Here is a 72,089-nt window from a genome sequence, read left to right as displayed (position 1 = left end):
GCTTTAAAATCAGTTCAGTAGAATGGTTTTTGTGTAGCCGAAAAATGTAATTATGTTTGATTGAAATAAGCTTGAAAACGAAAACCTAGTTGGCAAATTATGTAACTCACAAATATATTTCTTGAGTGTTCCTATTTTTTGAGGATCATTGAGGAATTATCTTTCCCTCCTTTATAAACATCATCTGCCTCCAAAAAACACATTTCAACCACTGAGCAGCCATGCTCTACGATAGGGCACTTTTTATCAATCAAATTGATTAACCAAAACGTTGATTACCTTTGATTTACACCCTATTTAGCGTCAACATGTCTGGCTTGTGGTAAAATTTCTGGTATGATTAGGTGATTCTTTTGATAAAGATAACACTGTTTGTATTAACTTCATTATTCCAATTGGTTCAATGAAAACTTATTCTAAAAAGTTTTTTACATCATTCATTGTAGACTATTTACTCCAGATCAGGATGGATATTTCAAACTTTCACAGTAAACGAGTGCAACAAATCTTTTTTCGACAATTACGACCTATTCAATCGCCTCGAATTCCACATTCTAGCAACATAATAAATCTTCTGATTTGTGTACCTATAACAAATCGACTTGAAGCAACACTGACTGGCGCTTTAAATATTTAGTGTTTGACTGAATTACTACACATTAAAATCGCTTCTATAATCTGCTCCCATAAAGTCTTATCAATTGCAACATTTACGACGTGCAATTGTAAGGATCGTTTACTGCCAAAGTGTCGTTCTCGCCATTTACGAATTACGCATTTAAGACATTTCCCGTCCAAACATAATGTGTGATACAGTGGCGGTAAAAAATGTCCGTACCTATAGCCTTAAATTTTCATTTTAAAGATTTTTAATGTTTTAATAATTTCATGAACCTATCATTATGAATTTATAATGACCTGTTTAGGCTCTGGGTAGGTAAATTTAAACTTATTTGTACAATCACGAACCAGACTGTGCATCGTCCATCATATTGGGGCAAACCCTTCCCCCAGACAGCGGATTGATAACAGCTCGGCGAGTGAGTAGTGTCAGTCGATTGGTCGCCGTGGCCGGTTGAGAAATGGCGTGCCGTCGGGTTCTTAACTTGTTCGTTGTGCTAGCTGCGGTTGTTGTGATTCTTCAGAATAATCCAGTCGCCGAAGCCGCCGCTCGAAATGGAGCAGCAATCATAACAAAACGGGACGGCCTGTTTCCGCTGACGTTGATCCATTGGAACGATTTTCACGCGAGGTTCGAGGAAACAAACGTCCTGTCCACCCGATGCAACCGAGACGAGGGGGAACGTTGCATTGGGGGCTATGCCCGTGTCGTTGCTGCGGTTAGAAGTTTAACGGTTCAGTACAAGGAAAAGAATCCAATTTTCCTGAATGCTGGGGATAATTTCCAGGGAAGTACCTGGTACACTTTGCTGAGATGGAATGTGACGAGCTACTTCTTGAACTTGCTTCCGGCAGATGCGATTGCCTTGGGAAATCACGAATTTGATCACGGTATAGCTGGGTTGGTTCCATTTTTGGAAAGTATCAAAAGCCCGGTTTTGGCGGTGAACATCGACGACAGTGAGGAGCCGAGTATGAAAGGAAAGTATCTGAAATCAAAGGTTTTGGAGCGAGATGAAAGAAAAATTGGAGTCATAGGAGTTATCCATCACCTGACGAATACGCTTAGCATGACAGAGCGATTAAAATTTTTGGATGAAGTCGAAACGATCAACGCTGAGGCGGCTCGGTTGAAGGCCGAGGGTGTAAATATAATTGTTGTTCTTTCGCACTGTGGTATTACGATTGATAAGAAAATCGCCGCTCAGTGTCCGGATGTAGATATTGTTGTCGGGGGACATTCGCATACATTCCTGTACACGGGATCAACCGAAGGCTTACCGGATGTTGCAGAAGATACCTATCCAGTGGTAGTCGAGCAATCCAGCGGAAGAAGGGTCATAGTAGTCCAAGCTTCCTGTTTTACTAAATACGTTGGACGGTTGACGGCCTACTTTGATGACGAAGGAAAATTAATGGAATGGGAAGGTAATCCGGTTTACTTGGATGATTCAATCGAACAGGATAGCACAATCATGCGGGAGTTGATTCCATGGCGCGAGGAAGTTGATCAGCAAGCCAAACGTTCCGTCGGTTCATCGAGGGTGATTCTTTCAAAGCCCGAATGTCGCCTAGGAGAATGTAACTTAGGAAGTCTTATCGCGGACGCATTCGTCGATTTCTTCACCAACAGAGCCGAAAGCGTAGACGCGTGGACTTTTGCAGCAATTGGAATCACAAACGATGGCGGTATGAGAACATCCATCAATCGAGGACCTCTGACATTTGACGATCTGGTAACCTGTGTGCCGTACGAGAACACAGTTGACACTTTCGACCTCAAGGGGCAGTACCTCCTGGAAGCACTCGAATACAGTGCTAGTCGGTACAACACAGCGGACTTCCTACAATTTTCGGGCCTCCGAGTTACCTTCAACATCACTCAGCCACCAGGTAGGCGGGTAGCTTCCGTAGATGTGCGCTGTCGTGAGTGCCGAGTGCCGACGTATGAGCCGCTGGATTCAAACAAAACGTATCGATTAGCGGTAGCCGCCTGGATCGGTAACGGGGGCAATGGTTACACGATGTTTGCCGAACATCGGACAAACTTTTCAGTAGGTCCGCTGGATATTGTCGTTCTGGAGCAGTATGTAACCCGGATGAGCCCAATCCTGCAGGGTACGGACGGTCGAATGCGGATTGTCAAGTAGTTCAACTCATATGTAGGAAACAGTCTGACTTTTAACGAACAAAAACTCTAGCATTATATTTAGGGAAGATTGATGATCAATTTTTTAATATTTCTTTTATGGAAAATAAATGTTATATTCCTTCCAAACGAAAATAAATCTAAGTAAATCTTCGAAATATCCGTATATGTATATCAAACTGCAAAGCAAAGAGTTCATTTAAATAATTTTTTGTAAAAGTTACAAAAAAGAAAAAATAAAGAATTCGAGGAAGAATGACCTTAATGGGTTAAATTCTTAAAAAAAAAATCATGAAAAACAAACATTTTCTTTATGTTTCTATAATGTTATTTGTCTCTTTTGTTGTCATTTTCTCCTATTTTTTAATCATTTTTAACATTCTTTCACGTTTTTTAAAACCATTTTTCTCATTTTATTTGTGTTTTTTGTTTTTTGTAGTTTCTTTCTTAGTTTTGCATTCCAATTAAATATTTAAGTTTTTTTCATTCCTGTTAGCTTTGACTATTTTCTTGCTTCAAAATATAAGTCGTTAAACCTATTGTTCTTCAAGTAGTTTTGGTCGTTTCTATAACATTTGCATAACTTTTGTAATGGATAGTTGGTTGCAAAAGGATTTTTAAATCCATATTTTTCCTCTTCAGTTTTGTCATTTTGTTGTTTTTTTTTCGTTTTTGTTAACTTTCGTTATTTTGTGCCGTTTTTCGTCACGTTGGTCATTTTCGTCATTATTGCCACATTGGTCAATACAGACCCCATTCGTTTTTGACAACATTCAATTTTGGCAACACGGTTTTAAGAAACGATTTTACCTTTGAGTGCTACATATAACAGGACCAATATAATTTAAACAAACACTATAAATATGTTTTCACGTTCTTAAATGGTGATGAAATACAGTAATTAACATAGTATGAACATAAATTAAAGAAAAATAAAAGCTACACGAAAAAGACAAACAGATGAAAATGTCATTATACTAAAAAACAAAAAGACTAAAAATGACAAAAAATAACCGGAAAATAATAAAGAAAGAAAAAAATAGTAAATATATGACAAAAAAACAGAAATAGAAAAATGCAGAATGCATCAAAAACAAGAACAATTTAATTAAAAATAGTCGGTATTCGATTTAGGGCGTGCTGCCAAAATCGAATGGGGTATGTATTGTTATTTTTTTTTTTCCTTTTTGTTGTCGTTGGTTTGGTTGTCGTAAATTTTTATTAAAGTATTGATTTGGTTTACTCCCTTTTTAAATTTTTATCATTTTTTTTATATTTTTAATTTTTTCAAATTTTTCTTATTATTTTTTTTTTAATTTTTATATTTGAAAATTTTTTAGTTTTTTTTAAATGAAGAAAACAATATTTTTTATTTCAATTAACAAAATCCTGTTTTTTCTATTCTTTCCGTTTATTTTCTGTTTTATTCAACCTTTTTAAATTTTTCCTAATTTTCAAGTTTTTTTTCTATGATGTACATTTTTTTATATTTTTTCTATTGTCTTTTAATTTTTTCTTTCTTTTCTTATTTTATTTCTTAAATTTCATTTGTTCTTTGTTTCAATTTTTTTTCTATTTTTTTTTTTAATTTCAAGTGTTCTTTTAAACTTTTTCCATTTTTTCTTATTTCATTTCTTTTTCTTTTTTCCTTATTTTACCTTTTTATTTTTTTATTTCATCTTGAACTTTTATTCTATTGAGTTTTTTCGATTGGTTTTTTCTTTCAACTATTTTTTTTCCTATTTTTCTATTTTTAAATATTCAATTTTTTTTTCTTTATACCATTTTTATCTTTTTTCCCTTTTTTTTTCGTTTTTTTATTTTTTGATGACATTTCAATGTACGTGTAATATGTAGAACAAAATATGTAGAAAAATTTCAAAAATCAAATTATTTTTTGAGATTGAAAAAAGGTAGTTTCACTGTATTTTTTAAAGGTTTTGGAATGTTTACAATTTTTTTTAAATGATTTAATTACAAACATCTTGAGTGTAATAAAAATATTTAGAAAATTTTTTAAAATCATATAATAAACAATATTCTTTTTTTGCCCTTTTAAATATATGTTTTTTTTTTTTATTTTCCAATTTTTATCTCTGTTGTGGTATGAGCCTACTTGGTTGAATGATTCAACTGAATCAAAGCAATCGAAAGATTCCTTTTAATTCAACCACGGTAAATGATAAGTTCATATACCAGTATTTCGATAGCAACTTACTACCTTCTTCAGTGATCAATCGAAAACGTTCACTGAAGAAGGTAGTAAGTTGCTATCGAAATACTGGTATATGAACTTATCATTTACCGTGGTTGAATTAAAAGGAATCTTTCGATTGCTTTGATTCAATTTTTATCTATTTCCTTCGTTTGTGTATTACTGTTTTTCTTATTCAAGTTTATGGCATATCGGCATATTATAATTCTAATAAGAGGGTAATTAAGAAACGAAAATTGTTAGGTGGAAACGCCAGAGTGCTAAACTTTTTTTGCTAGAGTCTTCCATTTTTTTCAAAACTTTTTTTAAACTGTATTATTTTTTTTTGTATTTTATAAATTTTATCTATGTTTTATGGTTTTTATATCTTTTTTTTCTTATTTGTTTTCAATGTTTTCTTAATTTTTTTCTCTTTTTTCTGTTTCTGTTTAATTTTTTTTAATTTTTCTTTTTTTGTCTAAAATCTCATGTACTTTTTGGATTTTTTTTGTATTTATATATTTTTATATTCTGTTTTTCGTTTTTTCTTCTTTTTTTCTTTCTTTTTCAAATTTTCTTTGTTTCAATTTTTTTTCTATTTTTTTTTTAATTTCAAGTGTTCTTTTAAACTTTTTCCATTTTTTCTTATTTCATTTCTTTTTCTTTTTTCCTTATTTTACCTTTTTATTTTTTTTATTTCATCTTGAACTTTTATTCTATTGAGTTTTTTCGATTGGTTTTTTCTTTCAACTATTTTTTTTCCTATTTTTCTATTTTTAAATATTCAAATTTTTTTTCTTTATACCATTTTTATCTTTTTTCCCTTTTTTTTCGTTTTTTTATTTTTTGATGACATTTCAATGTACGTGTAATATGTAGAACAAAATATGTAGAAAAATTTCAAAAATCAAATTATTTTTTGAGATTGAAAAAAGGTAGTTTCACTGTATTTTTTAAAGGTTTTGGAATGTTTACAATTTTTTTTAAATGATTTAATTACAAACATCTTGAGCGTAATAAAAATATTTAGAAAATTTTTTAAAATCATATAATAAACAATATTCTTTTTTTGCCCTTTTAAATATATGTTTTTTTTTTTATTTTCCAATTTTTATCTCTGTTGTGGTATGAGCCTACTTGGTTGAATGATTCAACTGAATCAAAGCAATCGAAAGATTCCTTTTAATTCAACCACGGTAAATGATAAGTTCATATACCAGTATTTCGATAGCAACTTACTACCTTCTTCAGTGATCAATCGAAAACGTTCACTGAAGAAGGTAGTAAGTTGCTATCGAAATACTGGTATATGAACTTATCATTTACCGTGGTTGAATTAAAAGGAATCTTTCGATTGCTTTGATTCAATTTTTATCTATTTCCTTCGTTTGTGTATTACTGTTTTTCTTATTCAAGTTTATGGCATATCGGCATATTATAATTCTAATAAGAGGGTAATTAAGAAACGAAAATTGTTAGGTGGAAACGCCAGAGTGCTAAACTTTTTTTGCTAGAGTCTTCCATTTTTTTCAAAACTTTTTTTAAACTGTATTATTTTTTTTTGTATTTTATAAATTTTATCTATGTTTTATGGTTTTTATATCTTTTTTTTCTTATTTGTTTTCAATGTTTTCTTAATTTTTTTCTCTTTTTTCTGTTTCTGTTTAATTTTTTTTAATTTTTCTTTTTTTGTCTAAAATCTCATGTACTTTTTGGATTTTTTTTGTATTTATATATTTTTATATTCTGTTTTTCGTTTTTTCTTCTTTTTTTCTTTCTTTTTCAAATTTTCTTTGTTTCAATTTTTTTTCTATTTTTTTTTAATTTCAAGTGTTCTTTTAAACTTTTTCCATTTTTTCTTATTTCATTTCTTTTTCTTTTTTCCTTATTTTACCTTTTTATTTTTTTATTTCATCTTGAACTTTTATTCTATTGAGTTTTTTCGATTGGTTTTTTCTTTCAACTATTTTTTTTCCTATTTTTCTATTTTTAAATATTCAAATTTTTTTTCTTTATACCATTTTTATCTTTTTTCCCTTTTTTTTCGTTTTTTTATTTTTTGATGACATTTCAATGTACGTGTAATATGTAGAACAAAATATGTAGAAAAATTTCAAAAATCAAATTATTTTTTGAGATTGAAAAAAGGTAGTTTCACTGTATTTTTTAAAGGTTTTGGAATGTTTACAATTTTTTTTAAATGATTTAATTACAAACATCTTGAGTGTAATAAAAATATTTAGAAAATTTTTTAAAATCATATAATAAACAATATTCTTTTTTTGCCCTTTTAAATATATGTTTTTTTTTTTATTTTCCAATTTTTATCTCTGTTGTGGTATGAGCCTACTTGGTTGAATGATTCAACTGAATCAAAGCAATCGAAAGCAATTTTCGATCAATCGAAAACGTTCACTGAAGAAGGTAGTAAGTTGCTATCGAAATACTGGTATATGAACTTATCATTTACCGTGGTTGAATTAAAAGGAATCTTTCGATTGCTTTGATTCAATTTTTATCTATTTCCTTCGTTTGTGTATTACTGTTTTTCTTATTCAAGTTTATGGCATATCGGCATATTATAATTCTAATAAGAGGGTAATTAAGAAACGAAAATTGTTAGGTGGAAACGCCAGAGTGCTAAACTGTTTTTGCTAGAGTCTTCCATTTTTTTCAAAACTTTTTTTAAACTGTATTATTTTTTTTTGTATTTTATAAATTTTATCTATGTTTTATGGTTTTTATATCTTTTTTTTCTTATTTGTTTTCAATGTTTTCTTAATTTTTTTCTCTTTTTTCTGTTTCTGTTTAATTTTTTTTAATTTTTCTTTTTTTGTCTAAAATCTCATGTACTTTTTGGATTTTTTTTTGTATTTATATATTTTTATATTCTGTTTTTCGTTTTTTCTTCTTTTTTTCTTTCTTTTTCATTCTAGACATTTTTGTTATTTTTGTCACTTTTTTCATTTTTGTAAGTTTTGACCATTTTTTTTTATTTTTGACAATTTTTATTATTATGTTTGTAATTTTCTTCAAATTGACTTATTTTGTGAATTTTGTTATTTTTTTTAATTTGTCGATTTATTTCAATGTTTTAAATTTTGTTAAATTTGAAAATTTTTTCATTTTGGCATTTTTGTCAATTTGTCCGTTATGTCAATTTTGTCACCTTCTAAATTTTTTCAATTTTTTTTTTTTTTTGACAATTGTCAATTTCTTCAATTTTATTGATTGTGTCATTTTGGAGAATTTCGATAGTTTATTCAACTTTGACCATTTTCTCAATTTTGTATTTTTTGTCAAATTTGTCATTTTTGTTATTTTTGTAAAATCTCACATTTTTTTGAAATATCATTTAATTTTATATACTGAGGATAAATTGAACATTTAGCAATTGAGGGAACTATGCTTGGGCCTAAACATCATCAAACATTGCTCAATTCGAGATGCCAGAAGAATCCTTGACGTTTTGTTATTAGGAAAAATGTAAACAAAAAGGTGAAATTTTTTGATGAATTCCAATTTTATTTTACTATGGATTTCTCCTTCAGAGATCTCTAAAAAATGCAAGAAGAAACATTTTTTAGGTCTTCTTCTAAAATTTCAAAAATTAAAAAAACAAATATTGATAACTGAAAACACGCACTTGTTCTGTTATTCAATGCAACTAAGGTTATAACTTACTGAAAAAAGACATTATTTTGGATACTTTGTAATATATATCTCCTTTCTTAGTTGAAATATGTATTTGACATGTTCCACAAAATTGTGTGTTTCAACAATTTGAACAATTTTCTCAACAATACCAAGTTTGTAAATCGTATACTAAAAAAGATAATAAATAAAAACTCAAAATTGCTTGTATTATTTTTAAAATGCTCGTAACTGCGATCCTGATGGTGTCAAAGTTTCTTACAATAATAAGATCTACAACTTTTGTGAAGACATCAAGTCTCTAAATTAATTTTAAGAAATATTTTTTTAATTTTCCTTCCAGGTGGAAAAATCACTTTTTTCTTTCAAGAATTTGATAGATCATCGAAAAATATGAAAATGTTGCCAAGACATCAAATGTCTACCTAGATTTAAGGAATTTGGTCCAATGCATGGTTTGTGAGGTATAAAATGTCGAATTTAGGTGTTTCCCGGCTGAGATTCGGTCTTAAGACCATTGGCTTAGGATGTGGAATACTACTCATAATTCATCATTGGAAAGCGAGATCCTTTCCACAACTGCTTTAATAATTTTTACAAATTGATAAAAATCTAAACTTCAATCAATTTGTAGAGCCGTATAAATTTAGATATCGAAACCGAAACACTTTCAATTTCCTCCCAATAGGCAATAAACAATTTCATTGAAAATCTTCACAAACAACCCCGAGCATTTTACTAATGATTCCGCCTAACGCTTTGAGGAGCTTCCGTAGAAAATTACGGGGTGAACAAATTCATCAATTTTCCAGAGTCGTCCCTTTGAAACGGGACGGAGGCTTAAAGTTCAATCAACCTTCCGCTCAACCTGTCTTAGTCTCAGATGGAGGAGGCTGGTGCTATTTTATTCCGGCAATTCAAAATCGTTTATCCGCCGCAGCGTTCCGGGAGTTGTTGTTTTTATTCTGCCTCTGCTTCATAGGGGGAACCGATTTGTGGTTGTTTTTGGTTGGCCCAAGGACGAATCTTGAACCAAATGCCCCTGGAGCCTTCTGAAGCAACCGATCTGCTCTAGTCTCGTTAGCAGATTCGGTCGGGTGTTAGTCTGTTATAAATTAATTAATTTCGGTACTCTTCGGATGAAATCGGTCGCTTGGTCGGTTTGCTGGCTCGATGGTAGGTTGTTCGGAAGATTGGTTCACGGTTTTCGGTTATGGTAATTTACTTCCCCATTTTTTCCTCTTTCGCGATTCTTTGTTTTTGCTCCTGAAAACACGCGGCTTCGTTGGTCTGCCTAGGGCGTAACTTTTTTTTCAAGTTGAACTCTCAGAAACGACTTCTAATTTTTAGTAGATGAATGATTTTTACTTTTTGATGCTCCCGTTTTTGGTGGTTTTGATTATACGGGGGATTGATACTGTTTATTACAACAGGTCTAAGACGATTTTTGATACTGTACAGTATGAATTATCTAAAACTTTATAAAAGGAAATGCTCATTTATTCTAAGAAATATACGTTGAAACTGTTGATTTATTCTTATACAATTTTGCAAATTTCTTCCAAATATTCTTAATATGATGCTTCAAGATGTTTGTAATTAAATCAGATAAAAAGATTGTTAGAATTTCTATGCATGAAAATATTTTCAATATCTTACACAAATACAAAAATATTTTAATAAATATACAATGAGCCAGTTATTTTAAAAATTATCAAAATGAAAAATTGTAAAACTAAAAAGTTGCATGAAAAATATGACAGAAGTTATAAAAACTACAAAAATGACAAAATAAACAGAATTGATAAAAATAATGAAAATTAAAGAAAAGACAGATTTGACAAAAATAGAAAAAGGAAAAATTTAAAACCTTACATTATAAATACAAATGAATCAAAAATAAAAAATATGAAAAAATCACATAAAATTATTAAATTTTAATAAGTGAAAAAATAATAAAAAATGCAAACATGAAAAAAAAATTATAAAAACAACAAAAAAAAATTAAAAAAAACAAAAAATATATTTTGAAAAAATAGTTGAAAAAAACCAATTAAAGTGAAAGTATACAAAAAAATTGGAGTAAAAAACAAAAATTGGAAAAAATGAAAAATGAAAGAAAAGAGAAAAAAAGGAAAGAAATGAAAAAAAAAGAAAAACAGAAAAAAGAGAACAGAAAAAAACAAAAAAAAGAGAACAAAAAAATAAAAAAAGAAAGAAATACAAGAAAGAAAAAGAGGGAAAAAAGAAAAAAAGAGAAGTTAGAGCAAAAAAGAATAAATAAACAATGACAAAAAAAAGAAAAAAATAAATATAATGACAAGAATGTCATAAGTGATAAAATGATCAAACGAACCAAAATGACAAAAACGACAATGACGTCGAAATTCACATTTATCATTTTTGGCAACAATGAAAATAACGACAAAATTCAATCTTGTTATTCAAGTCAATAATGTTTGTTTTGTTTATTTTTATAGAGACTGTGTGGATTATACTGAACACTACTAATGCCCTGTGCATATATGAGCGTCCTTCCCTCTAACTCGCTAGTCGTGGTTATGCATCACTATTACAACAGACCTTACTTGTGGCCACCCGGTCAGCAGTCAGCTTAACATCAGCTTGGCATTATGTGGTTTCCACAATGTTTCCACAGAGACTTGAAATTTAGAATTCATTCGCCTCTTTAGATGTCAATTATGTTTATTTTGTAGGTTTTATCAATTTTTTTTTGTTTTGTCAAATTAGCTTATTTTATCTATGCGGTCAATAATGTAACTTTTGTAAATTTTTTTTAAAAATTTTGTCAGTTTGGTTACTTTTAACAATGTTTTTTCCCTTTAATCATTTTTTTCTTTTTTATGCCATCCTTGTCAAAATTTTTTAATTTTTATATTTTTTTAAATTTAAATTTCTATTTTCCAATTTCGTCAGTTTTGTCATTGATGTTAATTCTGTCAATTTGTCCAATTTTATCAATTATGTTGATTTTGAAATTGTTAAATCTTGTTTGTCAATTGTATAGGTAATGTTTTCAGTTTTGCTAGTTTTGTAAAAAAAAAAATTTTGTTTTAAAATTTTACAAATCTGTCAAATTTTAACAAAAAATCATGCAATTTACAAAAGTGATAAAATTGAAAAAAATATATAAAATTAACAAAATTGACAACAATGACTAAAATGGCCAAAATCACAAAATTGAAACTTAAAAAAAATGAAAAAATGCCAAAACTACGAAAATGAAATTATTGACAACATTTTCAAAATTATCAAAATTTAAAAAAATTATTTTCCCCAAGTTACCGCATATATTCTACCCAAGCGATTGTAATTTCACCCAATACATAATGTTTTCAATATACAGACGCCGTTCGTTTTTGGCAACATTTGGTTTTTTCAACATTCAATTTTGGCAACATTCGATTTTGGCACATGTACCAAAGTAAAACTTTTAGTTTTCGCTATAACTTATACCTTATAGGAACATTATAAATTAGAAAACACCGAAAATACGTTTTAAATTTCTGAAATGGTCAGCAAAATAAAAACAAAAAAATTTTTTTTAAATTATTAGTACTTGAATAAATTTTAGTAGTTTTAATTTAGTACTTGAAGAAATGCAAAAAGATGAAAAATTAAAAAATATAAAAAAGATTATAAACAAAAGACTAAAATGACAAAAAACAACTGAAAAATAATGAAGAATACTAGATATGGTCGGAAATTGACTAAAAATAACGTTTATTATAATAAAAATAGTTAGGGTGAGTGCTCCTACTTTGGTCCTAGAGCCTACTTTAGTCCTAAAATGCCAAAAATTGTAAATAATTCATTTTGCTTGCAAAGGATAAAGATGCTGCTATGTGCACAATGAACTCTTATTCTTCCTGAATCCTTCCATACCTCTTTTTGCCATAAAAAGTCGTTCTGATAAAATTTTCAACGTTTTTAAAATGTGCCTCCTATTCAGTGGTAAATTAGACAGCTCAATTGATGAGGCGCGTATTGAGAAAAAAGAGGAAACAAGGAAAAATCACGTTTTTTTAGTTTCCAAGCCAAATTTAAAAAAAAAAATACTTTTACTATGGAGAACATGAACCAAACTACCTATTTGAAAATCAATAGAAAACCCGGAAAATTTGTAAAGGGTCCAAATATAGGAGACTTTAACTTTGATGCTCCATTTTTAGACCTAACATCACAAAAACTTTGTTTGAATACCAAACAAATCAACAAAGGTGCAAATTTTTAATTGGGGCATAATTCAGAACCAATATTGAACATTTCTTACATTTTTTGTTAGCTTTACGCAAATAAAGTATAAGTTAGTAAACATCTAAAAGTTTCAGCTATTTTTCTGCTGATAGAGCTGACGGGGAGTAAAAGTGTTTAAAATATTCATGACAGAAATGTAGGTTTTTTCAGTCGTTAAAAAGCTGTAATACTTTTCATGGTAATATTTAATTAAAGATTACACTTTTAATGTTTTTGTTTACTTATTTTCGAAAAATCATACATTTTATAAGAAGTTAAGATATAGGTCCAATTAAAGGTACCAGTACAGTACCAAAATAGGAGCAGTAGGTCAAAGATGGAAATTTTCATCATCAATATCTATGCAAATCTTTTAATAAAGGCGAAACCTATGTTGAAAATTCTCATTGAAACTTGTAGATAAGATAATGAACTATAAATACATATCTTGAAAGATAGAAAGCTCCCGTTTGTTTCTGAGGAAAGTATGATTATTTAAAAAGTACCGCTTAAAGGGTCCAAAGTAGGACAACGAAAATTTTTTTAAACACATAGTTGGACATCCACTGTCAAGTGTATTAAATCGGGGTTTCATTTATTTCATTTTATTTTTTTTTAGATTGAAGAAAACCTCCTCTCCATTTATAATTCTTATTATATTTTTTTTTTTCAATTCAAAGATTACAATTTTAAAGTTTTTAATTCTTATCTTTTCCACTGATATGTGTTGAAAGCACTATATTTTTTGATTGTTACTGGTGGCTAATGGGTGGCGGTGGCGGGGGTGGTGTCTTTTGGGTGGCGGGCAGCAATGTGGTGGCTTGGCGGGATGGCGGCGAAAATGATAAGAAAAAAATGTCGTTTGGGCTTTAGTATGGCGTAAAATTTGTTTTTGGTAGTGTTTCAACTTTGGATGAGGAGCACGGTTGGGCATCCTCAGTGAGAATATTCTCTTTTGAGGGGATTCTGGGCACACTTCCAAACTATTGGACTGGCGTTTCATTCATCATTCGACTACGAACATAAGCTTTTACAAGTTTTTTTATATTTGATTAAGTTTTGTTCTGATTTTATATGGGCTGACAGGGCATTGTAAATAACGAGCAATTCCGAAGTTGGTAAAACTTCGCTTAGCTTTTTCTGTGTTTACTCGTCGAATCTGAAGATTTCCTGGACCTCTTGTTGGGTATCGGTGAGAATTTACCGGGAACTCCAAGTTTTTGTGTGCTCGAGGGTTATCTAAATTTTTTTTCATTTGGACTAATATCTGAACTTCTCTTAGACCTTGGACGAGGAAAATTTATGCTGAAGCATTGTGATACAGCTGATCAGTTGAGTGCAGTCGCGGTTTCCGGTATCCTATCTTCGAGCATCTATTTTGCAGAATATGTATTTCTTTCATTTTCGTTTTAGATGCACTTCCCCAAATGGAAACCATGTACTGCAGCTTTGACTGTACGAAGGCATGGTACATGGTAATCATTTGTTCTGTAGGCAGCAGATTTCGGATCCTCCAAACTAAACCCCAAGCAGCACTTAATTCTTTCTTTAGTTTATCTATATGTGCGATCCATTTTAACTTGTCATCAATGATCAATCAACTTGTCATATTGGTGATTGGCTTGTTCAATCACCGTTGAGTTGACAACAAGATCGGGAATTATCGTGGTATAGTTGGTCTTAGATAGGTTTAATGAAAGTAGATTTTCTGTGAAATAGTTCCCCAATGCTTTTAGATCAGTTTTCATACTGTTGATTATATGTTCTGGATTTTCACTAGCATACAACATGGAGATATCATCCGCGAAAAGGCGAGATTTCCCACAAAGTCCGAGATTGGGCAGGTCATTGAGGTAAATCAGAAATAACAGTGGTCCCAAGTTGCTACCTTGTGGAACACCGACTGATAGTGGACAAAGTTTGCTGGTGACCCCATTGGCTATTACATATTGGGTGCGATCAGCAAGGTAGCTTTCAATTAACTTGTTTGCTTCTTGCTAAAAGATTGTTCTTGACTTTTATTAGTTTCAACAAATCAAAAAACATCCACGGGCAAGTTGATTTGACATTAACAGTAACCTTCACTGTTTTTGAGTATTTAAGCCTCAGATGTTTATACAATTCGACAAGTTTTTCTAGTTTTTCACTCGCAGAAATAGCCGTAACACGGATTGACTCGCTTTCATAAACAGAATTTAACTGATCGTAATCAATGGCCCTTAGTGAACCCGTGCTGAACAAAAATTTGATAGTGCTTCTAAATAAATTCTACCGGCTCATTTTAACCATCTTTCATTTCTTCTAACTTTCTATCCAACTATAAAATATCAAAATCTTAAGATGCCGCTACTGAAAAGGACGTCACTTTCTACCGATAAGGCCGACAAATTAAGTAACAAAGATACATTACGGGATTAATATCTTCATAAAAAATTAAAATAAGATAAAACTATCAAAAATACTATAAAAACCAAGAAAACACAAAATATATGCCCTTAAATAAAAAAAAACTAAAAAAACAGAAAATACCGAAAAAAAGCAAAAAAAAAACCTGAATTCCAACAATCCTGTAAAAAAAACTCCTAAAATCGTCAAAATGTCAAAAACTGATAATGAATATTAAAAAAAGCACAGAAAATATTCTAAAACGGTTCAATACGATGAAATGCTGGACGGCTCATTTAGCCTTCGTTCGACCAGCAATACGAAGACCGATAATTTATCGCCCTATCACATCAAATTTCAGATGATGACGATGATGCTTATCTGTTGCGAGGTGTTTCAATCATAATCAATTACATCAAGCTTTAGTTCGACATCATCTATAGGTATCGTTCTATTCATAGTTTCTGGCCCCTCACATTCAATATCTGCATAATAATCAACCGAAGTGGGTGGGCTCTAGCACGTAAATATGAATAACGATGATTTCATATCACTGTTTTTCCCTTCCCTTTTTGCCAGAATGATTGATACCAATAGCAGGTAGTGTCCTGGGACCTACCGGCATCAATCATTATTATCAGCACAGGGCACTAGAGTCTAACTGAACCATCATTGGCATGTGAAAAGTGAACTTTCCACTTTTCCCCCTTCATTTTGCTTTTTCCTGCTAATCAAACGTGCCGATAAAATTGGTCACCATTCACATGGGTACTACATAACTGCAACAAGAGAGCCACTCTGGAAAAGTATGCAAATAACGCTGGTTGCAATGTTGTGATCCCATCTCTTTTCCACCTCTCCCAAACCCATAACGACGGAACAAGCCGAAAAACCGGCTATTAAACCCATTCGTGTGAGTTATTTCTACGATGCCTGAGGTACCGACCCCTCTTTTGGGGCCGCATGAGTGGGTGGTACTTTGTTCATTAAAGCCACTTGATGGTAAACTGGCAGCAACTCAGCACCAGCACAGAGCTCTTCACGCGATGCTGTGATAATCGTGATGCAAACAGTGCAAAAAGGTCATCCACGCAATGCAAGCGGATGAAAGTTCACACTTTCTCCCTTCTACCTGGTTCAAGCTTCGAGCGTCCACCGTAAAGCAAATTTGTTTGAGCTACGGCTTTAGAATTCGAAATATTTATTGAATGAGACCGTAAAAAAGTCCGATAAACCTAATTTATGATACATGTTTCTGAACGTTGGCCGTCATTGAAATCCACCCTTTATCATATTCCACGCTGCCGTGACACGAAAGGGTTTACCTATCATCCGGTCATCCGTTATGATTTGGGACGATATCTGTTGTTCGTTCCGGGTATCGGGGTCATGTTTTTCCAACAAACGTTATTTTTATTTCAATTTTTTGGTTTCGAAAGGCTCCTGTAAAACATTTTCGGATCCAGACAGGATGTTCCCATTTTCGGACCTTTTTTTTGTTGACGGTTGCGAACTCGTGATGGGATCATGGTTCAACAAGCGCTACGTTGCGGCGACATATCCGTGAAGCGTTAAGCAATCGGATTAGCAGCCATGGCTCGGTGGAATTAGCTGTGACCTGGGTGTTTTTTTTTGCAGAACCTTGTTCTGAACTTGAACTTAGACGTGTGATGAATATATTTGTTCTATCAATTTTTTTCTGTTATTTTTGTGTCTTTTTTATTAGTTAACCAGTTTGAGCAATTCAGTGTATTTTTAAAGTTTTTTTTCTTTTAGTTATTTTTCAAAATTGTATCATTTTAATATATTTTTGGAATTTTTGCGATGTTTGTAATATCTGCCATTTTGGTAATTTTAGTCATTATTGGAATGAGAATAAAGAAATCAAAAAAGTACAATTCTAGCTGTTGAACTAATGAGAGTTAATTTATTATCAGAAAAAAAATCAAACAATCTTCAATCAAACTTCAATTCCTTTCTTTATAATCTGGTGAAATTTTCTAGAGAATTAATTAAGCCAAATGATGCAACGAAACGAAAACTGTCCTGCTCCACACACATTGCAAGAAATGTTGGAAAAGAATCCATTTCTCCTTCCTAGATTTCCAGCCGCAGGGCAGCTTCATGTCACTCATGTGTGTGATAATATGTAAAAGGAAGGAAAAAAAAACCGAGTTTACCAGAAACCGATGCTGCCACAGGACACAGAATAAGCTGCACATGTAAAAGTATCACTCATGCTCGCTCGTGGTTTCGGATTTTATATGGCTCCAGAGGCGGTCGGGAGGTGTTCTTTGAAGTTTATTCGGTGGAAGTCGGAGACCGGATTGGATCAAAGGGTTGTGAATGAACCGTTTACAAATTCAAAGAATAGTAAATTGAATTTACCTTCTAAGAAATAGGTTTTCTTAAATGTTACGTGTATTCCAAAAAGTTATTGGAAATTAACTCATTTAGTACGAAATTCATTTAGCCTTCAATTGCAGGATTGTTATAGCACTGACCATACTGGCTGGACACTCGATTTCGTTTGTTGGATAATTTTTCCAACAGTACGCAATGTCGATTCCAGAGTGCGCATCGATCGATTGGAAGAAATGCTATCCCAGTTAGAACTTTCAACTTTCAAAAAAATATAGGCAATTTCTTCGACAAAATTGGGCTAAACAGGTCCATTTTTCCTACAGGGCAATTTCTTGTTACATTTTGGAGGTTCGCCACCTACCGTCGGTATTGCGAACCTGCAAAATTTGACAAAAAAAATTAGCCACAAAATGATCGAGCTTTGGTTCTAAGTGTCATGTCAGTGTGAACAGTGGGTTATAGTGTGTGAACAGCTCTGACAAGAAGCGATAATAATTTCACTTGTCCAAATTAATGTATAATTTCATTTAATTTTTTTTATGATAATTAACTACGCATGCAGACTGAGAAGGTGGCCGCACGCGTCTGTTCCCCAGGTCAGGGGCGGCTCAAACAGCGTCTGCCTTGCAGCGAGCGGCTGAATTTATGAAATGCGGCTCCCGCCAGCTAAGTCCAAGATGGCAGCCCCATCGCGGGATAGGGACTTTAGGCTAACAACCTACTGCTCCCGATTTTAAAATTGTTACGGAATCCGAAAGAAATGACCGACCTGGAACTTTGGCGACGACTTTTAGCATGAAAAAACGGACACGAATAAGATCTTGGAACGTTTTAACCCTTGCCCAACAAGGCAAGCTGGCTCAACTTGCTAGAGAAGCTAGCCGCCTTAAGCTTGAAATTCTGGGACTGAGCGAAGTCCGTTGGCCTAATACTGGAGAGCACAAGACACAATCCGGGCAAGTCCTGCTTTACTCTGGCATACGAGGAGAACATTCTACTCGGGAACGAAGAGTTGGTTTTCTGTTAAGCCCTCATTAGATGGGAACGGATTAACGAAAGAATAATCGTAGCCAGATTTAGAACACGGGTTAGAAATCTTCCACGTTGCCGATTTGCAGGAGAAAGAGCAGTTTTACAGTCAACTGAACAGCGTGGTAGAGAAAATTCCGAAGGGTGACATTCAAATCCATTTGGGCGACTTCAACGCAAAGATTGGCTCCGATAATCAGGACTTTGAGCGCATCATGGGGCGCCATGGCCTAGGACAGATGAGACAGAATTTTGTGGCAACAACAACATGGTGATCGGTGGATCGCTCTTCCCCCATCGACCAGCACATAAGGTCACTTGGGTATCCCGAGATGGCCGAACAGAAAATCAAATTGACCTCATCTGCATCAGCCGAAAATGGAGAGGTAGCCTTCTTGATGTCCGCAGCAAACGAAGCGCAGACATTGCATCTGACCATCACCTCGTCCTTGGCGAGCTACGACTGAGAGTCGCGCGTGTCCAACGGCGGGAGGAGAAAGTCGAGTGTCGATACGACGTCCGCCGGTTGGAAAATCCAGAGGTGAAAAGGGCATACGTTGAACAGCTAGAATCCCGAGCCTCGGATTTGCCGACAGACGGAACAGTCGAAGAACAGTGATGTGGAATCAAGAATGCCTTTATCACGACGAGCCAGGGTACTCATGGTAAAGTTTGTGGAAGAAGAAGTGAATAGATGTCGGATGAAACTTGGAGGATGATGGTCGATAATCGGAGAAAGGCGAAAGTCGGAATTGAGCAGGCATGTACCGGGTCAGCCAAAGCAGCCACCCGCTTACGATATGCGGAGCTGGAAAAGGCAATTAAACGAGCTTGTAGACGAGACAAGAGAGCCTGGACAAACTCCCTAGCCGAAGAGGGAGAAAGAGCCGCCGCCAATGGAGATATCCGATTACTTTATGACATTTCTCGCCGCCTCAGTGGTGCAAGAACTAATGCAAGAATGCCGCTGAAAGACCGAGCAGGTCAGTTATTGACCGATCGAACACATCAGCTCAACGATGGACTGAGCACTTCGAACAACTTTTCCTAGTCACGAATAGCGATGGCCAACAGAACCCGCAGCTCGAAGCGCCGACAGTAAGCCGCATAAGGACCGTATCGTAATTTATGAAGTCAATTTTAAGCCTCTCTGTGAAAAAGACTATGAAGTGTTTTGACAGCTGTTCAGTGATCGCGTGTTATAAACATAGTAAACAAACAGAATAGGTCGAAAAAAGTTGAGTTTTGTATCCCGGCGCAGCAATGAAGGGACTTTCGGAAGAAAAACGGAAAACGATTGTGACCAAATACTGTTCGGAGCCCGGCTTGACGATAAGAAAATTGGCGAAACAGGAAGAAGTCAGCATCTGTGCAGTTCAAAATGCTATTGCCCGATTTGGTATGCACAACACTTTCAGGGATCTACCCAACCTGTATACACATCTCAGGTGGCGATGGAAATCCCGTGCTAAGTGTTAGTAAAAGTTTTTTTTTGTAAACATTGAAACCATGACAATTTGTGACGTCAGTTGCATTTCCAAACAAACAACCAACCGCGAAAACTATAGAGAAAAAAATCATTGCCAACTGCTGTTTACGATTCTTGCCTAGGATACATAAATATCCTGGCAAGTGACGTAGGCTTTGTTTACCTTTTTACTTCTTGAATAACGAGTTCTGTATTAGTGTGCGTGTTTCTTCATCACCTTCTTTCCACCACATTGGGATCTACCTGGTCGTGGCCGAAAAGTTGGTGCATCCAAGCCGGCTTTGGACAAAAAAAATATGCCAGCAGTTTGAAAGAAAACGGAATTTGTCATTTCGGGATTGCGCAAGAAAGTGTGGGACATCAATCGGAATGGTGCAACGTGCCAAGGCACATAACTCCTTGAACACTTACAAGAAGCAGAAATGTCCGAAACGCAGCAAAATTCAGGCGAAATCCGTGAAAACTCGAGCTCGAAAGTTGTACGATGAGGTTTTGAGCAAGAAGAATTTGTGCATTATTATGGATGATGAAACAAATGTGAAAATGGACTATAAAACTCTTCCAGGTGCACAATTCTACACTGTGCCTCAAGGAACGGATGTCCCAAACTCGGAGAAGTCAATTTTTTGTGAAAAATTTGGCAAGAAGGTGCTGGTTTGGCAAAGAATTTGTCAATGTGGTATGAAGTCATCACCTTTTTTCACTTTCGGGAACATGAATGCCGAAATATATCGGACTGAATGTCTTCAAAAGCGTATTTTGCCACTCATTCAGAAGCATAAAGGTCAGACACTATTTTGTCCAGATCTTGCATCATGCCACTACGCGCGTTCAGTCTTGGAGTGGTATCGAGAGATGGAAGTCAATTTCGTGGCAAAAGCGATGAATCTTCCAAATTGCCCAGAGATCCGGCTTATCGAAAGGTATTGGGCCCTGATGAAAGGGAAACTGCGGAAGAAGGACCATGAAGCTGTTGACATCAATCAGTTCAAGAAGGACTGGATAAATGTAAGCAATACCATCGATACAACCGCTGTGCAAAACTTAATGCGAGGAGCCAACGGAAAAGTGCGTGAACTGAGCAGATCCAAGGATAATTAGATGATCCTTGCTGTTATCCAATTCTTTGAAGTCTAATAAACATGTACAAACAACCAGAATTGAAATATAAAAGAACAATAAATAAATAGAAGACTTGTAAGTTGTATTCATAATTTACGATACGGTCCTTAAATGGCGTTAATTCGGAAGCGCCCTCGCTGACTGAAATAGAAGCGGCAATCAAAAACATGCAATCCAACAAAGCACCTGGGATCGATTGCATTCCTGCCCTGCCTTGTCAGCACAAATGTTGCACCGTCTTTTCGCTGACATCTGGGATACTGCAACATTCCCGGCCGACTGGATGCAGGGTATCCTCGTAAAGGTCCCAAAGAAAGGAGACCTGACAGAGTGTGGTAACTGGCGAGGCATAACGTTGATCTGTACAACCCTCAAAGTACTCTGCAAAGTGATCCTGAACAGGATCCAGAAGAAAATCGACGCTACACTCCGACGGCAACAAGCTGGATTCCGATCCGGATGATCATGTGTGGACCACATCATAACGCTACGAATCATACTGGAACAAATCAACGAATTCCAGGACTCTCTTCTGCTGGTGTTCGTTGATTTCGAAAAAGCATTCGACCGACTTAAATAACCATGAAAACATCTATTATTATTATTATTAATTTAATTTAGGACATTTTACCAACTTTTGGCATTCGTGTCCGATAAAATGAAAACATCTGGGCGGCTCTAAGGTGAAGAGGAGTACCAGAGAAACTAGTCCATCTCATCGAAGCACAATACGAGGCATTTTCGTGCAAGGTCAATCCCGGTAACTGCTGGAGTGAGACAGGGGTGTATCTTATCACCGCTACTTTTTCTTATCGTAATGGATGAGATTCTGACTGGATCGATTGACTGTGCACCGAACCGAGGATTGCCGTGGAATCCTTTAACAATGGAGCAACTGAACGACTTTGACTTGGCTGACGATATTGTTTTGCTCGCCCAAACACAACCGGACATGCAGAGCAAACTCGGCGACCTCACCGAAAGTTCCAAGGCAGCAGGTCTTAAAGTCAATGTCGGAAAGACCAAGTCGATGGAATCAACACAGGAAATCCCTCCATGGTTTCATGGTAGCTGAGCAACAAGTTGAAAAAGTGGAGTGCTTCCAGTATCTCGGTAGCCAGATTACGCCTGATGGTGGTACCAGGAAAGACATCGAAACTCGGATCAGAAAGGTCCGATTTGCGTTTGCGAGTCTCCGAAACATCTGGCGATCACGCCATCCCTAAGACGTCAAATCCGTATTGTTGTACGAGTGCGCATGGTGCACAGTGCACATATGCAATGACGATGCGAAAACTGCAAGTTTTTATGAATCGCTGCAAGTTTTTATGCATCATCCGCGCTTGGTGTCCTGGAAACTGGATCTCAAACGTGGAACTACCTTGCCGGTGTCATCAAAAGGCGCTAAATATCGAGATCCGGGAACGAGTTGAGATGGATTGGGAACACGCTGCGAAAAGATGAAAACGAGATTTGCAAAGAGGCGTTTGACTGGAATCCAGATGGGCATCGAAGAAGAAGTAGGCCCAGAAGCTCGTAAAAGCTGCACAGTTGACGAGAACCTTGGCTGGCAGCAAGTGAAGACTCTGGCTCCGGATTGCCAGCAGTTGAGATCTTTGATCTACGCCCTGTGCGTCGATCAATCGGCGCCGGACTCTTAGAGAAGGACAACGGATTCGCGTTCAAACAAAGCAGCTAATCATCGTGTTCTCAGACGAGAAATATTTCGATTGATTCGTTATCCAATTCACGCAAGAATCGGTATGAAAAGAATGGGTGAAATATATCCATGATGGCTAAAGATTTTCAAGAGAATGCGAAATCCAAGCATCTCACTAGAGTCATGGTATTTGGAGCGGTTATCTCGAATGGATTGCGGACTCCTCCTGTTTTCATAAAAGCTGAAGTAAAAGTTCATACCTACTGAAGTCACATGGACATTTTGAAGAATCAGGAGCTTCCGTGGATTTGGCAAAACTTTGGTGAACTCGAGCATGTTGTTTTCCAACAATATGGAGCTCATGCCGTACCTCTGAAAGAACATTAACCTGACTGGAGGAGAATATGAAGTTTTTGCCGTAGGATCTTTGGTCTACGAGCAGTTCAGATTTGAACCCTCTTGACTCTTCAATATGGGCGTATGCTCAAGCGAAGGCCTGTGAATTCTCTCATCTAAGTGTCGATTCTCTGGAGCCCTCCAACTCTAGGACATGGACTTCACGCCTGGATAGAGTATAATTAAGAGCAAAAGTGGACACATCGACACTTTGTTTTTAATATGTCTATCAAAATGCTTGAATGAATTATAAGGTTTTCAAATCAAGTAGATATTAAGAAAAGCGATTTTTAAACTTGATCAAATTCTCGCATTTTTTTTTCATGGGTAATACTGTAAAAAGAGCGAGAAAATTGTTCGAAAATCTTTTTAGATTCAAGAACAGCTCGTTGGGAAAAGAAAGCAGTTGAAAGGTGACTCGCCTGACTGTATATTGTACTGTAATCAGCTTCCTTTAAAAGTTTTTAAAAGAAAACCAAGGGTTAATGATCGGAACCAGCCGAAAACTGATCTTGAGCAGAACTTTTTATTTTTCCTAAGATCTAGTAAGGCCATGATTGTTTACGAATCTTATCGAAATGTTTAAAATACAATTTTTCAAGATCTTTTCACGATTTCAAAGTAGTCGAAGATTCCTTTGAATTCAGCTACAGTATTTGAAAGACCCAAATACTAGTATTTCAAATACTAGTACTTCACTACTTGACCTACTGAGGATGCTAGCAAGTAGCTAGTGAAATACTAGTATTTGGGTTTTTCAAATACTGTAGCTGAGTTCAAAGGAATCTTTGACTACTATGAAATCATAGTTTCATTCAGCTAAGAGGTTCTTCAAACCTTTGATTATAAGATCTTTTCATACAAGCTTTGCCATTTTTGCTAAAATTTATGAAATGAAATAATGTTATTCGAAGCTTTAAAAACATATACCTTTTCTGCTGCAATTTTCCCCAATCTATGCTGACTTTAAACGTCAATTTATGTAACCCTTGATCGTTATGAACTGAAGCTTAATGACTAAAATGGTAGAAGAACTCATGAAAAAGCATTAGTCTAGTTTTTTTTAAGTTTCTCATTAAAATATCAGTTAATCACGTGGTTTTTTAAAGTAAAATATAATCTTGAGTAGAACTATCTTTGATCTTGAGTTGAAATACTAGCTCTAAAATAAACCGCTGCTTACAATTACATCATGATGACCATAAGCAACACATCAAGGCACGGTTCCAACAGTCATTTTGCCGCACCCGGTCCATTGAACTAATCCTTTTCGTCTGTCAACATGCTGAAAAGTAAACATAAATAAATATATTTAACTTAACAAATAATTTGAGCGTTCACAAAAAATAAACTTACCATGTAGAATAACAAAATTACCTTCAACTTTGAGAAAAACTAATGGCTCCACAACTGGTTAGTGCTTGGTACGACGGTGAGAAAATGACTGATGTATGGAATGAATGTGTTCATAATTTTTTCACAACGTCGCTTCTTCTATTTTTCATAAGAACTTCGTATGAAAATTGAAAGAATTTCATAAGACTCTTATGAAAAAATAAGTTTGGAAACAAAAAAGCGGTTCATAAGATGTATCTTATGAAATTTATAATAAGATTTCCTCTGAGTGTAGCAAAGCACATCGGATCTGCAATTTTATAATACGTACATAACGATTCAATTGGTGCATGGCCTAGTATTGAAATCCTATCCGATTCCCTTGTTGTTGATGCTTACATTTGAGCTCGAACTCATGGAAATCGGTTTAGGAAATAATTTTTTTAGCTAAATACCTAATAATTACATGTTTTCTAATAATAAATTTTATCGTGATTCATAAGAAACTGGAATTTATTATAAATTTTATTCTATAAATGGGTTGTTCAGAGCAAGGTTGCCGAAATCACAGATAATCTGTGATTTCACAGAATTTTGAGCATATTTTTATCACAGAATCTGTATCAAAGAACACAGCATTTTAAAATGTTCACAGATTTCCCAATTTTTTAAATTTTGAATGGATTGCCAAAATAATAATTATTTTAGCCAATATTCAACATTTAAATTTCTTACTTTGGATTAGAAAAGTATAATAAGATTTTGTAATGTAAACTGATTTTTCTCAACTAAAATTTAAATAAGAATTTTCAATTTTCAATGAAATTAAAGGAAATGGCATCACAGAAGTCCATCACAGAGTTTTTGGATAAAAAAAAACAAAAAAAAATCAGATGTTGTTTTCACAAAAAAACCTCGATTTAGATCTGTTATTTAAGACATACTTTTCTAATACTGACTTTGTTGTTTCCTTCAAAAGTTGTTCGGGGCAATATGACTCTACTCGTAATTTTTTGAATGTTGAATGATTCACATTACACAATACACTAAAAAATTAAATTTTTAAGATTAAAAAACTAAAATTTGAGAGAATCTATTGTTTTAAATAAGATACATCGAATCAAAGTGAAAATTGGATATCTTTTTGAAGTAAAAAATAAATGCAAACAACTTTGGAAGACTAAGATTCTGTTATTTACGTAAAAATATTAATTTTTTATACTTGAAAATCTTTAAGATGGAATTTAATTGAAGTTTTCACAGTTACACAAAGAATAGGAATGAGAGCTATTAAAGATGTTGGCAGTACATAATAGTGCCGCTCAAGATCATATTTTAGTTCCGCTCAAGACCAGAATTCTTTCTTTAGTAAAACAGCTCTGGAGTTATTAGGATTTACTCTAAAGAATTCTACAAATCATTATTAGAAAGCAGAAATCTAGATCTATCCGCTGAACTAAAAAAAAACGATCGGATGTAACCCCTATCCATACCGCTTGATCAACTGTACCGAGTTGCATTGAATTGAGCCATTTAGTTCCGCTCATGATCATTTACCTAATGGAAATATAGAAAAAGAAGAATTTCAAATATTTGATTCTCAATTCTTCCCATAAATTCAAGTTTATGTTACTTATTTTTCATTAAACTAGAAAGAGATCGTTGATGTTTCTTCGAAACAAGTTACATATAAAAGTTAAAAAAATGAATTAAAAGACAATATGATTCCTATTTGTGAAACTATAACTTTTCTCATTTGGCAGCATCAACCCAACACACCACTTGCCCGGAAGCTATTTGAATTATTTGACCACCACCACACTACATACTAGTGGATATGGGATGACCACTTTTTGCTTTGAATCAAACTCATTCAACCCAATGCTATAGGAGAAAATCCGACTTCCGTTCTGCCTGCTGCACACACATGTTTCGTGCAACGACTGACTGGCCATCCAGTCCGTGATGCACCCAACAACTGGAACTGGAACTCCTCCCCCTAGTTAAGTAAGGACACACACACGAAGTGTACACACAAAATAGTCGTTTAACCATTTGCGGACCGTTTGACATGAAGTCGCATCACGGATTCATCATCAGCAAGCAACCTCATCGTCGCCGAACCATGGGGGCAATGGATCCGGAACATGAGAGGCGGAAAGGAAGGACACCGAATGGTCAGAAAATAAAAGCGACAGCATTTCCTGAATGACACCACAGTTGTGGAGTTTCGTTACGGGGCCTGACCTCAACCGGATCATCGTCGTTGGATCGTCGTTCAAAAACGAGGAGCAAAAACGAGAGCAACATAAAAAAAATCAGTCAGCAGGAAAATAAGAAGGTAGGATGAGAGATGGATTCCCGTCGGAGCTTTTAGATTAGCGCCAAACGGAACCGGAAACTGTGTGGAAATTGAAGCGAATGGCTGGTGGAAAAAAAACCGAAATACTATTTCCACAACGACGACGAACGGGGGGATTTGTGGCTGGGTTGGTGTCCGGTTTTCCCCACTCACTTTTGGGGTTTGGGAAAGCTGATCTGGTTACGCGGTGCAGTGTAAAACCAAGATAATTTTCGCACCGACGGTAATGAGTTTTTTTTGTGTGTTGAGTTTGCCCCCGAAGCGGATGAGACGACTGCAACTCTTTCAATTTATCTAATTAGTGTCAGGAGAATTTGTGAACCGTCGTTTGCTTTGCTTTGAGCTTTTGGGGAATGGCTGTGAACTAACAACTTCTGTTTAATAGCACGTTAATCACAACTGAATGACATTGCTGTATAAATAAAACAAAAATCTGCATTAATACTTACACAATTTTAAAACCAGGGACAAGCAATCATCAAATTGAATAGTATGATGGCACTTTTAAAAAGCACTGGAGTTGATCAATAATAAAACCCATGACGATATACAATTCGATTCTTAACAACAAATTAAAAAAAGGAAAAAAAAAAAGGTATGACTACCGACGGTCAATGTAATTGATTTTGAAGAGATGATGTTGAAAGTTGGGAAAAAAGATCGTTGAAAACGATGCTTGTTTATATTTCTCGTGGCTCCAGAGAGTGAAAGTGAGAGTGAGAGTGAAAAAAACCAAACTCAGAATAAAATTGATAATTGCCCAGGACTGAACGACTGAACTGTGGAAAAAATGTAGTTATCTGATCTTCATTCAGATTTAGGCATAAGGTTGATTTCATAATCAAGATTTTATCAATTCAGAATTCTGGACACTAACCAAATTTCCAAATATAAATTAAGAACCTCAATACATACTTTCTGATAAAATCAGTTGTGAACCCCAGCTCTCATGAGCAATGTCGGTGCCTATGTTTTAAAAAAAAACTGAGTACAAGTTAAATTTATTTGCACGAATGTAGTGTAAGAATAAAGAAATATACATATATCATCTAAAGTTCTCTAGTGTCTCTAGTGGTTTTTGAATGAAAAATGTTGTTCTCCCGTACAAATTACCATATAATATGAAAACTTGTTGCGCCAAATTATAACGGAAAGGATAGCTTTCAAAACTAACAGAGATTTTTGGGCTGTGAAACCAAGAACAAATGTTCTGAGAATTGTAGAAATTAATAAATTTGAAAATTTTCATACAAAACTTCTAGCAGACTTGTATACAAACTAAATTAGTCAATTAATATTTTTCTTCGGTAACAGAGCGTGTTGCTAAGGGACTATATATTTCTGGTTATATTAGATATTTTAGTGTGAAACCGTTCAGAATCGAAGTGTCTCATAATTTAACCCTCATCCGTCCCAGAAATTTTTACTCATTAGATTTCCTGGAGTGTCAATTTGACACTCCTGACAAAACAGTAGTTTTTCGATTTTATCACGGTAAAAACAAATTTCACCGTGAATATGGTGAAACCATGAATTTGGCGAAACCTAAAATGAAAGTGAAAAAAAAGTATTTTTATTGTCTTTAATCAATAATTTATAATGTTTTCAGCAGTGGAAACGTTTTGTATAAATAGATTTTGATCATAAATAAGATGTAATTATCAAAGATTACTAAACACAAAGGATCGATTTCAGTTAAATTTTTTTTCTCTATAGCAATTTTAAAATTTTTTCTCGAAATAAAACCATGTAGAATATCAATTTGATAGTCTGCATACAATGAAATTGAATTATTTAATTTTTATGGAAATTTAACAGTCGTTACCTCTTATGTCGATTTTGAAAAAGAGTTCAAAGAAAAATGCATAAAAAATTTTCTTCTGCAAATTTTAAATTGCAATATTTTAATCTCGACACCTTTGATTAACTAAAAAGTTTACCTTTTCGGAAAATACTTGGAAATTTGCTTAACTTAGACTTTAAAAGTGTGTTTCTCGAAATTTGCTTTATGGGCACATAATCCATTGTTTTTCATATGGATAAAAACAGAAATCTTAGTCATTTTTACATATTTTAAGACAAAGCACAGAGAACAGACGTACATGCTCGAAACAAAAATCATCAGCAAAGTGTGTAAAATTTCAAATGCTATTACCAAAAAATACGTTAAAAATAGGCTTGAAACAGTGCCATCTATTGCACCATTCAAAAGTTACAAATCAACTTTAAAGTGCCCGGTTTTCGAAAAGGAGTAATCGTTAAATAATCAATCCTATGTCTCAGTAAAATAATCGGCTTCAATTTATTGCTGGATAAATGCAATCAGAGTTCCATTTAACTGGGCGAAATTTCACTTTTTTTGTTTTTTCACTACTACGACAGTCGAAATAACTAACAGCTTTTTTATAAGTTCTCGCACTGAAGTTAAAAAAACGCATAGCCTGTGTCAAAGAGCATTTTGACTATCAGTCTCACCCAGCTGTACTGATTCCAGGCATCTCAAAGCGGGTTTCTTTCAAATATCACTTAAGCATCCCACTGTTAAAAACTTTGTATTTCTATCAACTTGAATCAATCTTGAAAAGCTTATAACTTTCAAGATATTTTTTTATCATGCAATATGATGGACGTGTTTCAAAACTTCAACAGCGATTTTCTTGAAGCATGCCAAGTAGCTCATACGACCTATTGAAAACTGACTAGAGCTTAGACATTTTTTCTCAGCTTTGTTTACACAGTTCTCTTTTATGTGTTTTGAGACATCTGGTGGACCAGCCAAAAAACAATAATTTGATCAAAAAGGGCGTTGGAATTTTTACATAAGTTTCGTGGGCTAGCTTGTACGTCTGTTCTCTGTGGGCAAAGCTAGCAGAATTTCATTTTGATCTTCCAATATTTTCCAATCAGACAATACTAAAGGCTGTCCAATCAGGATTTAGAGACACTTATCTCTTTTCAAAAAAGGTTAAATTCCCCCCACATCTGAGAAAAAAAAATCGAAAAACATGCTATAGATCAGTTACGGAATGCCACAAAAAAAATTACTGAGTTTCCAAGAGAGCTGAAGATAGAAGCTATACTTTGCGCATAAGGACATTTTTTTTTAAATTTTAGGAGATCATATCCACAAATGTAAAATAGTGGTGTAAAAACGTTCTTTTCAATCAATGAACCGTTAACATTGTTTTAATAGTACCAGATAAATTTTGAAAAGAGGATTGGAAAGATGACGTAATTTGGCATATTTTCGCATCTTTAGATTGTCAAAATACGAATCACAGAATTTTTGACGAATTTTCAAAAGTTGGTGTTTTTTGAACATATTGTCAATTTGCAATTTCTTAGATTTTCTAAAACTTAAATTAACCTTTGCTCGGGGTTTTGAGTATATTAGCGCAAGATTTTTGCAATAAATTTATATTTACCAGGAAGGTAATTTCATACCGATTCGAGTGGTATAATTACATACGATGTTTGGAAGTGAAAAGGCTAAAACAAATTGTAAAAAAATTGTTAAAGAAAATTGTAGACTTTTTGCTCTTACTTGGTACAGTACTTAGAAAAATAGTTTACCGAATTTCAACTTGATCGTAGCCGTACATCGCGAAAACAATCTGCGAAGCTCAAGTGTGTGTGTGTTGGATATGTATTAATAAACCTACCTTGATTTGTTAGAGCAAAACTTTTAGAGGTTAAATTTGATAAGAATAGTCTAAACCGTATTCTAAACTTGAAAATAGTTAAAAGTTGATAGAGAGCATTATGTTTTTTTGACTTTGAAAATTATGGTCGAAAACATCATAACCCAAAGTAGAACTTATATAAGACAGTTATGCGGGTGGCTCCAGAGAGTGACAAAAATGCAGGGTAACGATTACACGGAGAAAAATATATAGATTTATCAATTATATTACGCGTCTACAGGAACATACAGTACCGTTCATAATTGTATAGAATTGGAAGTACGCGCATTGTCACTTCGACTTTGAACTTCCATAACTTTTTACTCTGATGATATTTTTTGATCAAATTTTCTGCAAAAGGTAGATCAACTATCACACTATCATATCACAAAATTTGAGCTTTCTGGAGTATGTGTGGCCTGAGATACAGTAATTCTACGAATATCGGACTTTTTGGACTTTTCTCATTCAAACTGTAATATCTCAGAAACTACGCTAAATTTTTTGTTCAAATTTTGCAGAGTGATTGTTGAAATGTACAGTTAACATGTCTGAAGTTTTTGAAAAGTTTTATCGATGGGATCAAAAGTTACGCGAGGTACAATATTTCAGGCATGAACCAAGAAATGCGATTTCTATAGAATTTTGGACGAATGTTTCCATAGGAAAGTCCTATTTTATGTTTAACAACCAGTAAACCTTTTTCAACCAAAAAATGAAAACAATATCGCAAGATTCTGATTTCAAAACACAAATAGATCATTTATTCAATTTTTTCTTTTCTTTATTGCTTTCACCAGACATTTTTCGACTGATTTGTGTAGGAAATGATTTCGTTCTCATGAATCGTCCAAAATTCTATAGCAATCGCATTTCTAGGTTCATGCCTGAAATATGTATCTCCCGTAACTTTTGATCCCATCGATCGAACTTTTCAAAAACTTCAGACATGTTACTTTATATTTCAACAATCACTCTGCAAAATTTAAATAAAAATGTTACGTAGTTTTTGAGATATTGCTGTTTGAATGAGAAAAGTCCACAAAGTCCGATTTTCGTAGAATTACTGTATCTCAGGCCACACAAACTCCAGAAAGCTCAAACTTTGAGGTATAATAGTGTGATAGTTGACCTAACTTAAACAGGAAGTTAGATAAAAAAATATCATCAGAGTTAAAAGTTATGGAAGTTCAAAGTCGAAGTGACAGTGCGCGTGCTTCCAATTTCTATACAATTATGAACGGTACTGTAAATATGGTTGTTTGGTTCTGACCCGAAAATACGATCAAGCCAACCATCAGATGATACTTTGCCATGAAAGGATAAATGCTTAGAATCCAACAGGAATTTTCATTTAATCATAAGTATGGCTGTTTCTACTGTAAATGCTGCTCCCCGTGAACGTGGGATATCATAGATTCAAAATATTAATAAAATTAATTTGAACAGATAAAATGCATTGTTTATATTTTTCGTTTTTAATGAAACATATTTTATTTCAACTATCTATACGATCAATGCACACTGGTACAGAACATCAATCTAGCGGAACTAAATTAATAGCGCCCAGGGATGAGAAGATAGACTTTTGGTGTCTTCGACAACATTGCATAGTTTTACAAGGCGCATACTTTGAAATAAAATACAGAGTCGAGGGGTCCACCAATAGCAAGATAAAAATGCTAACTTTTTTGTTAAGCATTTTAGAGCTTTGGTTTCTTCTACAAAGTTGTTTATCTTAACAAAATACATAACTTTGCTGAACAAGTCAAAGTTCTACAATTTTATTCTAAGGAGTTACAATGAAATTAAGAAAAATACCTTGAAAAAACAGTTTTTTAAATCTGAAACGTTGTAGGTAAGACAAAACAATTTTCAGTCTTCGAAACAAAGTTGTAAAATGTTAAGTTCTACAATCGCTTAGTACATTATGATGTGTTTTGAAATTGCTGAAGCGCTGCAGAAAGCATTTAGTGTAATATATTAACGATTTTCAAAGCAAAGTAGTTCGAATTGCGCAAATTTTCGCACCATCAGCCAATGTGGATTTTATTTTTGGTATTAAGAGGTATCATTTCCATATAAAACTTGCGTGGAACTCTGTGGAACTCGAAGCAATTTCAAGATTGAAAATCTAGTATTTTGTTCACAAATATCACTTTTTCAGACACTTGTTTTTACAACATTTGCTTCGGTCAGGAATAAATAGTGTATATCAACGTGTTGTCAGCTCCGGTTTCAAAATGGTCATAAATCCTTTACTCATATTGAGTTTGTAATCCAACGAAAACTTATTATCTCAAAAGTGTTTTTATCGTTAAATAGAGCCAAAATTGGCCTGCCACCAGCTACTGAAAGCTGAAAGCTAGTTTACTTTTGGAATTAAATCACTTTCACGTGTTGGTACAGATATCATTTATATAATGATGTACTAGAACAGATTCTATTGATAAATTTGAAACGGAAAACCGGTTGAATCATCTAATTATTTCTATTTCTCAAATTCTGCAAGTAAATTGCATCAAAGAAACCAAGAAACTAATAAAGTGTCTAAAAAAAGTGATATTTGTGAACAAAATACTAGATTTTCAATCTTAAAATTGCTTCGAGTTCCACCAAGTTCCACGCTAGTTTTATATGGAAATGATTCCTCTTAATACCAAAAATAAAATTCACATTGGCTGATGGTGCGAAAATTTGCGCAATTCGAACCACTTTGCTTTGAAAATCGTTAATATATTACACTAAATGCTTTCTGCAGCGCTTCAGCAATTTCAAAACACATCATAATGTACTAAGCGATTGTAGAACTTAACATTTTACAACTTTGTTTCGAAGACTGAAAATTGTTTTGTCTTACCTACAACGTTTCAGATTTAAAAAACTGTTTTTTCAAGGTATTTTTCTAAATTTTATTGTAACTCCTTAGAATAAAATTGTAGAACTTTGACTTGTTCAGCAAAGTTATGTATTTTGTTAAGATAAACAACTTTGTAGAAGAAACCAAAGCTCTAAAATGCTTAACAAAAAAGTTAGCATTTTTATCTTGCTATTGGTGGACCCCTCGACTCTGTATTTTATTTCAAAGTATGCGCCTTGTAAAATTATGCAATGTTGTCGAAGACACCAAAAGTCTATCTTTTCATCCCTGGGCGCTATTAATTTAGTTCCGCTAGATTGATGTTCTGTACCAGTGTGCAATGGCATGATTTTTATTTAAACCACAGCACTGTTTGTTTTATTTTGCATCTACTGGGGAAGCCGCCGCCATGGCCCTGAAGCAAATTGCTGCTAAGTTTTTCCGGTGGAAGTTGAACCAGTTGAACGGCCGGCGCCCTGAAAGAAAATAAAAGCTCTTATGAAATCATGATTATGATAAAAATTTCAACACCTTAAGAATAATTACCTTTTTTGTCGACCGGTTTCGGGCTCGATGTTGCCCATCTACAGGACGATGTCCGACTGATTACTTGAAGACGGTTAACGTAACCAATTTCCTACACTGCTGATGTATTCGTCGAAAGGGTGTCGCATCATGCGAACTTTTGGTTGATCAGGTTGAAAAGTGGAGATATAATCGGCGGGTCATCTTCGTTCATCAACGGTTTCTCGGCCGTGCTGATGAACATAGATTCCCAAGCGTTAAGGTGTCCAGGTTTGCGTACGCATTTTTTTAATTTGACCTTTTCCCAGTCAATGGAATGGTCAAATTCTGTTGTGTGGGCGGCCACGCTCGATTCATTGATCCTTTTGTTTTCAACGGCATTCTTTGAGCCGCACTTTAAATTTACGGCGGGTTTGGCCGATGTAAATCGATGGACAACTCTTACATGGAATTTCGTAAATTCCAGATCTTTCCTCTTCTGGAATCCTATCTTTGAGTGAAACTAGCCGATCCTTCAAAGTATTCCCACTTTTGTACGCAGTTTTGAATCCGTGTTGTAGAAGAATCTTACTTATTCCATTAGTTAGTTTCGGATGAAATGGTAGACTAACTCTGTAAGATTCTCCTTTTTCCGGTCTGAAGGTAGTTGTATCACTTCTATGCTTTTTTCGGGCGTGTTTGCGAAGGATTTTTCGAACAAATTCGTAGTCATATCCGTTCACAATCCCGGCTTCGTAAATTTTCTGCTTTTCCTCTTCAAACTCGGGCTTCTCCATCGGAATATTATACAACCGGTGTGCCATAGAGTGGAATGCGGCTTGTTTTTGAGCCCCAAAATGATTCGAGTCGACCGTGATGTATCTATCCGTTGAGGTTGGTTTACGGTAAATTCCAAATTTCAGGGTATTATCCTCTTTTCTTTGAATCAGCAAATCAAGAAAAGGGAGTTTTCCCTCAACTTCTTTTTCAACTGTAAACTTGATCGAGCTATGCTGATTATTGAGGAGTTCGAGTGTCTGTGGGAGATAGCGTTCTTTTACGGATGCAAAAATATCATCTACGTAGCGCCACCAAACACGGGGGAAGAGTTTTTCTTTTTTCTCCAGATCCGTTTCAAAATCACCCATGAATACTTCGGCCAGAAGGGGGGAGAGTTTGCTACCCATACTAAGGCCAAAGGTCTGTTTATAAAACTTACCCCGAAACATGAAATAGTTTTGTTTCATGCAAACTTCAGCGACGGCGATGTATGCTTCGATCTGATTGGGGGGTACTCGGCGGCGTTCTAAATGTCTTCGTAGGCTGTCGAGAGCATCGGAAGTGGGGACGCTGGGGAAAAGTGCGGAGACGTCAAATGAAAAGCTGAAAGCTGCCATTTTTTCCGTGGGTGTACAAATATTGGAGGAAATGGGTCGCATGGCTATGGGATTTTTGTGGATTTTTGGCAAACAATACAAAGATGCAACCTTAGCGTTCGGAACAAGGAACTTCCTTTCTAGTTTCGAATCTCCAATAAGGTTGGCAACTCTTTGCCTGACAACGTTGGCTTCCTCGATCAGCATATTGAGAGGATCTTTTGGTTTCCCGTTCTTGAATGCGCATTCTTCGTATGGGCCCGTTGCTATCATGTCAAGGACTTTGGTATCATAATCCTGTTTATTCATGATAACCACTGCATTTCCCTTGTCTGCTCGAGAGTACACCACTTCATGTTTTTTCAATTTCTCTATCACTTTTTCTGGGTCGCTCGAATTCATTTTTGAGCGGCTCTTTTCGACATCTATTCAAGTATCAATGATATTTGATTAGATTGTATAATGTAGACTAGGATAATATAGTCAAATCTACTAGCTGTTGAATTATTTTAGCGATAAGCGGTTGAGAAATCCTCTACAGCCAAATCAACTTTACAGCAACGCTAGTTTGTTCATAGTTATCGATGTTGATTAAGCAATATTATGGGTTTAACCAAAAATATGTGATATGGAAGAGCCAACCATACGAATTTTGATAACAACCTGAAGAGTTTTTTATCCGTGTATTCCCAATTTGCATTCAATAAAGGTATTTGAAATTCAGCTCAAGGCTTTAAGAGGGCATATAAGATTAAACCTGAAATTTCATTTTTCAGATGGATGTTAAAATTTTAAATTATTCTCAAGATCATTTCTATGATAGTTTTTGATTTTTTTGAGTTTCTTTTTGTGGTTTCTTTAATTTTTTATAGAAACACAAAACACGCAAATTTCATCCAAACACATAACTGTAGGATACATATGTAGGTAAAGGAAAATAGAAAAAAAAAGGATATACGAAATTTCAAATGAAATCAAATGTTTCTCAACACGTACTAATCAGCGACGAACATGAGAAAATAATGCGAGAATGGAGAAAACCCGACTACTTCGATTACAAAATATTACAATGAAGCACGGTATCTTTCAACTATAAATACAACGGCACTTGTGCCAACCTGGTCATTCTTAATTCGGATATTGTAGTGTAAACATCACTTCAGAAAAGGACACTAACAGCGGTGAGAAGACGGCATCTAGGCCCGGAGAACCCCCAGATTACGACAATAACATTTTCCAGAGATTTCCAACAATATAATAAAACATGTTTTTTTTTGTTTTTTTATCACTCGAGTCGCAGAATAAGCCCCATTATACACGGATAAACTAAAAATCACTTTGAACACCGAACCTAGAAACTGTAATTTTAAAGAATTTAAAAGTCGTTATTTCCTAGTGTGAGTGTTATCAAGCTAGTGTGAGAAACTTTTTTTTTTGGGCATAACTCATTGTATTTTTGGTGTAGTTCAACCTAAAACGCCGCATCAATTAAGGTGGAAAAATCAAAACCAATAAAAAAAAAAAAGGTGGCTCCAGAGAGTAAATATTGCAGAAAACAACCTTAAAGAAAAAAATCCCCGCTGCCTCGCCATTCAGTTCCAATTAATCCGACCCAAATTGGAGAGCAGCCAGTAATAATTTATCAGCATGAATGCGAAATGCATGAATGGACGAATGATTTTTGAAAGAGGCGAGGATTAAAAGGTAAAATTTGGAATTCAAACGAGCAAGAGGGGAAAAAAGACTCAAACAAAATTATCACCACTGGGAATTGGAACAAGTGAAGCGTGCATTTCGATATGCCCAGCAGCATGCAGCAGGACAGAAAAAAAACAATTTGAAAAATAAAAATACTGACTTCCATTCACTCGGCGTGACAGGTGTTGCAGTTAATTTATTGGCTTATTAAAATTCCCTCTCTCTCTCTCAGAGTTTAATTAAAACCCTGGTCACAGCATTCCGGTTCGATGAAGTGAAGTTGCAATCGGTATTTTTTTTTGCCAAAAAATGACAGGCAGCAGATATCTACAAACCGACCGGATTTCATCGGGATTCAATTGTGGAGTATTTATTTATATTTCTCATTAAGTGTTGAAGTGCTATCGTACAGTGCAGTGAGAATTTTTAATTAAGTTTCCGGTTCCATCGATTCCGTTGAGCGCGACTTTGCCACCGGCGGTCATCAGTGGATGGCTTCGGATGGAAATTATTTCCGGTGGCAGAGATTCAATGACAAAAAATGAACATAATTCCTTCGTTGCATTCGTTGATTGCCAATGTTCACTGGCATTTGAGGAATTAATCGCATGGACACAGAGAACGTTGGAGGAAAATTAATACACAGATTTTGTCTTTGTGTTGTGAAAATTCATCATTTTGCAGCTCTATATGGAACACTAACGTAAGTAGCAAATTTTATTACTTTGGATGGAATTTAAAGCGTTTTTGGCACTTAAGACTTTTTCAAAAATTAAAAAGCTAGTTCAAAATATATAGTGAGAATTTAAAATGAAGTGAAGACTAACTTGATCATTTAAAATTAATTTCAAGCAGCTGTGCTGTTAAATATTAAAAACAAAACGCAAGGACTTTAAAAGAAAATTTTGGTTTTCCAGATTTATTCTATAATTTGCAACCTAACTCGAATCTCGAATTCTAAATAAAAAAAAATCAGAGCATACAATCTGAATCGGATGATTCTTTCTGATATCTGAAATTCAGTTCTAAATCTAAAATCTGGATCTAAAATCTGAAAACTGGCACTTAAAATATGAATTATTGAAATTTGGAATTTAAAAACCGGAGTTTCAAATCTGAATCTGACATCAAAAATCTGTAATTAGAAAATTGAGATCTGTAATCTTATCTGAAACTTATCCTAAAAAATGAAATCTTAATGATCTTAATAATCTTAATGTATGACTTTTTCAAATGAGAAAAGCGATTATTGATTCAGTGATTTCAACTGAATTTGTTGTTGGAACATTGGATGGAGTAGGCGATGACTTCACGCGTTTTTCTCTTTGTCCGCGAAAATTTCATAATATCCTATTTAACATCGGAAAATGGACATAAAATTGTTTGAATGTGTATCAAAGTGAAGGCTGGGATAAAGTGAAAAAGTTTCCACTGGAGAAATTCCGGCGATATATATTTAATCACATTTCATTTTATGAAAAGAGTAGCTAAACGGCTGGGACGAGGTTTTGTTACCCAATTCTAGCCGGAAATGTGTTTTTTTCGTCCACGTCATTTTTCCGGAAAATTTGCAGTTTTCGTGTGAAAATATCAATTGTTTGTTTGCATTAGTTGTGCACATTGGCTTATGTTAAAAATAGTGGTATTGTGATGTTGTGTTTGTGCATCGAAGAATTTGTTTTCCGGAAACAAAGTGCTGTGCGATTGAGGGGAACGCACGTTTGCATCCAATATTATTCAACAGGCGGATGCATTGAAATTACCGAATATCAGTATTGTGTCTTGTAAATGAAAGCCTGTTCTGTTCAATAGCTTAAATAAGAATGATTTTATTCCACATGACATTGTAGTAAGTGAAAATCATGGATTGCCTAGATTTCCACAAACTCATCTTGGATTGCTTGATCTCTAACATCTCCCCCTTAGAAAAGTTCGTAGTACTAGAAATAAATAGGATGGTAATCGGCGCTTTCGGAGTGGCGTTATTTTCGCAGCTCGTTTCCTTGTAATCCGAACCTCTTCAGGAATTCGTGGATGAGATGGACCAGCTTCATCGCTGATTTCTGGCAATGTCTGCAGTTGATCTTATTGTACATCTGCTTCGAAATCAGCGGGTTGACCAACATCTTCATCTTCACTTCTGGATTGCGGAATCTTAAATTCTTCTAGCAAAACTTGAAGGGGAATTTGCTGTTCGGTTGGCGTCATGCCTGATGTTGCTATATCACGCAATTAATTGACATAATATGTGATCTTATCAATCCTTTGCGTTTGGGATCATCCAGTAGAACGGTATAGACGACTTAACCTTTTCGCTCGATGACGATACTTTAGGCCCAGTGTTGCTGATTTCGGATGTGAATCAAAGCAAACACTTTATCGTTCGGCTGGAACAACCGTTGCTTGGAACCGTGCTTCTGGTTGTTCTGCTTGTTTTGATTCTCGTTCACCAAAGTTGGTTGAGGTCTGGAACGCTTCATCAAATCGAATTTGATGCAAATTTTCCGACCCAGGAGAGCTTCAGTAGGAGATTTGTTCTGTGGAAGAAATGCGTTCAGAGTGTACCTGTAGGTTTCGAGGAAAGTCAGCAACGCTTTCCCCATCTTGAGGATAGCTCGTTCGAGTGTGTCGACGAAACGCTCTGCTTGACCATTGCACTGAGGATGACAAGCTGGAGTTCTCACGTGCTTGATTCCATATTTTTGACACATCTTGGCGAAAAGTTCGGTTGTGAACTGGGTACCGTTGCCAGTGACGATAGAATGTGGACATCCGAAACGGGAAATACATTCACGAACTTCCGTTGTTGAGGGGGTTGTGTTGTTGGTTGCTAAAATATCTGGCCATTTGAAACATGCGTTTATAATAACCAGATAGAATTTACCTCGGAGAGGACCAGCGTAATTCAAATGTAGACGAGTCCACGGTTCCGTTGGAATTGGCCAGGAAGAGAGCGTTGATTTCACGAGAGCTTTTGCTGCTATGGCACAACTGGAATATTTTCGAACAAAATCTTCAATATCGCAGTCTATGTAAGGCCAATAGTCGTAGCTTCTCGCAATCGATTTCTTTCGTTGCATACCTGGGTGACCCGACCTGCTTACTGCGTATGTCGGTTTCAAGTTGTATGCTAGCGATCACGTATTTAGTCTTCAACTGGCTTGGAATGTTGTCCAATCAACCTGGATAAGACTCTAAATGTCCGAAGCTTGTAACCATGTGAAAGTTACTGTTCAAGATTACTAAGATTAGGTCGCGGTAACATTAAATGCCGAGGAAGTGCTAGTGATTCAGTAGAGAGTGAAACGGACCAGCCTTTAGACCTCGAATATCCCGGACGCAGCCCAGCAGCATAAAAGTGACATTCAGGGGCTAGCATGCAACAGAAGGCAGCATAAGCGTGCTATAATGGAGCAGGGCCGCAGTAAGGAAGAAAGGATCACGGAGCAAGAGGCAAGAGAAAGGGTCAGCAACACAGGGAGGGGCGATCATCGGTGGGGTATGAGGGGCATTGTTCTGGTCCAAAATGGCCATCTCATGGTGCAACGCTGAGAACGAAAGGTTGAATGCTAGTCGTTTTATCTAAGCTAATAATACCATCGCTTACGCTGTTACAAGAAGCATAGTAAGGCGCAGTAAGCCAAACAGCAGTTCGCACCGGGAAAACCTAATTCAAGTGCGCGTGAAAAACCGGCCAGGTAATCTTATAACCCCGTGGATATCTATATACCCGACCTGATGCCATTTTGCTTCCCTCTACTGTTCACCACGACCCCGAGGTTTATTTCGACACTTCTACCGCTCGTGTTCCTCCAAAATCCTACAAAGGCCTACCAGAAGTGCCTCCGAGGAACCCTAGGAGGCCGCCGTAGCCACTTATTATTTACATAGTATTCCGTCTCACGACATAACTTGACGAACATAATTCCTAAAATTCACTCGGTTCATAGCAACCGTTCTCCAATTTCTCGGGCACCCCACGTTCGCCAGATCACGCTCCACTTGGTCTAACCACCTCGCTCGTTGCGCCCCCGCTCGTCTTGTTCCTACCGGATTCGTAGCGAACACCTGTTTTGCAGGACAGTCGTCCGGCATTCTCGCAACATGTCCAGCCCAGCGTATCCGGCCAGCTTTCACCACCTTCTGGATACTGGGTTCGCCGTAGAGTCGCGCGAGCTCGTGGTTCATCCTTCGCCTCCACACTCCGTTCTCCTGTACGCCGCCAAAGATGGTTCTTAACACTCGTCGCTCGAATACTCCGAGTGTACGCAGGTCCTCCTCGAGCAATATCCATGTCTCGTGCCCGTAGAGAACAACCGGTCTAATAAGCGTCATATACAGGTTACACTTCGTACGAGGGCAAAGTCTTCTCGACCGCAGTTGCTTGTGGAGTCCATAGTAGGCACGACTTCCGCTGATAATTCGCCTCCGGATCTCACGGCTGGTGTCATTGTCTGCGGTCACCAGTGAGCCGAGATAGACAAAGTCTTCGACTATCTCCAGCTCGTCGCCGTCGATCATGACCTTGTTATTACTGGACAAGCGGGTTCGGTCGGTCTCGGATCCGCAGGCCAGCATGTACTTCGTCTTGGACGCATTAATCATCAACCCAATCCTTCCTGCTTCGCGTTTCAGTTTGCGGTAGATCTCCTCCACCGCCGCAGATGATCTGCCGACTATATCAATGTCATCGGCAAAGCAGATAAGTTGACTGGATCTGTTGAAAATCGTGCCCCGCATTTCGCCCACCGCTCGTCGAATAACACCTTCTAGCGCCACGTTGAACATCATGCAGGATAGACCATCACCTTGTCGAAGCCCCCTGCGCGATTCGAATGAACTCGACAATTCACCCGAAATCCGCACACAGCACTGCGTTCCATCCATCGTCGCCTTGATCAGTCTGATTAGCTTCCCGGAAAAGCCGTTCTCGTCCATGATTTTCCATAGCTCGTTACGGTCGATCGTGTCGTATGCGGCTTTGAAGTCGATGAATAGATGATGCGTAGGGACTTGGTGTTCACGGCATTTTTTGGAGGATTTGCCGTAATGTGAATATCTGGTCCGTCGTAGACCGTCCCTCCATGAAGCCGGCCTGATGACTTCCCACGAATCTGTTTGCTTGTGGCGTGAGGCGGCGGAGTAGGATTCGGGACAACACTTTGTAGGCGGCATTGAGGACAGTGATCGCTCGGTAGTTCTCACAGTCCAATTTGTCGCCCTTCTTGTAGATGGGGCATATTACCCCCTCCTTCCACTCCTCCGGTAGCTGTTCTATGTCCCAGATCCGGACTATCAACCGGAGTAGGCAATCGGCCAACCTGTCCGGGCCCATTTTGATGAGTTCAGCTGCGATGCCATCCTTCCCAGCCGACTTGTTTCTATTCAGCTGGCGAATGGCTTCCTTAACTTCACTCGTCGTTGGGAGTGGCTCCTCTTCGTCGTTGGCTACGCCGGCGATGTACCTTCCCCCATCGTCTTGATCTCCTGCATGTGCGCCGTTCAGGTGTTCATCGAAGTGCTGCTTCCACCTTTTGATCACCTCACGATTGTCCGTCAGGATACCCCCGTCCTTATCCCGGCACATTTCGGCTTGCGGCACGAAGCCTTTGCGGGATGCGTTGAGTTTCTGATAGAACTTTCGTGTTTCTTGGGAACGATGCAGCTGCTCCAGCTCCTCGAGCTCCTCCTCCTCCAGGCGGCGCTTTTTCTCCTGGAAAAGTCGGACTCGCTGCCTCTTCCGCTGTCGGTGATTTTCCACATTTCGACGGATGCCTCTTTGCACTACTGCCGCCCGCGCGGCATTCTCTTCGTCCATCACCCTCCTACACTCCTCGTCGAACCAGTCGTTCCGTCGAGATCGCTCCACATAACCGATGACGTTCTCCGCAGCACTGTTGATGGCTGTTTTGATGGTATCCCAACAGTCCTCGAGAGGGGCTTCGTCAAGCTCGCCCTCTGCCGGCAGCGCTGCTTCGACCGATTGCGCGTAGTCTGCCGCGACCTCAGGTTGCTTCAGTCGCGCGATATTTAACCGAGGCGGGCGCCGGTTTCGCGTGTTGTTCACTACGGAGAGTTTTGGGCGCATCTTCACCATCACCAGATAATGGTCCGACTCGATGTTGGCGCCCCGACAGGATCTGACGTCGATGATGTCCGAAAAGTGCCGGCTGTCGATCAAAACGTGGTCGATCTGTGATTGAGTTTGGTACGGTGATCTCCAGGTGTACTTGTGTGGGAGGCGGTGCTGAAAAAAGGTACTACGTACGGCCATTCGTTTGGAGGCGGCGAAATCAATGAGTCTGAGGCCGTTTTCGTTGGTCAGCTGGTGCGCGCTGAACCTTCCAATTGTCGGTTTAAATTCCTCCTCCTGGCCGACCTGAGCATTGAAATCCCCGATGACGATCTTGATATCATGTTTTGGGCAACGGTCGTATTCACGCTCCAGCTGCGCGTAGAATTCGTCTTTGTCGTCACCGGTACTTCCGAGGTGAGGGCTGTGCACGTTGATGATGCTGATGTTGAAGAACCGGCCCTTGATTCTCAACCGGCACATTCGTGAGTTGATCGGCCACCACCCGATCACGCGCTTTTGCATCTTTCCCATCACTATAAAAGCTGTTCCAAGCTCGTGTGTGTTGCCGCAGCTCTGGTAGATGGCACGACCATCTGGATACGTTCGTACCGTGGAGCCCTTCCAGCACACCTCCTGCAGCGCTACGATGTCGAATTTGCGGCTCTTCAATTCGTTGGAGAGCACGTGGGTACTGCCCACAAAATTTAGAGATCGGCAGTTCCATGTTCCAAGTTTCCAATCGCTAGTCCCTTTTCGTCGCGTGGGTCTTTGCCGATTTCCATCCGAAATTTGTTGTTCGTTATTCGTTGCTTATGTTTTTTAGTAGTCACAGGCTCGCAAGGCCCGCAGCTAACCCCACTATCTCGCAGGAGGACCGTCGTGATGTTGCTGTTTTGGGTCCCGAACACCACCAGGACGTTGTTGCACTCCGCACGCCGCCCCTAACATGGAGAACAGACGCGTACGAAGCCCCCTAACTCATTCTGCATGCGACCAAAGCATCCACCGGGGTTGGGTACCCGATCTCCGCTAAGGTTGCTCGCACCCCAGCTAGTACCACGGGGAGGTAGAGAATCGGAGTTGCAGACAAGAGGTGATATGACCACTACCCGAAGGTTGGGTGTATGGGGTCTCGAGTTGCACATTGTCTACTTCACTAGCCACTAGCCGTAGCCACTTGGTAAGCTCCAACCGCCGTGCCGGAGTCCGGCACCACGAACCCACCTAAGCCACGAGTGTACTTCCGCCAACAACTACGAGGAGACACGGAACACCCGACGGTGTATGAAGGGGTAAACCGAAGAAGAAGTGCCCTAAGCAGTAAAGTAAGGTAGGAGAGTCTTGCACAGTCACTAAGGGGATACTTAGAAAATTGTCGACAAGTCGGAATAAAGGTTGGCTAGCGAAGCTCGATATTGAATTTACTAGCGTTTCCTTGTAGTTTTTAATTTGCGAAAAGCCGACCCTGAGGCGTCTGAAGGGGAGTCTTAGTAGTTCTGGGAAGTAGCCAACCCACGGAACGAGTGCCCACCGTTGTACTCTACTTGCTGTGTGGACCGGCACACCTTTATTGGATCCAAAAATACCAAGAAGAGACTTGTGATGGGAGTGGAGGGTAAAATGCCGACCAAAAATCATACGGTGGAACTTTGTGCAGGCAGAAATAAGGGCCGATCCTTCCTTTTCGCCTTGGGAGTAGTATTTCTCAGCGCTTTTGAGTGTTCGAGAAGCGTGACTAACTGCCTTGATGGAACCATCGGGAAAACGGTGCAGTAGAACAGCACCAATTCCGTACTGTGACGCGTCAGCTGCTACAATCATCTCCAGTTTGGGATTGTAGTGGTTTCTTGAATTTTTCAAACAACTTTTGAAAATCTTCTGACCAGTTTCACTTGACTTCTTGGACCTGGACCTGACGAATTTAATAGTTGATTGCTCCAAGAAACGAACGTAAAGTTTAAACATCTTTGGGGGGGGGGGCATGTCGATGACAGCTTTGACCTTCGATGGATCAAGACGGATTCCTGCAACGTCAATTATGAAACCAAGATACTTTATTTGTTGCATAAAGAAAGTACTTTTCTCGATTTTCAGATGGAAACCAAACTCTTTGATGCGACCTAGCAACCACTCGATTTCCGAAATGTGGCAGCCCAAAATGTCACTTGCCACGATGATGTTGTCGAGATATCCGCTTGTGTCTTCCAAATCAGCGATCATCTTGTCGACAATATGTTGAAATTTTTCAGGTGCAGTTTTTACCCCCGGAGAAAGTCGGTTGAACTGAAACAGACCTTTGTATGTCTTTATTGTCAGCAGCTTTTTGGAAAATTTGCAAACAGCTTTTTGGCAAATTTGCAACAAACTTGAAGATAAGCGTTCGACAAATCGATTTGCGAGAAAAACTTTTTGCCGGCCAACTTCGCGAATATTTATGTCTTGTGGAAGCGGAAGTGGATGTTGGTTCGGGATAAGTGCTTCATTTAAGCCTGTAGAATAGTCGGCACAAATCCCCACTTTGCCGCTGGGTTTGCGCACAGCAACAATTGGAGCGGCCATTTCTGCATACGAAATCGGTGTGATGATGCCCAGATTTTGAAGTCGCTCGAGCTCTTCTTCAATCTTGGCGGTTGATGCGTATTGAACCGGACGTTTCTGTCGGAATACTGGTTTGGTATCAGACTTGACTGTTAAGGAAACCTTCTTCTTTGAAAAAAGTCCCAGCTGTTCACTGAAAACGTAAACGAATTTCTTTTGAAGGCAATCGACTAACTGAGCACCTTGAGGGTAGCATTTAGTAGAAATCTGGGGACACACCGTGTTGAACGGCACGTCCCAGTGACTACATAGCTCAATCCATTCAACACCGAACATATTGAGACCGTTTGCGTTGGAGACAAAACATCTGAAGCTTAACAGCTGTACCGTTGAGGTCCGCTTGAACAAATTTCCGTTTGGTTGCGATGTTCACCTGGTTGATGGAGTTTATTCCTTGGGCTTGGGCTTTGGTCGCTTCGAAACAGGCACAATATCTATCTTTATGCCCAATCTGTTTACAAGTTTTGCAATCATGTGTTTTATATCGGCATTGTAGGGTTGGAGCTTTCGATTCTTGACAGTAAAGACGTTCGGATGTCGGCATCTTTACAGGAACTAAAGCCACACACGAAAAGCAAACATTTGAACTGATCGGCTTCAATTTCAGACAGCTTAAATTCTTCACATCTTTCGTTGACGATACATGTGTTAGTCGTCAAATTGGTTTTTCTGGAGCTGGAGACATTAGTATCGCAGATTGAAAAGAGATGTATGACGGCCAAAGATGGAATTAAGTGTGTTGACCGTCTCAGCAAGCGTCACCTCTTTTGATTTCTTCGGAAGTATGTAGTTCACATATTTCTTATGAGCTACAGTGCTAAAGTTTCGGAGAAGGAGCTAAACTTTAGCAGGATCGTCCAGGTTTCGTGCGTTTTCTTCACAAAAGTCCTCGTATTTCGCAAACCATGCTTCGAATGTAACTCCGGCTTCCGGATCGTAACTGAATTCGTGGATTTCGCTTCCGATCACAAATTCGTTCTGGCTCTGCCTGCGTGGATCTTCCGGATTCTGATGACCGTTTTGTTGACTGGATCCTTTGCCTGTAGTTTGAGCTGGAACGTTTTGTTGCCGGGTAAATTCTTCGAGCATTCGGGTTTGATCCTCGAGTATCCGCAGAAGACTAGTTTCAAACTCTGGAGACATCTTGACTGATTGAGTGGATTCTTGAATTCTCGTCGCCAAAAACTATTGTGTCTTGTAAATTAAACACTGTTCTCTTCAATAGCTTAATAACGATTTTATTAAACAGGACATAGTAAGAAGTGAAAACCATGGATTGCCTAGATTTACCGAATTCCAGTCGGAAACGGGTTTTATCGGAAATTTTTTAGTTTTCATGAGAAAATATCTTACTTGATGTTCCCGCGCTGATCCACCAGTGCATAGGGCCGTGGTAAACGACCTCCACTGTTGACGATCCGGAGCCAGCGTCTTCACTTGGTCCCAGGCAAGACTCTCGTCGACAGTTCGTATTTCGGCGGCTAGGCTTCGACGCCACGAGTTTCTGGATCTGCCTCTTCTTCTCATATTTCCGCATAGTGTGCACAATCGATTTCCACTTACGTACCCGAATCTTGATTTCGAGCACCTTTTGATGACACCGACGATGTAGTTCCTCATTTGTAATAATATCAGTTGAAAAATTTTCACGCGTTTTCGAGATATTTTGATTTTAACAACACAATACATTAACTCGCTCGAGACCGATTGCACACCAGGTATGAAATTATGAATCCTATTCGATTCGAGATACTCGCTTCGAGTTTTAACTCGAATCGAATTAGAATCGGTATCACGTATCTCGTTCGAGTTCTAAATTTTAACATACTAGGTTTCGAGTAAACTGGATAGTAGATCATCTCGAAACGTTCCATTCGAATCAAGCTTGTTCAAGATCTGCCCCAGGTGTGCAATGCAAGTTTATGCCGTTAACAAAAAAATCCTTCATTGTGAGTATATAATAGCTGGGAAAAATGAATGTAGAATCCGTAAAGCTTAGGAAAAAAAGCTTCGTTTGAAATGAGCGAACCACAAAATAAAACCCTTAAATTCTTTTATCTTAGCTGCCAGACGTGCCGAGAACTGATGTGTCCATTACCAGGAGGCTCAAATTGAGTTTTTTGGTGTGGGGGAGTGTGGCGGGCCATTAAGGAATACAAAAAAAAAAAAAAACAAAAAACAAAAAAAAACAAAAAAAACCCCTTCATCCTTCCAACAACCAAATTTTTTTTTCAGTAAATTTTTTATCTACTCTCTTTTTTTTACAGAGAAAGCTCTTTTTTCAGTAAATTTTATACTACTCTCTGGAGCCACCTCCAAAAACTGTTTTTTTTTTTCCTTCAGCTATTCTTAACGGGGTTTGAAGCTTAGTTTTCTTTGAGTTCAAATAGTGATTAAATAAATTTCTTGATGTGAATCTTCAAGTTAAACTGAGTTTTGGTATTTCAGATAATCTACTAATGATGTGGACGCCCAACGAAAGAAAAATCCAGAAGTCAAACAATGGAATTGGAACGAGATTGATTCGTTTCGAGAAAAGTTTGTAACACTATCAGTATTTCTTTTATTATTTTTTTATTTAATTCTTCGTTCAATTCACAGATGAAATTTCCAAAATATCGCTGTCGGAAAACTTACGAGAATATTGCTTGAATACAACAATTCATGGTCTCAAATATGCGGGAACAGTTAGCCTGTCAATCGTTGAGCGGTAAAATGTAACAGCATCTCAAGAAACAAAATTCATTTTACATTCGCTTTTAGAGGTTTTTTCATCGTCTCGTTCTTCCTGGTGGTCACGCTGTCGATCTACTTCATTAGCAATGTTTATCAGAAGTGGCAATCGACGCCGATCATCATCGGACTGAATCCGATCGCGACCAACATTAAGGACATTCCCTTTCCGGCCGTGACAATCTGCAACATGAACCAAGCTCGCCGATGGGCTGCCGAGCGAGTCAAACCTAACAGCTTGGAGCAGGACGTTCTCAATAGTATCTGTTCTCTTGACGGGGAGTTCAACACGAGCAGCTACGTAGGAAAATGGTCCAATGTGCGGAAGATGTTGCTCAGCTCGACGCAGCCCTGCGATCAGATGTTGCAGGGCTGTCGCTATGCGCAGAAGATTCAAAAGTGTATGCACATGTTTCAGCCGGTGCTAACCGACGAGGGGCTTTGCTGTACGTTCAATAGCGTCGATCAGGCTCACATGCTGCAGCATGAGGATAAGGCGAACGCTTATATTCCCGAGGCGGATAATCCCTTTGAGCCTATCGAGTGGACTCCGGAAGGAGGATTTGTGGGGTCGATCACGAACGCGAGCTTTCCAAGGAATATTGCTGGTAAGTGAAATACTCCTAGCATTCTTCCTAAATATTTGGTAGGAAGAAAAATATACCAAATAACCTAGTAATGCGAGAACTGAACTTTTCAGAATTTTCCATTAAGGTGATTGTCGGTCTTGGATCAATCTTTGGAAGATCCAACTTTTCAGGTTTCCGGTTTTCGGATCGATATTTAAGCACGAAATAAATCGATTAGATTAGATTCGAATTCAGTTTTGATTACCGATTTATCGAAACTAGTCGATATAGGCACATACAGAACAATTAGAAGAAAATTGATAAGAATTTTCGCAAGAGATTACACTACCATCTATCGGTGGTATTGCCTACCAATCAGCTATGTACATAAAAACTGATCTAGGTAGCCTACGATATTCTGATGTTACCAAAAAATGTAAACAAAAAAAGAATTCATTTGTTCTGAAATTTGTTTCACAATTTGCTTGTTTAAAGCGTGATCAGGACGGTTTAAATCATTGAAGATCAAATAACAACAAATCTAGGAGTTGAGAAGTGTCCTGTTTGAAACCGAAGGTGATACGGAGATTCCAGAAATTTGAATGAACGATAACGGAAGATGAAAAAAAACAGAAACCCTCAGAGCAAATTTTCTGGCATCGGATTGATGCATCAATGTGTTTTTAAAATCAACACCATAACAATCATCCAACGAGAAAAACAAATTACAGTAATAGCAACGCAATACTCTAATCTTATGTCAGGTTGTGAAGTAAATTGTATTAAAAAAATGTAGAAACCACCATTCATAAGCGAAACTCTTCAAAAAAGGGTATTTTTTCATATATTCAAAGATTACATGTGTGAAAAATTTCTTATTCTCATTATTTCGGTGAGCTGTTTCAGTAACATCGCATACCAGGTGTTAAACTTTTCGAAATCGATATTTTTGCATATTCTACGAGCTGTGATTGCGATCCCTTTTTGCTGCAGGATTTTCTCTCTTGTTAATTCAACTTCAATTCTTAGTAAACAGTATGTACGTTAGCTGTTGGCATAGGAAAATACACAATGTAGCTTTTCTGGAGCCATCCCAAGAACCTGTTTCGGAGTTTATTTTTTAAATTAAGTATTGAAAAGATGTACATATTCGGATTTTCTTAAAATATTTACAACATGGTTTGGCATTCCATGGATGATCACTTCTTTTTGGGAAACATTTAAGGTACACCGGGGTAAGTGTGGACGATGGCTATTAAAACAACACTGTGCACTATTTTTTCAAACTTTTGATGCAGAATGTTCAATTTACTTGTAATCTATCCAATAACTGTGAAAAAGATACGATTCAGATAATAACGGATGTTTACAGCGACTTTTTCAGAATTTTCTATTTTCAACTACGATGTCGAGTTGATGTCAGGGTGGCCAGCGAGTTTCCATTTCCAAATTCCCGGTTTTTTCCCGGTATTCCCGAATGAGATTTTATGATTTCCCTCGTTTCAAAATGCGCAAATAAATATGTCCATCAGGTTTTTTTACCAAAACTGAAGATATATTTATGGAAGTTGAATGTAAAAGTGTGAGAGGATTTAATTCTTTTTAGTTCAATCTTGAAACTCAAAGTTTATTCGAATTATGGTGATCGTAATACGGTAGGAAAATAAATCTAGTTGTCCGAACCTAAACCGAAAATTGTTACTTTCTTTAATTATTTCATACCATCTTCGTTTTTTATAAGAAAAACTGTTATATTTTTATTATTCGCATGGATAAATCATAGTTTTGATATGATGCCATATAATACTTTTAAAATTTCAAGTTAAAATTCTAAATTTTTCTATTGAAATCTACTGTCTGATATTCTGATATTTTTCTGCTAAAGCTCTTAAAACAGATTCAGATTAATCTTATTTATGATAAGCAATCCGATATTTTATTTCGGTTCTCATATTGAATATTGAATCATGTTTTTATTTGGATACCTTTAACATTTTTATTAGAATGCGCTGAGTTCTAGATTATATGTCCTATCTCAAAAATGCTCGTTATTATTCGATTTTTTATGTAATGTAAACAAGAATCACACAAAACTTATTTTCTTGTTACATCTTCTGTCTTTTGTACGTTCACCAATTAACCGAATAAAATGGTGGCATCTTTTTTTCTGACATTTTTCCTGCATGGGACAATTCCCGATTTTCAAAAGTTAAAATTGAGCTAAATATTAAAAGAAAATATTTTCGAAACTAAAAAAAAATTTCGAGGTCGAGGATTTTGATTTCTGAATTTATGTTTTAAACAATTTTTTTGTGTTGTAGTACATAAAACGCAAACAATATATTTGTTTTTTTTTTTAGAATATTTTTTCAATGTTTTATCAATCAAATGAAAATTTAAAGTATGGTTATGATTATTTTTGATTTTTAAAATGATAAATTGAAAACAGCTGAAAATAAGTAAAGTCACGTAAAAAAAATTCTCATTGTTCAATCTATTCAAAAACTACCTACCATTGATCATTAGATTTTTGTAAAAATAGCTTTTCAGTAACTTTGTCGACCGTACGACTTCATGGCTGAATAGCTGAATTCATATCTCTCGTTAAACGTTCTGTTAAAATTAATTTTTTTTTCATCAAGTAATCCGATATTTTAGTCGGACTCTTCAAAAAGTGCAGAATGGTAAAAATCTTAAATTAATTAACGCTATAAAACGCACAGTTGTGAAACGTTTATTTAATTCAAAAACATATTCATATTCACTCAAGTGCACAATATGCTTGAGCTTAGAAAAAAGCTAAGTTTGTGGTCGAGACATCTCGACTTTTCAAATATCCTCGAGTTTTCCCGGCATCTTTTTTAATTTCCGGGTTTTTTCCCGGTTTTCCCGGTTCGCTGGCCACCCTGTGATGTGCATCTTTTTCAATTGCAAATTTCTCCTAAACTAGCTGGCTCTCGATGAAAAACTCTACATTGAAACAATCCTTACATTCCAAACAACCAGTTAGGAAAAGAAATGGCGGTAAAAAATTAAGAAAAAAGAGTTTATTTACAAAAAACCAAAATTTTGTCTCCAACCCATACCTGGGGTAAGTGTGGACGGCTTTAAAAAGACTTGATGTTTACACATTTTTTCAATTTTCTGTCCTTCATCCTTCATGAGTTGTATTATTTAGCTATATTTAGCATTCGGATCATGAAAATTTGGGTAAAGTACTTGTTTGTTCAGTGTTTTTGATAAAATCGGATCTCGTGTGTTGTAACATAAATTACACACAATAATTTAGTATCATGAAATTTTTTCAAAATTTTGGACGGTTCGAGCAATAAAGTAACGTATTCAACCAAGAAAACACAATTTTTTTTTAAAATTTCCTGAGAAATCAAAGGGAAAATCTACCGTCCACACTTACCCCATAAAGCGGGGTAAGTGAAGACACCAGCAGTCCATAACAATTTACGTGATAACTTTTTTCGCTTTGCTTCTATCGAGCTCATCTCTTCAGCTTTTGTAAATAACATGTTCTGCATCACATTGAACGTAATTTTATCAAAATAGCTCCAATGCTGATTTTTTAATGATTTTTTAAAGTTGAACTATACGAAAACCCGTCCACACTTACCCCGGTGTACCTTACTTCTGGATCATATCAGGAAATCGAAACAACACCAGCTGATTATCGACTATTTATACAGATTACTCCTGAAACATAAACTCGCGTTATTGAATTTATTATTCACTCATTCATTACCGCTAAACTTGTTGCTATTTAGGATAGATTTTTTACATAGAGATATAAACAAATTAAAAAGAAGGTAAATCGTCGACTTGATATGTCACTGCTAGATATTACGGTTATACTATAGGCTTATTTTTTACAAATTTATGTTGCAGAAAGATACTAGGAATTATTCATGAAAAATAGGCACTTAGTGATAGTAGTTTTTTTTTTTGTCATCATTACACTAAACAACCTCATGCCCCCGTATTAACTGAAAGCGTCGACTAGGAGCTAATAGGAGTAAGGAAAATAATTTTTATGGTTCACCGTAACACTTGTCAAAAGTGTCTCCCAATTAATTCCTTTTACCCAGTCCCAACCAAAATTAATTTGCTAGGATGCAGAGGTGACCTCGGTCCTAATGCACAAAATAAATCTTTCATCCCTTTCTTTTTTTCCAACCTATCCATTGACTACTAGGACGTGGCCGGCGCCGTTATTGACGTTCAAAGAGAGAGCATTAGTTTTGTGCAGTGTGAATGAGTTGCTTATCCCAAGCACCATTCATTTGACCTCTGAACAAAATTGATGGCCTCGGTCAATCACGGAGTAGCAACGATTGGCGATGTTGAACTTGTTCTACTGAGCCACACCAGCGATCGTGGAACTCGAACTGATTGTAATCATAATTTGATTTTGGAGGAAGTACTCCATTTTCAATAACTATGCATTTTGGGTTTAACGGTTTAAGGTGGATGTGAGTAGTTAATCAAGCTAAGCTAAGCTAGATTACTCCTGAAACATAAACTGTAAAACTATAAATAAATTTTGAAAAACTTTAAAGATGAATCAACTTACGTTTCAAATGTTTTAACAAAAACGGTTTTATTTTCGAAAGAGTTTCTGGTTGTCACGGAAAGATAAACAAAGCTAACGGCTACCCTGATTAAATTTTTGATTTTCGAAAACTGGTAAAGTAATGCTACCTGGTGCCTATCACTCTGGCTCTCATTTTACGTTTCGCGAAGAATGAAAATCGAGTGTCCCGTCTGTTTGTCTGTGATATCGGTATTCCAAATAAGATTGACTTTTATAGAGTTTTTGTCTGCAAATTTCGATATATGTATTATGTACCTGCATTAAAACTTTGGGAAGCATTTTAACACTTCGTGACCTTTTTATTGCCTTTTTTACAAGAATCTCCCCCTTGTTAAAAATGGAAAACATCCGCAAGCTACAATATTTCAGATACGCTGTTCCAATGCCAGATATACTGAAATTCAATTTAAAATCCACATTTAAAACATGGAATTTTAAAAATCTAAAAAAACAACTTAAAACATCTTAAGAAAATTAAATCAACGACCTTTTTTTGGCGATGTCATCATTTTGCAATTGTATGAGATGTACCTACTTCTTTCAAATTTTTGATAGTTAACCGCAATGAAGCGCTTAGGATCAGATGAGTGCAAGTTTCGAAAAAAACGTGCTTCAAAGTTATCCTGAATCTCCCGCTATTGTCTCAAATTTATAGGCTTTGAATAGTTTGTTAATTATTTAATAGTCTGATTGAAATTATAAAAGAAGACACTGAGAAAGCTCTACAATTATCAAAACTAATTTGTTCTAATATTCTCAGGTATTGGAGCACACATGGGCCTAACGGTAGTCCTCGATGCCAACGTGAGTGACTACTACTGTTCCTCGACCAGCTCCTACGGCTTCAAGCTACTGCTGCACAATCCAACCGAAACACCTAAAATGGCCGACTTCGCCAGCTACGTAATGGTGGGCACCGAAAACCGGATCATCGTAACCCCACGCATCAGCGACGCATCCTTCCTGATACGAAAGTTCGTTCAAGGCCAGCGACAGTGCGTATTCGCCAACGAGGCCAATCTGTCGTACTTTAAAACCTACTCGAGGAACAACTGCGAGATGGAGTGCGAAGCACGGTTGATTCAGGAAAACTGTGGCTGCGTGCTGTACTACATGCCGAAGCTGACCGAGGATGTGAAGATTTGCAGCCAAGCCGATGCTCACTGCTACGAGGAGATCCGGACGTCGATTGCTTTTACCTCGAATACGAGCCTGATGTGTACCTGTCTGCCCGGTTGCTTCGAAATAAGCTATGCCATGGACATATCGACGGCCGATTTATGCGTCGGAAAGTTTCAGGTTCGTGAAGAACTGCTGACTCAGAATGATTCTTATGCGAGGTATCGTAATTTTGGGGTATTGTGAGGAACTGACTGATGATCGTTATTTTTCTTTTCTCATGAAAAGGCATAACGTTGCCTTAGTTTACATCTTTTTCAAGGATACCTACTTCAGAAGTTTCTCGAAGGGAGAACTTTTCGGATTCACCGATTTTCTGTCCAATATTGGTGGTCTCCTGGGACTGTTCTTGGGATTTTCAATCATCTCGGTTGCGGAGGTTCTTTACTTCTTGACGCTGCGCCCATATTTTGCCAAACGAAGGGAACGAAAATCGCAGGCTGCAGCGGCCCCCGTCATTCCACGGGATCACGAGCGAGATTTCCACGTATTCTATAATCATGTTGTAGGATTTCGTTACACGTTTTCTAACAAATGGGAATGAGTTTTGGGTAACGGCGTTCGAAATATGTAGCTATGTTTTCGTTTGTTGTTTCAGATGCCGCAAAAGGATACAAACGGAACTCTACCGCAGGCCAGGTACAAAAGCCAGACAGACGGAACAACCACGACCAGAGATTGGCCAAGCGAGCTGAAACTTTTCATAACCAGCCGGGTGGCCATCGCGACTAAATGGGTCGAAAATGCCTTCCGGTTGCAAGAGCCGAAAAAAGTGTCCACTTTCCCCTTTTACGAGTAGATTGTAGAATGATGTTCTTAAGTTTAAATATGGAATTTTCGAGAAAATCTACAGCCAGACGAAAGCTAAACAAAGCTTAACATATCAACGTGGAAGTAAGTTTATTGTTTTCCGTTTTTTTGTTGAGCACCACGAGATGTATCCTTTGGCCCTGTCTTAAATTGACAATATAACAAGCTTAAACCGTAAATCGATCTGTATCACAGCGGTTCCTTTTTCGAAATCTTAGTTTATTTAATAGTTTTGTAGTTTCAAGTGCGTGAATGTTTCCTATTGTGCTGGAGTAAAAGAACGACCATTACCGACTAAAAGTGAAATTGAACTAAGCTTATATCGCTGAGAGTATGTCATTATTACGTAGTTCGAGAAAAAAATAACCATGTCCATTATTGGTTTGCTAAAACTATTGTTGAGAAATGGGTGTGCTTGGCGAAACAAATTTTCTGCCATGGAAACTTCTGTAATACGATTGCTCAAATCTTCGTTATTTAACGAACTTCCTGTAGGATTCATCCATCACAAAGTCCACCCCGTGATCGATGGGATGAATGATGAACGGAATGGCCAGCAATCCGAGGAAGGTCGGGGCCCATTTGCCCAGGGGACCCTTTACCTTGTTAGCAGCAAGAACTTTCTTGGACACCCAACAAATTCTTTGGGAAAAATTAAAAATTCTTTTCAGCGTTATAGTTTAAATGGAAACAAAAATATACTCACCGATTGATTGTGAAACCGGGTATGATGACCGAGGCGAACATTTGCCAAATCAGTGTATCCCCACTGGCAATGGCCGCTCCACGAAGGCCTCCCCCGAGTATTTCCGGTTTCTGTTAACAAAAAAGATTTCATAGAATACAAGAATTCAAAAAAAAAAAAGCATTTAAAAACAGTAACTTACGTTATACTGTTTCCGAGACTTGTCGGCCGTATCGGCCAGGACATAGCTTATAGCCACGGCATAACTGGCATGGACGAATATCTTTTTTATCACCGGCCGGAATGCTTCACCGATTTCATTGGCGTAGCCTGTAATTTAGAAAATAAAATTAGTGGGTATATCTTAAGAATCATACTGGAAAAACCGCAAATCGTTCTCTAACGGTGATGTAACAACTTGTCTGTTCACGGTTTGAAAATTCTTTGCCTACACTCTTACTTACCCAGATATCGCACCGGAGTGTCCCGATAGAGATCCTTCTCCGTCATGGCCATGGATTGGTCAGTAGTTGGCAGTTATCTACACTGTTTTACTACAAAATTAAAAGCTAAATTTGATTATTCAGCTCCGAGTTAATACTGGAAAGCAGAAACGATTCCGCGGTCAGCAAGAGGAACTTTTGTTTACAAATTAACACGGGCGGAACAATTTTTCAAAATGTCGAAACCGACATCCGTAAACGAAAACAAAATATTACACACTTGAAAAATAATACTCACTTGCTTTTAAAATAAAGTTAAAAATATGTTTTGTCAGCATCGATTTGAAAAATAATTTAACAATTTGGGAACAAAAATTGCGGGTCGGAACACTGAATGATGAATCTCATTTCATTCAAGATACACTAAAAAGGTATATAAAGGTATGTATATATATAAAAAAAAACTCAGAATTTTCAAAAATTCCCTCATCAATCAATTCAAGGACAAACCTTGAACAAAAAAAAATAAATTGTCATGATTTTCAGATTTTTGTCGATATCCATCAGATTTTACAATTGTAATTTTTAAAGTTTTTGGCGTTTATGTAATTTTTTTTCATTTTTTGTCATTTTTGTCGTTTTTGTCTCTTTTGGCATTTTTGTCATTTTGGCCATTTTTGTCATCTTTGTCATTTTTGTCATTTTTGTCATTTTTGTCATTTTTGTCATTTTTGTCATTTTTGTCATTTTTGTCATTTTTGTCATTTTTGTCATTTTTGTCATTTTTGTCATTTTTGTCATTTTTGTCATTTTTGTCATTTTTGTCATTTTTGTCATTTTTGTCATTTTTGTAATTTTTGTCATTTTTGTCATTTCTGTCATTTTTGTCATTTTTGTCATTTTTGTCATTTCTGTCATTTTTGTCATTTTTGTCATTTTTGTCATTTTTGTCATTTTTGTCATTTTTGTCATTTTTGTCATTTTTGTCATTTTTGTCATTTTTGTCATTTTTGTCATTTTTGTCATTTTTGTCATTTTTGTCATTTTTGTCATTTTTGTCATTTTTGTCATTTTTGTCATTTTTGTCATTTTTGTCATTTTTGTCATTTTTGTCATTTTTGTCATTTTTGTCATTTTTGTCATTTTTGTCATTTTTGTCATTTTTGTCATTTTTGTCATTTTTGTCATTTTTGTCATTTTTGTCATTTTTGTCATTTTTGTCATTTTTGTCATTTTTGTCATTTTTGTCATTTTTGTCATTTTTGTCATTTTTGTCATTTTTGTCATTTTTGTCATTTTTGTCATTTTTGTCATTTTTGTCATTTTTGTCATTTTTGTCATTTTTGTCATTTTTGTCATTTTTGTCATTTTTGTCATTTTTGTCATTTTTGTCATTTTTGTCATTTTTGTCATTTAAGTCATTTTTGTCATTTTTGTCATTTTTGTCATTTTTGTCATTTTTGTCATTTTTGTCATTTTTGTCATTTTTGTCATTTTTGTCATTTTTGTCATTTTTGTCATTTTTGTCATTTTTGTCATTTTTGTCATTTTTGTCATTTTTGTCATTTTTGTCATTTTTGTCATTTTTGTCATTTTTGTCATTTTTGTCATTTTTGTCATTTTTGTCATTTTTGTCATTTTTGTCATTTTTGTCATTTTTGTCATTTTTGTCATTTTTGTCATTTTTGTCATTTTTGTCATTTTTGTCATTTTTGTCATTTTTGTCATTTCTGTCATTTTTGTCATTTTTGTCATTTTTGTCATTTCTGTCATTTTTGTCATTTTTGTCATTTTTGTCATTTTTGTCATTTTTGTCATTTTTGTCATTTTTGTCATTTTTGTCATTTTTGTCATTTTTGTCATTTTTGTCATTTTTATCATTTTTGTCATTTTTGTCATTTTTGTCATTTTTGTCATTTTTGTCATTTTTGTCATTTTTGTCATTTTTGTCATTTTTGTCATTTTTGTCATTTTTGTCATTTCTGTCATTTTTGTCATTTTTGTCATTTTTGTCATTTTTGTCATTTTTGTCATTTTTGTCATTTTTGTCATTTTTGTCATTTTTGTCATTTTTGTCATTTTTGTCATTTTTGTCATTTTTGTCATTTTTGTCATTTTTGTCATTTTTGTCATTTTTGTCATTTTTGTCATTTTTGTCATTTTTGTCATTTTTGTCATTTTTGTCATTTTTGTCATTTTTGTCATTTTTGTCATTTTTGTCATTTTTGTCATTTTTGTCATTTTTGTCATTTTTGTCATTTTTGTCATTTTTGTCATTTTTGTCATTTTTGTCATTTTTGTCATTTTTGTCATTTTTGTCATTTTTGTCATTTTTGTCATTTTTGTCATTTTTGTCATTTTTGTCATTTTTGTCATTTTTGTCATTTTTGTCATTTTTATCATTTTTGTCATTTTTGTCATTTTTGTCATTTTTGTCATTTTTGTCATTCTTGTCATTTTTGTCATTTTTGTCATTTTTATGTTTTTCAACAATTTAATATTTTTCAGTGTAAAGCTTTGTGTGCACCCCTGCTTTACTGAAAATAAAAAATACCTTATCTTGAGTTGAATTTGAAGTGAGAAATTTTTAATTTAAAATTTAAATTCTTTCATCATTCAATAGTCCTATTTGCCGCTGGTAGTGTTCGTGAAATTATGCTGGTTGATTCACCAAGACTGTTCAGTTTTGGGACAATTAACCTCAAAAAACGACCATGTGTGTCGACCGGCTGCTCGTTTTTTGTACCGAGAGTTTTTGAGGTTAATTGTCTCGTCTCATCTGTACACGCTCAGCAAGTGTGCGTGAGAAATGTCAAAAACAACTCTATTCACTTTCCAATCTTTAGAGTCTGAAACTGGTAACTTTCTGAAATTTTGTTAAAGAAATCACATTTGTTACAAAATTTTTAAATGTTGTTTTTTAGAAATTCCTTATTTTACGTAATTTAACTGAATTAGCATTATGAATGATTGAGTTAATAATTTTCAAATTTGAGTAGTCAACGTCTTCAGTGGCATATTACGATCAAATTTTTGCTCTGTCACTCTGTCATCAGCTGTTTCATTCGAGTAACTCAAACATATTATCCTTTCTCTGTCGCGCAACCGTTCGTTGATCTGGCAACAGTACTTTGTTTTCATTTTTACAGGAACCCATGTGCATTTGTATTGGTGATAACGGATACGTTACAAGCGTTACTAGACCCACACAACTGCAAATCGTTTCGTGCCTTTTCATTCGTTCCATCCTACAACGGGACCTTCGCTGGCTAGAATGAAGCAGCACATCAATCAATGGCGTCCGTGTAGTTGTGTAGGCGCGTTTGGTTTTGTAAAGCTGTGTTTGTCTTTTTCTTCTTTTACCATCGCAGCCAGCCATCAGCCAGCAGCAGCAGTAAATTACCTACATTGCGTTTTTCACTGTCCGTCGTTCGTCGCGTAGCTTTTCGCTTGCGTTCTGGTGAAAATTTGTTCATTTTCGGTGGAAAATTGCGTTTTACGCGATCCGCGGATTCGAAAAAGTGCAAATCGTGATCTGGTGCATCGATTGCCGATGTTTTCGAGGTCGATCCTACGCTGAAAGTGAGTGAAAACAAGGATTGTAATCAAGTTGGTGCCCAATTTATCTTGCTCTGTTTTCTTCCTGCTTGTTCGTTTGCCTTCTTCCATCTTTGATGAAAAAATTGAACAGGCAAAATAATAGGCTCGATTTTGGCTGGATAATTTCGAACTTATTGGTAAATATTATTTTGATATTCATTGGCTCTTATATCATGATTACCTAATTATGAAAAAATAATACGCATTTAAAGTGCATTGTTTATCGAACCTTATACATGTCGCATAACAGCTTACAGAAACTTTGCAGAAAAATTTCGAGAACACAAAATTTAATGCTTAACAGCGAGCATTTTTTCTCCTAAATTGATAAGTTTCTGATTAAAGTTGGTCAGCTTCAATTGCTTAAATATTGAGTCCAGCTCCGGTGATCGTGATTCGTGAGAAAATGTGAGTAGATTCCAAAATGGATCGATTTCCCCACATTCATTAGCTCTAGATTTTCCCATTGCAGCACAATTTTATGAACAATCAATCGTAGGTCGAGCTGGCTTATAAATTGGAAATGGCAGAAAATAGTGCACATTTTTTGCGCTAGCAAGAGCTTCTTTTCATTCCACAAACGCTCAAAGTTACTGGTGCATGAAGAACATCGTCGGCCGGGCAGAAATGAGCTTCAGTACCTCTACTGGAGAGTCGCACTAGAAAGAAAAACCCCTTCATCGTAAAACAAAGATTCGCAATCTAGGAGCTTCCACCCCCCGGTTCCAAAAAAAAAAAACAAAAGAAAAAAGCAAATTATCTAAACCTTCAAATTAGGGGTTTTATTTTGTGTGGCATCTTTTCTGTACTCGGAACCCTTGTGTGGCGCATTTATATCAAACTAGTTCTTGTGGAAGACAACGAAACCAACAAATGAAATCGAGCGAATCGTAAGAAAGCGAAATCCAAAATGAATACCAAGAATATTCAATAAAAACATTCGACCTTAACAGCACTGCCGATGGTCAAAGAACCACGTCTAGCTGATCGGTACTCCTCACAAGTACACGTAGAATGCAAGTTCTGTTGGCAGAATGTATGTACGCGATTTTGAAAACGTCTACAACACAGTCCTGCCACAAAATCCTCCATACAGTTGAGGTTTGGTTCGCTGCCATCCAATGAAAAAAATACTACTAACTGAGCCAACAAACTATACCTGTGCAAAACAAGAGGACAAGCAAGGCGCACACTATCGACGAGTATGGTGCCGTCAGTCAACCCATACCCGAGCGAGAAAAGCTTGAAACCATTAACCATTCAGACTTTGGAATCGCCTGACCGACTGTTGCTGATTGGAGATCGGTTTGGCTAAGAAAGGCGCCTTCGGTTGTCATTTTATTCCGTTTATTGTTTTCGAAACAGGAGGACTTTTCGTTGAGGCTTTAATCTTCTGGGTGGCACTAGTAGCTAGCGCCAGTAGAACGACTAGATGTAATGTATCTCAATGATGGTTAGAAAAGTTTGTTTTATATTTTAATCTTAAATTTTGCAAATTAAAAAAATCAACTTTTTTCTTTTTATTTCATAGTACCTATTATAAGTTTTTGCGACCAAAACCTTTAATTTTTAAACAAGTTAACTTGTTTATGGTTAAACTTTTTTTTAACTGCTTCGCGTTCAATGATTGTATACTGTCATTTGGCTCAATGCCGTTCGACATAAAAATCGTTTGGCACATTAGTGGTTTGGCATAATGGTAGTTTGGCAAAATAATCGTTTTGCATAGAACAAAAGGTAAAGCATTTATCTCTTCCATATCTTAATGACTTGAATGACTAAATAAATAAAACCGGAAAGCAATTGGCTAATAATAACCTCATTGGTGGAAACTAAATTAATATTGAACTAAAGAATTTAATAAATGACATAAAGCCTCCTCACGCTGCACGTTAGAACTAAAACTATGTAGTTCCATACGCTTCGCAACGCAGCCCTGACAATTGGATTGTCCCTAGCTTTGGGTAAACCTAGAAACACGGAGCCTTTCTAGAGCTTCGCATGAACCTAGGAACCGTCAAATTAAAAAAATGTATGAAGATATTTCGATGGTCACAGTTTTTTGAATAAAAAAAATCTTACTTTTTTTAAAACAGTCAAAACTCGAGTAGTTATTGTAATTCAAAAATAAATAAAATGCCTAATGATACTTTAAAAATGTAGAAAACCTTTCCGTTATTATTTTTCTTTCATAATAATAATGTTATGAAACAAAGAAATAAAGTGGCCCATAATACTCCACTTTCCCCTACTTTTTCCTGGTTCAGCTGATTTACGGTCTGAGTGTAAAATGAACAGAACAAAAATAGAAAAACCAATAAAGAGATTTGTGAGTTAACGAAAATGAGCCAGAAATATTTTTTTACTTACTTTTTCCAGTAAATCTTGTTAGTTATTGTGAAAAATGCAGAGTTCTTCAAGCTGTAAATACATTTTTTGTAACCCACTCACACTTATTTTAATAATTTTTTTATATAAGGTTCGTTGAGTAATTTTACTGTAACGATTCAATATGAATCCGAATCAAAGATTCAAATAAATACTTTTTTTCCGGAAGTCATTGATAAATGGTTCAAATAGAGGTTCCTTATTCCAAATTTGATATTTGCTTGGAAATAAATTTTAAGCAGTTTTGTTCGGACGTTATGCACTTGACCATCGCAGGAAGAATTACAGCCGCAACGAACCAGCTTTCCGTTTTATGAGGGAGGTGAATAATATTAACAGTGTAATAGATCTCAATTTAAGCATCTCGACAATCAAGAAGCTCTATGTGCTATATTTAAGAAATCAACTCTATGTAAGATAATTTTTAAGTAGTTCGGATGACAGGCTTGGCCTATACATACACTGCCGGCCAAAAGTTTGGGATCACAAATGCACATGCAAATTTTGATCGTTCATATCTCAACCGTCTTAGGACATATTGCAAATCTTCTGAACTCATTTGAAAGATAATGAGCAATAGCTATTTCGGAGTTATTTTGCCCATAAATAATGTTTTAGTTTTGCACTTAGAACTTAACCTAAAGTTAGAGCATTTTAAAAAAAAACGCACTCAATATTCAAAGCCGATCATCTCGCGATAGGGTGGACCAAATTTCAAAATTTGAGTTGCATTAGAATTCTTATTCTATACTTCTCAAAATACAATCAAAAAATTTGGTGCAAAAATTTAAGAATGTACTTTTAATTAATAAAGTAGACACTTAGGTTATCGTCCAAAAGTTTGGGATCACCCCTCAGTATGGTGTATTGGCCAAAAACATGCAAATTTATCTCATTCATATCTTTCTCATCTAACATCGTATTGCAGATCTGAAGGGTGCATTTGAAAGCTTAGGAATTGTTGTTTTCCATAAATTCATACAAAAATTATATTTTAAAGTGATAACCATAAACAATTTACTTGAAATTAATTGTTTTTTGAAAATTCACACTTATGATTGTGAATTTTTATGGTTATAGATTTAAAATATAATTTTTCAATGAATTTTTGAAAAAACAACAATTCCTAAGCTTTCAAATGCACCCTTCAGATCTGCAATACGATGTTAGATGAGAAAGATATGAATGAGATAAATTTGCATGTTTTTGAAAAAATGATCCCAAACTTTTGGTCGATACACCATACTAGAGGTGATCCCAAACTTTTGGACGATAACTTAAGTGTCTATTTTATTAATTAAAAGTACATTCTTAAATTTTTGCACAAAATTTTTTGAAAGTGTTTTGAGAAGTATAGAATAAGGATTGGAGCAGGAGCAGCTGCATCGTTCCCAAGAAACACGAAAGTTCTATCAGAAACTCAACGCATCCCGCAAAGGCTTCGTGCCGCAAGCCGAAATGTGCCGGGATAAGGACGGGGGTATCCTGACGGACAATCGTGAGGTGATGAAAAGGTGGAAGCAGCACTTCGATGAACACCTGAACGGCGCACATGCAGGAGATCAAGACGGTGGGGGAAGGTACATCGCCGGCGTAGCCAACGACGAAGAGGAGCCACTCCCAACGATGAGTGAAGTTAAGGAAGCCATTCGCCAGCTGAATAGAAACAAGTCGGCTGGGAAGGATGGCATCGCAGCTGAACTCCTCAAAATGGGCCCGGACAGGTTGGCCGATTGCCTACACCGGTTGATAGTCCGGATCTGGGACATAGAACAGCTACCGGAGGAGTGGAAGGAGGGGGTAATATGCCCCATCTACAAGAAGGGCGACAAATTGGACTGTGAGAACTACCGAGCGATCACTGTCCTCAATGCCGCCTACAAAGTGTTGTCCCGAATCCTACTCCGCCGCCTCACGCCACAAGCAAACAGATTCGTGGGAAGTCATCAGGCCGGCTTCATGGAGGGACGGTCTACGACGGACCAGATATTTACATTACGGCAAATCCTCCAAAAATGCCGTGAACACCAAGTCCCTACGCATCATCTATTCATCGACTTCAAAGCCGCATACGACACTATCGACCGTAACGAGCTATGGAAAATCATGGACGAGAACGGCTTTTCCGGGAAGCTAATCAGACTGATCAAGGCGACGATGGATGGAACGCAGTGCTGTGTGCGGATTTCGGGTGAATTGTCGAGTTCATTCGAATCGCGCAGGGGGCTTCGACAAGGTGATGGTCTATCCTGCATGATGTTCAACGTGGCGCTAGAAGGTGTTATTCGACGAGCGGTGGGCGAAATGCGGGGCACGATTTTCAACAGATCCAGTCAACTTATCTGCTTTGCCGATGACATTGATATAGTCGGCAGATCATCTGCGGCGGTGGAGGAGATCTACCGCAAACTGAAACGCGAAGCAGGAAGGATTGGGTTGATGATTAATACGTCCAAGACGAAGTACATGCTGGCCTGCGGATCCGAGACCGACCGAACCCGCTTGTCTAGTAATAACAAGGTCATGATCGACGGCGACGAGCTGGAGCTAGTCGAAGACTTTGTCTATCTCGGCTCACTGGTGACCGCAGACAATGACACCAGCCGTGAGATCCGGAGGCGAATTATCAGCGGAAGTCGTGCCTACTATGGACTCCACAAGCAACTGCGGTCGAGAAGACTTTGCCCTCGTACGAAGTGTAACCTGTATATGACGCTTATTAGACCGGTTGTTCTCTACGGGCACGAGACATGGATATTGCTCGAGGAGGACCTGCGTACACTCGGAGTATTCGAGCGACGAGTGTTAAGAACCATCTTTGGCGGCGTACAGGAGAACGGAGTGTGGAGGCGAAGGATGAACCACGAGCTCGCGCGACTCTACGGCGAACCCAGTATCCAGAAGGTGGTGAAAGCTGGCCGGATACGCTGGGCTGGACATGTTGCGAGAATGCCGGACGACTGTCCTGCAAAACAGGTGTTCGCTACGAATCCGGTAGGAACAAGACGAGCGGGGGCGCAACGAGCGAGGTGGTTAGACCAAGTGGAGCGTGATCTGGCGAACGTGGGGTGCCCGAGAAATTGGAGAACGGTTGCTATGAACCGAGTGAATTTTAGGAATTATGTTCGTCAAGTTATGTCGTGAGACGGAATACTATGTAAATAATAATAAAATAAATAATAATAATAGAATAAGGATTCTAATGCAACTCAAATTTTGAAATTTGGTCCACCCTATCGCGAGATGATCGGCTTTGAATATTGAGTGCGTTTTTCCGAAAATGCTCTAACTTTAGGTTAAGTTTTAGGTGCAAAACTAAAACATTATTTATGGGCAAAATAACTCCGAAATAGCTATTGCTCATTATCTTTCAAATGAGTTCAGAAGATTTGCAATATGTCCTAAGACGGTTGAGATATGAACGATCAAAATTTGCATGTTTTTTAGTGGGTGATCCCAAACTTTTGGCCGGCAGTGTATATCCTAAATAAATAAATGTTAGTCATATGATTTTAATCGCCGTAATTTGTATGATTATAATTTTAATGGCATGTGCGGCGGAATGAAAACTAGAGAGAATTTATTTATTAGAAATTTGAAAGAAAGTTGGATAGACAGGCATTAGTGCGTCAATAGGAGAATGCTTGATAGGTGTTGAAATTTTAGGCTAGAGGGCATGTTGATGAAAAAAGCTCCCATGAATTGCTCCCGCCTTTGCTCTACACTAGCTAACTATACATGAGAAACTCAGAAAGAGAATTCCCATGTATAGCGAGCCCAGTGGTTTGAGAGCGTGTTTTTACGCGCACTTCAAACACAAACACTAAATAAATAAATAAATAAATAAAAATCAACATAATTTTTGTTTCATCTGTGGAACCAAGTCTATTTGAGGATTTTGTGCCAACTTATAAATTCCTTAAACTTTAAAGTTCAAAGGAAATTTTGCGCTAAACAGGATTGAAGATCGTAACTTTTTATCTTACAAGTGGAAAAGTTTTCTTAAGGTGTCACAACGTATCTGGGCCGAATAAATCTCGGCTATTTTGCCTGGCTAAATCTGGGAATTTAATTTCCAAATTTTCAACCCAGAAACTTGGCAATATCTGGGCAAATGTGGTCAAAGAACAGTAATTATTCAACTTCCAAAACCCCCCACCCCCCATTGAGGGTCCAGAAAAGCAAGCGAGATATTCTACTCTACACTCAAAATTTCAAATTCTTAATAAATTTTTAACCATTGATTAAGGTCGTTCAGGAGTAACAATCTAAACTCAGTGATAATGCCAAAACCTTGAAAACTATTTAATCCCCGGTTCAGAATTCTGCTTCAGTTATTCAAAATTTTCTTGCTTGTTGATAGAAATTCGTTTCCGAACATGAGATTTTACATGAGACTATACTCATTCCAGAGGTTCTGGTTTCATATTACCAAAGTCTTAATTGTATTTCTGTGTTCGGTTTCGGATTCGATTTCCAGATTGAAATTCTTGATTTTCGATTCGAATCATCATTAATAGAAATGAAAAAATGTTTTGAAATTGTTCAAATTTGGTTTGGCATTTCATTAACAATTTGATTTATGATTTTCGAAATTTACATGCCATTTCAATATTTAAAAAAAAATCCATTTATAAAAAAAAATTAGTAACAATCCTGAGTTTTTGTTTGATATTTATTCAAAGTTCTCAAACTCAATTCTTAAGAATCCCAGTTCTTATGCTGAATTAAAACATTATTAAGCTTCGAAATGGTGATTAAGAACTCAGAATTAGGTTTCCATTTCAATCACAATTTCATTCAAATTCGCAAGTTGGATAGAAGTTTAATTAGAATTATTAAATTCAGATCCAAACCCAAAACACCAGAATTAAAATTATAGATTCATAACTGAGAGTCTGAAACAAATTCCATTCTTGGCTAGCAATGAAAATGCTGATTTGAAATCGTTTTTTGTCTGTTTGTTTCAGAAAAGGAAACAGATCCAAAGTTCGAATTCTAAATTCAAGTGCAGAATTTAGATTTTAAACTAATAGGGTAGATAAGAACCTAATGATCACCCGGGGCATAGTAAGCACTTCTCTTTTCTAGAAGAGTACGCAACTTCTGAAATAAATTTTCATGAGGTTTAGTTTCGTACTTTCTATAGAATTAATTTTTCACCAAAAAAGAAATCTCCTTAGTCTTTATAGAAATATTTAAACAAAATATTTAGGTTCTCAAATGACGAAAATATTATAATTTTCAAGCACCGGGAAATAAGCTTTATGATCTTTGAATCATCTTGATCTATAATGTATCTATAATATTCACCATCATTAATTTTTTGAGTCATTTTGAATACCGTAAAATGGGATGAATCGGAACAATTTTAGGACTATTTCCGTAATATTTCTGTTAAATGATGTTCTTTTTGCCCCCAATTTAGTTTAGATGGTGTATTTTGTTGCCCTGAACCAAACTCAATCAACGAAAAAAGAAAGTTGAAAGGGTTTTCAAAATCACTTTTCAAACATTGATTTTAGTTCTCCCCTTAGTGGGGTGAATTTAGTGAGAGTTGCTTGTTTATTGAGAAACTCCTGTACCTACCTACTTAGAAACTGCCCAAACTTAAAAATTTGGTCATTTCAGCTTCCATCATTTGGAAGAAAAATTAGTGTAAAGTTTTTCACTATTTGTGCCGATATTTTTTTGGTTTTTGCAAAATCCCTTTCTTTATCACCAACACTTAAATTTGAAGGAATGTTGATGGTGGTGCCTAACTACAGGGGCAAAAAAAATTAGATTTTTAATTCTAGACTTCCTGCGAAAGCTGGAAGACCTTTTCTTCTAGGAGCATCTTAAAAGTAAATTTTCTTAAGTTCTTCAATATTTTCCACAATCTTGAAAGAGTTAAACACTATTATGAACTCGTGCGATTAACTCCACGATTAGTGGGCAAACCTTGAAGCATCTTTGATTGTAGCAGTAGCAGTAGAGCAGTAGTAGCTCAAACTAAAAAGATTCAATTTATTAGTTAGAGGAGAGTTTTGATAGATTGTACAACTTACAATAAATTATTTTTAAGGGGGGGGTAGGGTCTAACACTTTCAAAAAATCGATTTTTTTATTTTTTTATTTTCTTATTGTAAAACATTTCAAGAATGTTGTGTCAAATTTTCAAGTCAATTGAAGCAAAACTGTAGAAATTATAGGCCTTTATCTCCTCCTATTTAATACTGCAAGAAAGCAAGAGCAGAAACTTCAAACGCGTTTTTCTCGATAGCACATTTTCAAAGTCCGTGGACATCGTCATTTGAAAACTACTTATCCGATTCTTTTCAAATTTGGAACATATTTTCTACATATGAAATACCAGACCCCAACGTTTTTCTTTTTTGATTTTTTTACTTTGGGGAGATTTTATAGGTGAAAAATGGCGGATTTTTAAGTGAAAAATCGTAGTTTTTACTTCAAACAGCCACAAAAATTTCATAAAAATATTTTTAAGTTAAATAAAAACGTTGGGGTCCAGAAAAACATCTATTAAAAATATTTTGCTCTGATTTTTTGAATTCAGATGATTCTGTGCTGAGATACAGTGTCCACCGCAAATCCTGTTTTCTAAAAGACATCCTCGAAAATGCTCCGCCACCGGCTCATTTTTCAATATTTTTCTACGAAAAAATTACTAAATGTTCTTTTAACAATGCTTTGTATAATTCAAAAAATTTGAATACATTTGTTTGAACGGTAGCTCTAGAAAAAAATCGTGAAAATGGTGTTTTTTTATACCCGTTAGACCCTACCCCCCCCTTAAGTGGAGTTTAGCTCTATAATTTAGTTGACATCATCGAGTTGAATTCGCTGCTAGATTCTACGGTAGAAAATGCTCATCGTGCCCCGATCAATGGCGTTCTATTCGCTCCGAGTCAACAAGATAAAGTAAAAAAGGGTTTCGAAATTGATTATAGCGAAAAATCAAAAATTTAATGATGGTGAAAATCGAAAAACAATGTGTACATCATGTTGCAGTGCCTATTTTGTAGATCAAGGGTCCAATAAGATGAAAATTCCTGAAAAAAAGTAGATCAAGGTGATTTAACAATCATAAGAACTTATTTTCCGGTGCTCAAAAATTATAATATTTTCTTCACTTGAGAACCTAGTTGGTTTTTTAAATATTTTTCTAAAAATGATAAAGAGATTTCTTTTTTGGTGAAAAATTCATGCTATAGAATTTATAAAACATTTCCTCGTGAAAATTTATTTCAGAAAATTCATACTTCCCCTATGTCCTTTAAAACATGCAAGGCGAATTTGAGTCTTTTTTTAACCCTCTGCTGTATGAATAATGAATTCGTTGAGATTTTTTTTTTCGATGATAACAACTTTTTTTACCTCTTTCTTAGAAACTTATACAAAAAAAAAATAGTTCGTTTAGTATCATTTGAAAAGTTTAAGAAATGAAATAATTTTTCTAACACTGTTCTTTTTAAGGTTTTATAACTGCCAATTGTATTTTTGATGCATTAAAATTGTTTGAGATGTTTAACAGTACTGAATATAGTTAAAAATGTAAAAAAGTTCAAGACCGTATGTGGGCTGGTTAGACAACTTATTTCTGAAGCGTTTTAAGGTCTAAAATTTTTTTTTTTTGCCTCAAAATGCATCCACGTTCTTCTAATTTGTAACTAAATGATACTCTACGACAAAGTTCTTCATCAGAAAAAAAAATCATAAATTGACACTAAAACGATAAAGTGCTCTCCATAGTAAACAGAAAGATCATATTTGTTTTTCAAAACAAAATTTTATTTTTTTTTCATACAAACCTAAAAGTTAAGATTTACTCACTTTAAACCAAAACGAAATCATTTAGGCCTCAGGTCCTTAGAAACAAAAAAGACTCAAAATTGACTCAGTCTGATGCGTGCTTTGTAGTACCATGAGATAAACTTATTTTTTTGTTGTTGCCAGGAACTCATAAATCTTTCTAAAAAAGTGTTTTTAAATTAACAAATTTCTCATTCAATCTATTGGTTTAAATTTGTTGTCCCTATTTATGAAATTTTTTACGATGTGGTCACTTATTTTGCCCTAATTTCATTTGAAAGTAGCTATTTTCCCCTACTTTTTTGTCTCATGGTTGCTTCTAGCCCGTCTTATCTTCTAAAGTCTTAATTATAAAAATTAACAGAATTTTATGTGCCTATGTTTTATTGATTATGATATAAAAGATTTTAGCTTCCTAAACTAGAAGCTTTTGTCAGATTTTGTTTTCCAAATCTAGATTTGGTGATATTTATTTTTTGTTTAAAAATTAATAAGATCTGAATGAAATCAATCATTAATAACTGATGAACCAACAACACAACATGAAAGACAAAAACTGATTTTGAAGTTTTTTTTCTCCATTCTGTCAAACCATTTTTTTTTATCAAACTTCAGAGGAAAAATTGATTTAATGAGTTGAATTCCACAATTTTTAGAAATTCGAAAGATATCATTACAAGTATTTCTGACATTACTGAATTTATTAAGTTTTATTTTATTTAACAAATTAGTTGAAGACTGAAAATCTATTTGACTTCTGATTTAATAATATCCAAAATTCACTTTGCTTTAAAATTACTTAAAAAATTCGTTAATGTTCTTTTTTCGCAGAAGTCAAAATTTCTAGCGGGTTTCTCAATAGTTTATCATTGTTAAAAATCTATATTTTAAATTTTTTGTAACGTTAAAAAGTTTTGTCAGAAAAGTGCAGTAATTTTTTAAATGATGTCAACCTATTTTCAAAAGTTATTTAAAAAACAAAAGCTGATGGATAAATACTAGTAATTTGAATTTGAATACAAGGCGTCGAAACTAATAAAAAAATATCTCTTAAAGTGCACCTCGGAAGAATTATACTTTTGTGGCCATGTGTTTTCAAAACTCTTTCACATGTGGAATTGATAATTTAGAAGGATAAGGAACACAAAACAAAATTGAATTGATTTTTTAAAAGAATATTTCCTTACAGCATAAATCTTGTAATGACATAGAAGCATTTTTTATAATTAAAGTGATAAAAAATGAACTAATGGATACTAGATTTAACCTTTTTTCGCTAATTCTGTTGACTGTTGAACCACGCAAAACCAACTATTGTGTTGTGTTAGACTCAACCCTGTCCGACTTTAACATTTCAAAATAGTTGATCCGTGCTTGAACAAAAGTTAAGCATGTAGTGAAAATGCTTCTTCCAAATTTCTATCCGCTCATTTTCAACACCTGTAATTTTCT

The 72,089-nt window shown here is 36.1% G+C and overlaps 4 protein-coding genes across 4 annotated transcripts; 2 read left to right on the top strand and 2 right to left on the bottom strand.

Annotated features, from left to right (window-relative positions):
* Positions 1–1,037: 1,037 nt before the first annotated feature.
* LOC129755292 (apyrase-like) lies at positions 1,038–2,771 on the top strand. Its single transcript, XM_055751714.1, has one exon. The coding sequence runs from the start codon at positions 1,083–1,085 to the stop codon at positions 2,769–2,771; it is 1,689 nt and encodes a 562-aa protein (XP_055607689.1). The 5' UTR covers positions 1,038–1,082.
* A 24,108-nt stretch (positions 2,772–26,879) lies between these two features.
* On the top strand, positions 26,880–55,995 carry LOC129757573 (pickpocket protein 28-like). The gene is made up of 7 exons (XM_055754847.1): positions 26,880–26,996; positions 48,261–48,350; positions 48,414–48,522; positions 48,576–49,153; positions 54,478–55,057; positions 55,125–55,401; positions 55,495–55,995. The coding sequence occupies exons 2-7, from the start codon at positions 48,272–48,274 to the stop codon at positions 55,693–55,695; spliced, it is 1,824 nt and encodes a 607-aa protein (XP_055610822.1). The 5' UTR covers positions 26,880–26,996; positions 48,261–48,271; the 3' UTR covers positions 55,696–55,995.
* LOC129754056 (uncharacterized) lies at positions 34,457–35,842 on the bottom strand. The gene has a single exon (XM_055749916.1). The coding sequence runs from the start codon at positions 35,840–35,842 to the stop codon at positions 34,457–34,459; it is 1,386 nt and encodes a 461-aa protein (XP_055605891.1).
* On the bottom strand, positions 55,780–57,037 carry LOC129757574 (mitochondrial fission process protein 1-like). The gene is made up of 4 exons (XM_055754848.1): positions 56,856–57,037; positions 56,594–56,721; positions 56,413–56,522; positions 55,780–56,348 (listed from the first exon to the last, which is right to left on the bottom strand). Exons 1-4 carry the CDS (start codon positions 56,905–56,907, stop codon positions 56,180–56,182), a joined length of 459 nt encoding a protein of 152 aa, XP_055610823.1. The 5' UTR covers positions 56,908–57,037; the 3' UTR covers positions 55,780–56,179.
* Positions 57,038–72,089: the final 15,052 nt, after the last annotated feature.

Source organism: Uranotaenia lowii, chromosome 3 (genome assembly GCF_029784155.1).
Source record: "Uranotaenia lowii strain MFRU-FL chromosome 3, ASM2978415v1, whole genome shotgun sequence".
Classification (NCBI taxonomy): domain Eukaryota; kingdom Metazoa; phylum Arthropoda; class Insecta; order Diptera; family Culicidae; genus Uranotaenia; species Uranotaenia lowii.
Note: the sequence above shows the minus strand (reverse complement) of the source record. Positions and strands in the feature narration are given on the sequence as shown.

What these genes read in the sequence shown, in the direction of transcription:
- LOC129755292 (XM_055751714.1), top strand. Translation starts at nt 1,083, where the DNA reads ATGGCGTGCCGTCGGGTTCTTAACTTGTTCGTTGTGCTAGCTGCGGTT.
- LOC129754056 (XM_055749916.1), bottom strand. Translation starts at nt 35,842, where the DNA reads ATGAATTCGAGCGACCCAGAAAAAGTGATAGAGAAATTGAAAAAACAT.
- LOC129757573 (XM_055754847.1), top strand. Translation starts at nt 48,272, where the DNA reads ATGATGTGGACGCCCAACGAAAGAAAAATCCAGAAGTCAAACAATGGA. An exon ending in CTTTCCAAGGAATATTGCTG is followed by an intron (nt 49,154 to 54,477) that starts GTAAGTGAAATA and finishes TAATATTCTCAG; the next exon opens with GTATTGGAGCACACATGGGC. An exon ending in CAGAATGATTCTTATGCGAG is followed by an intron (nt 55,058 to 55,124) that starts GTATCGTAATTT and finishes TCTCATGAAAAG; the next exon opens with GCATAACGTTGCCTTAGTTT.
- LOC129757574 (XM_055754848.1), bottom strand. Translation starts at nt 56,907, where the DNA reads ATGGCCATGACGGAGAAGGATCTCTATCGGGACACTCCGGTGCGATAT. An exon ending in CACTCCGGTGCGATATCTGG is followed by an intron (nt 56,722 to 56,855) that starts GTAAGTAAGAGT and finishes TCTAAATTACAG; the next exon opens with GCTACGCCAATGAAATCGGT. An exon ending in CCCGGTTTCACAATCAATCG is followed by an intron (nt 56,349 to 56,412) that starts GTGAGTATATTT and finishes TTTTTCCCAAAG; the next exon opens with AATTTGTTGGGTGTCCAAGA.